Source organism: Panthera onca, chromosome X (genome assembly GCF_046562875.1).
Source record: "Panthera onca isolate mPanOnc1 chromosome X, mPanOnc1 haplotype 2, whole genome shotgun sequence".
NCBI classification, from domain to species: Eukaryota; Metazoa; Chordata; class Mammalia; order Carnivora; family Felidae; genus Panthera; species Panthera onca.
The window spans coordinates 54296672-54368760 of NC_138357.1; the positions used below are offsets into that span (position 1 = coordinate 54296672).

Here is a 72089-nt window from a genome sequence, read left to right on the forward strand (position 1 = left end):
AAAGTGAGAGAGGTTGAGAGCATTTCAGACAGGGAAAATGGACTGAGTAAGAAGGACAGAGCTGGATATTAATGGTTTGCAGAGGATTCAGGGGAAAATTAAGTTTGAAAAGGCAGTTTGATGACAGAAAGTGAATGACCATGAATGCCTGACTAAGTTGTCTAGACTTTGTCTTGTTAAAATAGCCATTTACTGAGCACCTATGTGACTGGTGGTTTACATGCATAGTGGGCATTTGTTATGTGCTGGATATCAGGCATCCATTTTTTCAGTCTCATAGTACTGATTTTCCTTTGAGAAGAGTCCAGTGGGACTATAACTAGAAGTCTTACACTCCCATAGTGAAGGGACAAACAATTAAATTGAAAATGACTGAAGCTCCAGTTTATCTCATCCTCAACATCATGGTTAGACAATACTGGTTATGAAAACCTTGTGTTTTCTGCTTCCTAGGTATCCAAAGCTATTTCAGTTCCTGTCTATTCCTGGACCTGATTCATTAGCCTTCCACAGAATTTGTAAGACCATGTTATTTTTTCCAATGAATCAAATTTTGAGTAAGACAACCAGCACTAGTTTATGTTGCTTACAACTCAAAAGCCCTAATTGATATACATTATTTTCCACATTTCACTGATAAGGAGACTGGATTAATGAGATTAAATAAAATCCCAAGGTCATATAGCTAGCAAGTAGCAAATGTAGTTATGTTTGACTCTGGAATCTAAATTCAATAAAATTACCTACTAGAGGTTACATGGTGGGACCAAGATTCAAACTCTAATCCGTCTGACTCCAAAGCTGGTGTTCTTTTCCTTACGCTATTCTGCCCTGCAATGGGGATTCAGTGCAATTTTCAATAAGGGTATGATATAAAATAGAATTTTAGAAAGGTTAGTTTCACAGCAGAATATACTTTGAAGGGAAGCAAGAGAGCTTGAGGTAGTAAAATAAATGACAAAGAAGAGGTAAATAATCCAGATGGGAAATGACAGCAGTCTGAAACAGTGAAATAACAGTTGGAATGCAAGACAGTAGAGAAGGAAATAGTAACTTGAATACTTTATCAGTTGTAATAGCTATCTCTCTGAAATGTACATCCCATTACTTGCATAACCTCAGTGGAGTAATTTCAAATTTCTGTCCCATAAGCATATGTCTTTTACTGAACTAAACAGAATCTCTTAGTATACTCATACTATAAACTTACAAGCAAATGTAAACCATTTGCACCTAAAATATATAAACATCCTTTGCAGAAAAAAAATGCAATGTGCCTAGTGATTTTATGAGCAAGCAATGTTTTATGGATTGAAGTTTCAAGTTATCACAAACCCACAGGAAAAAAAAATATCAAAAATCCAAACAGATATTTATAGGAAATAGCTTATTTTTTCCTCATAAAGATAAAAATAAAGTTGTCAAAGAATGGTTGATCTACTCATGATCTTCGTTTTCTAGGCAACATAAGTCACTAAAAGTAAGAGACATTTTCAACATTAAAAATAGCTGTACAAGTAAATAGGAAAAATGAGATGAATTTCAAAACAAGAGAAAATGATTTGAATGAAAAAAAGAAAAAAAAACTTAGAGGGGGGATCCAGCCCAAGATGGCAACGTAGGAAGACTCTGAATCCACCTCATCCATGGAACACACCACATTATATCTATTTATAGAACAATTCCTCTTGAACAACTGAGGGTCAACTGAACAGCTTCTGTACAACAAAAGATAGAATGACAAAAAAAAGAACAGCAAGAGAGACAGAGACATGGTAACAAAGGGAACCCCAACTCTCTACCTTGTGAATTTCATTGGGGTGGGATAGTACTGAGGGGTTGAGAACAGATTCCTATGTCCTTGGGCACAATAAAAAAAAGCCTTGGGTTTAAAAAACACAACTAGCATATAAAAAAGTCAACCCCAGAATTCTGCCAAACAGCAGAGGATCTGCAGGAATACACTACAGGTCAGCGGGATTGAGCAGCGACATGGGTTTATGCTCTCTCTCCACCTTAAAAATGGATACTGGAGTAGGAACTTATCACCATAGCTGGCTTGCCACCTCAGCAAACCCCAGGTCCACAAGCCGACACCAGCCCTGGTCACACTGAGGCACAGAAAAAAGCCACGGTTTAATAGAGCAAATAGCATACAATAGAGCCAGCCTTAGAACTCTCCCAGAATGGCAGGGAAAGCTGCCTACACTTCCACCCGCACCTTGAAAGCACAGATAGGTGCACAGTACAGGCACCCAAACTGGCCTGCCACCTCAGTGACCCTTGGGTCCCTAGTCCACACCAGCCACAGCCATCCCACCAAGGTGGCCACAAGGCAGTGCACACCAGGGTACCCCTGGTTAGCACTCTCTGTAGCCCCAGCTTTCATGCCAAGGTGAAACAGGTGCAAAGAACCCTGGAACATCTCCAGGCCTATACCACTTTGGCTTCAGAAGGCTTGCGAAGGCACCCCCGAAGCAGAGTGCTCTAGAGCCATCTGGCTGATGTCCCCTTGAGACCCAGCTGCCCTGCCAGGAAGACACTGTATGGAGTAACCTGGGAATCCCTGGCCCTTTTCTGCATCAGTTCCAGCCACTCTGCCAGGGCACCCCCTGCATGAAGTGCCCTAGAACACTCCTGTCCATACCAGCCTCAGTTCCAGTTGCCAGGCAAGGGCACCTCCTGCATTGAGCACCTTGGGCATCCTGGCCTGTACCTAATTTAGCTTCATCTGTCCTGTCAGGTTGCCCTCAGTTCAGAGAGCCATGGGACACCCTGGCTTGCAACCACTTCAGCCTCACTTGTCCCGCCAGGGCACATTTTTTCAGAGAGCCCAGGGGCCACAGTAGCCCATGCTCACTTTAGCTTTAGCTGTTGTTCCAGGGTTCCCCCTGCACAGAGCAGCCTAGAACCTCCTGAATGATACAGTGCCTTGGCTCTATATACCACTTCATGGAACCCTCTATGCAGAGAGTCCTGGAACATCCCAGTTTACACTCACTTCAGTTTCAGGTATCCTGCCAAACTGCCCTCTGTTCATAGAACCCTGGGTACCCCCAGCATGCACCCACTTTAGTTTTAACTATCCTGCCAGGGAATCCTCTGCACAGAGAGCACAGGGACCTCCTACTTGTATACTACCTTGCTCCAGAAATTCTGCCAGGGCACCCCTTGCACAGAATACATGGGATACCCCAGTTTGTACCCAGAGTACCCTCTGCATGGAGAGCTCCAGGTGCTCCCAGCCTGCTCACCAACTCAGCTTCAGCAGCTCCACCAGGGTACTCCTAGCATGGAGTGCCCCAGGATCCCCCAACTTTCATCTACTTCAGCTTTAGTTGTCCTGCCAGGGTGCCTGCTGCATGGAAATCCCTAGGATGTGATGGCCCACAATATGCCTCAGTATCAGCCACCTCACCAGGGCACCCTCTGGGTGGAGAGTTCCAGGATATCCCAGATAACATCACTTTAGCTTCAGCTATACTGCCAAGGTGCTCTCTGCATGTAGATCCTTGAGACGTCCCAGCTCATGTCCTCTTTAGCCTTAGCTGTCTTACCAGGGTACCTGCTGCATGGAGAGCCAAAGGAGCACACTAAACTGTACACATCAGCTTTAATTGTGCTGCCAGAATGTCCGCTGAGTGGAGTCCTATGACCCCCAGCCGATGCACACTATAGATCTAGCTAGCTAGCAAAAGTAACCAAGCATAGTCTACATAGGGGATGACCATACACTAGGCCATTCCTTCAAGTTTAGGCGAAGTAGCTGTTCCACCTAATCCATTGAAACAAACAGAGAAAGTCAAGGAAAATGAGGAGACAGAGGAATATGCTCCAAAAGAAAGAACAAGACAAAACCTCAGAAAAAGATGTAAATGAAACAGAAAGCAATATGCCTGATAAAGAATTTAAAATAATGATTGTAAAGATGTTCACGAGGCTGGAAAGAAGAGTGGAAGAACTCAGTGAGACTACCAAAAAAGAGATAAAGAATATAGAAAGGAACCAATGTTAGTCGAAGATCACCATAACTGAAATACAAAACATACTAGAGGGAATTAACTATAGATTACCAGATGCAGAAGAATGAATCAGTGATTGGAAAACAGAGTAATGGAAAGCATAAAAGTTGAACAACAAAGTGAGAACAGAGTGAAAAAAAAAGTGAGGATAGGTTGAGATCCCTTGGATAACATCAAGCAAAGAAACATTTGCATTATAGGGGTCCCAGAAGAAGAAGAAGAGAAAGAGGTAGAAATCTTATTTGAATAAATAATAAATAATAAATAAAATCAATTAATTAATTAATTAATTAAAATAAAAATAATAGTTCCCTAACCTGGTAAAGAACATAAACATCCAGGTTCAAGAAACACAGGAAGTTGCAAAAAGGCAAATCCAAAAAAGGTCCACACCATGACACATAATAATTAAAATATCAAAGGTTAAAGATAAACAGAGAATTTTTAAAGCAGCAAGAGAGAAGCATGAAGTCACCTGCAAGGAACATCCTATAAGGCTATTAGCTGATATTTCAGCAGAAATTTTGCATGTCACCAGGGAGTGGCATGATATATTCAATGTACAGAAAGGAGAAAAAAAAAAAAAAAAACTACAACCAAGAATATACTACCCACAAGGTGATCATTCAGGTTTGAAGAACAAATCAGACAAACAAATGATAAAGGGGTTTATCACCACTAAACCAGGATTACAAGAAATTTTAAAGGGATTTATTTACATTTTTAAACTTTTTTTAACATTTATCTGAGAGAGATAGCACGAGTGGGGGAGGGGCAGAGAGAGAGGGGACAGAGGATCTGAAGTGGGCTCTGAACTGACAGCAGAGTGCATGATGTGGGGCTCAAACTAATGAAATATTAGATCAAGATCTGATCCAAAGGCAGAGGCTTAACTGACTGAGCGACCCAGGTGCCCTGACCCAAGTGCCAGGACTAATTTAAATAGAAAAGAAATTGCCATAATTAATTAGATACAAGAAAATCATGAGTGAAAATATGTAAAATAAGATAGCATATACATAAAACATGGAAGGAGTAAAAAAGAACTTCTTTTGAATGTGTTTGAACTCAAAAGACCATCAAATTAATATAGAGAGTTATATACTTGGGATGTTATGTATGAACCTCATTGAAATGAAAAACCATGGAAATGACAAACCCAAAACCTATAATAGATATACAAAAAATAAAGAGAAAGAAAGCCAAACATAACACTACAGGAACTCATCAATCACAAAGAAAGAAAAGAAAATGGGTAGAGAAGAACTATAAAACAACCAGAAAACAAATAACTAATAGTTACTTTAAATGTAAATAGCCTAAATGCTCCAATAAAAAGACATAGGGTGACAAAATGAATAAAAAAGCAAGGCCCATCTATATGCTGCCTATAAGAGACTCACCTCAATGGAAGCCAAAAAAATAAATAAACAAAGCTAAAGTAGCAATAATTAGATCAGACAAATCAGACTTTAAAATAAACACTAAAAAATAAGGACAATATTTAATGATAAAGGGATCAATCCAAAAAGAGGATAGAACACTTGTAAATATCTCTGAACCCGACACTGGAGCATGTACATACACAAAGCAAATGTTAACAAACATAAAAAGAAAGACTGATGGTAATAAAATAATAGTAGGGGACTTTTATACCCCACTTACATCAATGGATACATCAACCAAGCAGAAAACCAATAAGTAAGCAGCGAGTTTTTTTTATTATGTTTATTCTGTTTTAAGAGACACAGAGAGACAGAGTGTGAGTGGGGAAGCAGCAAAGAGAGAGGGAGACATAGAACCTGAAGCAGGCTCCAGGCTCTGAGCACATAGCCTGACATGGGGCTCAAACTCACAAACTATGAGATCATGACCTGAGCTGAAGTCAGCCACCTAACCGACTGAGCCACCCAAGTGCCCCGTAAGCAGTGACTTTGAATGACACATTAGACCAGATGTACATAACAGATATTTACAGTGCATTCCATCCCAAAACAACAGAATACACATTCTTTTCCAGTGAACATGGGACATTTACCAGAATACATCACATGTAAAGCCACAAAACCAGCCTCAATAAAATTAAGAAGATTGAAATCATACGGTGCATCTTTTCTAACCACAATGCTTTGAAACTAGAAAGCAATCACAAGAAAAAAATGAAAAAATCACAAACACATGGAGGCTAAACATGATACTAAAAAATAGGTCAATAAACAATCAAAGAAGAAATTAAAAAAATACATTGAGACAAATGAAAACACAATGTTCTAAAAACTCTGGGATGCAGCAAAAGCAGTTCGAAGAGAGAATAAAAAGACACACAGCCCTAGTTAAGAAATAAGATAAAGCTCAAATAAACAATCTAAACTTACACCTAAAGGAACTAGGAAAAAAAGAACAATCAAAGCCCAAGGTATACAGAAGGAAGGAAATAACAAAGGTCAGAGCAGAAATAAATTACATAGAGACAAAAAACAAACAAACAAACCAAAAACAACGAAACAAAACAAAACAAAAAATCAATGAAACCAAGAGCTGGTTCTTTGAAAAGATAAACAAAATTGATAGACCCTTAGCCAGACTCATCAACAAAAAAAGAGAAAGGACCCAAATAAATAAAATCAGAAATGAGGAAAAGAAGTAACAACTGACACTACAAAAATACAAAGGATAATAAGAGAATACTACAAAAAATTATATGCCAGCAAACTGGACAACTTGGAAAAAATGGATTAAATTCCTAGTAACATATAAATTACCAAACCTGAAACAGGAAGAAATAGAAAACTTGAACAGACTGATAACCAGCAAAGAAATTGAATCGCCAATCAAAAATCTACCAATAAACAAAAGTCCAGGGCCAGATGGCTTCACAGGGGAATTCTGAATTTAAAGAGTTAATACCTTATTCTCCTCAAACTATTCCAAAAAACAGAAGAGGAAAGAAAGCTTCCAAGTACATTCTGTGAGGCCAGCATTACCTTTATAACAAAACCAGAAAGACACCACAAAAAAGGAAAACTACAGGCCAATATGCCTGATAAACATGCATGCAAAAATCCTCAAAATATATTGGCAAACCAAATCCAACAATACATTCAAAGGATCATTCATCATGATGAAATGAGATTTATCCTGGGATGCAAGGATGGTTCAATATTCACAAATCAATCAATGTGACATACCACATCAACAAAACAAAGGATAAAAATCATATGATCATCTATATAGGTGCAGAAAAAGCATTTGACAAAATACCACACTCATTCATGGTAAGAACTCTCATTAAAGTGGGTTTAGAGGGAATATACCTCAATCTAATAAAGGTGTATATGAAAAACTCACAGCTAATATCAATGGTTAATCTGAGAGCTTTTCCTTTAAGATCCGGAACAAGACAAGGATGTCCATTTTTGCCACTTATATTCAACCTAGTATTGGAAGTCTTCACAGCAATCATTCAAAAAAAAAAAAAAAGAGGCATTCATATGGGGAAAGAAGTTTCACCAGTTGTGGGGCACCTGGGTGGCTCAGTTGGTTAAGCGTCCGACTTCAGCTCAGGTCATGATCTCACAGTCCAGAGTTCCAGCCCCGTATCAGCCTCTGTGCTGACAGCTCTGAGCCTGGAGTCTGCTTCAGATTCTGTGTCTCCCTCTCTCTCTGCCCCTCCCCTGCTCATGCTCTATCTGTCTCTGTCTCAAAAAAAAAAAAAAAAAAGGGTCACCAGTTGTGGATAACATGATACTAATACATAGAAAATCCTACAGAATCCACAAAAAAACTACTAGAAGTAATATAAATGAATTCAGTAAAGTTGTAGGATCCAAAGTCAATACCTATAAATCATTAGGGTTTTATACACTAATAATGAAGCAGCAAAAAAGGGAAATTAAATAAATAATTCCATTTTAATTGCACCAAAACAATAAAATATCTAAGAATAAACTTAACCAAGGAGGTGAAAGAACTGTATCTGAAAAATATAAAGCACCGATGAAAGAAATTAAGTACAGCACAAATGGAAAGATACTCCATGCTCACGGTTTGAAAGCATTAATATTGTTAAAATGTCCATACTACCAAAAGAAATCTATAGTTTCAATGCATTCCCTACCAAAATATCAACAAAATCTTTCACAAAACCGAATCAAATGACACTAAAATGTGTATGGAACCACAAAAGACCCCAAATTAATAAGCAACCTTGAGAAAGAAAAACAAAACTGGAGACATCCCAATTTCAGATTTCAAGATAAACTATAAAGCTCTCATGATGAAAACAATATAGACACATAGATCACAAAAATAGACACATAGATCAATGCAACTGGATGGACAGCCCAGAAATAAACCCATACTTATACAGCCAACTAATCTACGACAAAGGAGGCAGGAATATACAATGAGGAAAAGGCAGTCAGGCAGTCTCTTCAGTCCCGTGAGACTGAAACTCACAGGAAAATTGATTGGATCATCATAACACATCTTCCTGGGTGTCAGTTTACTCAGGGACAGGAAATCTTGTTTTACATAAAAACTAATGTCAATAAATTAAAGAATATACAACAAATATTGAAAATAAATTTATAGTTAAAATGTATAGATATTAAGAGTTTCTTGCTATCAATGGGTAGCTTCAGATCATACCTTCAAGCTCCTAAAGTATAGGTTCCTCTGCAACAAGGATACTTAAGTGGAAAAATTCCTAGGGTGTTTTTCATTTAATTATGGATTGGATACACTGGCATTTATTTTAAGCTCTGCCTTCCTAGTGTTTGGTTGTTAACCAAATAAAGTCATCAGGCATGTTAGAACTAATGAAAACCATCTTTTTCATTAAATTAGCTTGTTCTAGTATACCCTCAGATCAATCCAAAACTCATGTGTGAATCAGAGGAACTTGAGGACTAGTGCCCTTAAAGGTATTCAAATAATAAAAACATAACTACTACCAGAGGAAGGGAAGAGTGGCCACGGCTGTCATTTAAATACAGTTTGAGCACCTCTGTTCAAGAGTTCATTCACTTCCGTTCTTTAAAGATGGTAGAGTAAAGGGGTTCTGGGTGGCTCAGTGGGTTAAGTGTTTCAGCTCAAGTCATTACCTCATGGTTCGTGAGTTCAAGCCCCATGTTGGGCTCCACACTGCTACTGTAGAGCCTGCTTGGAATTCTCTCCCTTACACTCTCTCTGCCCCTCTCTTTCTTTCCCTCTCTCTTAAAATAAATAAATAAAATTTTTTTACAAACTTAAAAAAAGATGGTAGAATAATAATTTAATGCAGGAGTCAAACCATCTGGTTTTATATCTGGGCTCTTCTGATTATAAACTATGTGACCTTGGGAAAGTTATTCACTTAAAGTCTTAGTGCTCTCATTGAGGACACTAAGGATGATATGAGGATAATACCATATGAGGATGATAATGAACTCTTCAGTGGGTTCATTAAAATGAAATAGTAAAAGTAAAGTGCTTGGTTCAGTGTTTGATACATTGAAAATGATAAAGTTAGTTATTATTTAGTGACAACTATGAACACTTACTACTACATAATGCTTAGTATAGTTACCCATTATTAGAGGACCTTTCTTTATTCCTTAATCTGTCCTAACCCAAAATCATTAACATATGTGGAAATGACTTTTTGAATATGTAATAATGTTTGTAAAAGTGTTGCTTGTAGTGACAAATACCTGGAAACACACAGAATGTCCATCCAAAAGGGAAGGCCTCAGTTTCCCCAATATGTATATGGTTATTGGGCTAAATGATTTCTAAAATCTCTTCCACCTCCAACAAGGATAATATTTTCACACAGTTGTGAGTTAGGCTTGAGACCATTACTCTAAACAAGATGAAAAAAATAGGAAAATCTAAGGCATTTGGTGGATATTTAAAATTGTCACAATGCATAGTACTCTAACCACATAAAAAGTTAAAAAAATGTTATTAATATCAAGAATAGAAGTCACTAAGACATTGGGAATTACTTTATTATATTTTCATATATATGTAGTTAATTGTATGCAAATATTATATTCTTAATCTTTATAATGGAATAAAAAATAAATGGCATCAAAAATAAACATGAGATATAAATTTGAGGTTTAGGTAATGAAGATTGAGTAATTTAGGGCTGTCGGGAAGTTTAAAAGCTCTCAAGAAAGAAAGGATGCTGTGTGAGGTGTAAAATATTAAAACAATATTTGGTTTGGAATTTTATTTGTGTCGTGCTGATTTTTCTTCCTTTGAAATAACAGGAGACCTTCTGTAGGCAGATAATGCCAACCACCATGAGTAGCTATTTGACCTTAGAACTATCAAGATCTAATACTATTATTAATATCAAGGAGTTGCCAATATCCATGAAATTTCTACTTTCATGCATATTATAGATGGAAAATTCATATTTGTAGATTCCTATGCTGCTTCCATAATAGAAGTCACAGCATACTGACTTCATAGAAATGCTGAGTGGCTTGAGACTATATACTAAGAAAGGTTTCTTTAAAACACTACCTTGATAAATAATAATACAAAAAGTAGTAAACAATATTGAATTGTAGTTCTATGTCCCATTCTTAGCCCCATTTTAGAGAGGGAGAACAGAAGTAATACAAGTGAGGTAGCTTGTCCAATATCTAATGCAACTAGTAAGAGAAAAAAAAAAAAAGGATTCAAGCCCAGCAATTCTGACTCCAGCACCTACACTAACAATCTGGTCATAATGTCTCAGTAAGGAAATCAAATGCTAAGGTTTGATGATTATTGGGATTCTCCTCTTTATACTCTAAAAAAGGTTTTTGTGAATTGCATGTATGTTGTTTGATACAAAAATGACCATCACCTCTGAAGAGCTGTGGAACATGTATTTGTTCCTGCCAGCAGGAATATTTGCAGTATCATAAGACTCATTTTTCCTCAGAGGATGCACTAAATCAAATTAATTAAATATATCTGGGTATTCTGGATAAAATTTGGCAGAGAATATCCATTTGGGCTTGTTCTACATTGTCCAAATATAATGAAAAATTTAAAAATAGTTATTGTGGTCATATATACATGCAAAGACATTTAAATCCTTAAAAAATTTTCCTGCTTTAAAAAAATTTAAAGTTTATTTATTTATTTTGAGAGATATAGAGAGAGTAAGTGGGTGACGGGCAGAGAGAGCAGGGGAAAGAGAGAATCCCAAGCAGGCTCTGTACTATCAGCGTGGAGCCCTATGTATGGCTCAAATCCATGAACCATGAGTTCATGACCTGAGCCAAAACCAAGAGTCGGTTGCTTAACCAACTGAGCCACCTAGGCAACCCCCTCCGTTTTTACTAGCATTAAAAAAAATGCTTCCAAACTTGCAATAAAAAAAGATTTGCTTTATTTGAGTTTTAATGTGAGAATTCTTCAAATGAGCACCATTGGAAAAAGATCCTTGAATGCCCTTGTAAAAGTGTTCCTCTGCAATGTGGATTTACGTTTTTGAACATGTATGCTATTGTTAAGTTGAAAACTAGCATTAGAACAATATCCAAATTAGTAACTGATTCACCTACTCTGCCATTACATTAATTGTAAGTGCCCTTTCAAACACCATGAAGTTAAGGCTATAATGCCAGAAATGTAATTCACAAATATTTCCTTTAAAAATCAAATTTTATAGCTATATGCCATACTCTACTCATTTGTGTGTGTCCTTATTTTAGGAATGAGTATGGAATGAGATAATTTTGCTTTGAAACTCACAGTATGAAATAATAACCAATTATTCATAACAATCCTGTCTTTAATTATAATTTATTAATAGCTTGAAAATGTTTTCTACTTACATTTAACAAAGAGATCTTTCTTATCAAAGGTTGAGAAAAGCACAGGCATTATTCATGCTCTTGAATAATGCTAGCTACCATTCCTGTGGCTGGGCTGTAGACAGCCATACACTGGCAACTCCACAAAATAGAAAAGCATTTCTGTTTCTTGTTTTGATTTGTTTTCTAGGTTAACATTGCTGTTATTTTCCTTTTCTCTCAGATATTTGGGAGCAGAAATGAAAGGCCAAGGATGAAGACCTAGCTACTGTAATTGTCTCCACTATCATGAAATTCTATTATCCCACAATTTGGTTCTCATTCCCTCCCAAATATAAATATAGCTAACAAATATTTACAAATTAGGAAGTTAAAATAAGCACACAATGGAACAGAATAGAGAGCCCAACATACACCCACACATATATTGACAATTTTTGATGAAGATACAAAGGTAATTCAGTAGAGAAAGGATAGTTTTTCAACAAATGATGGTGGGACAACCAGATGTCCATATGTAAAAAAAAAAAAAAAAAAAAAAGAATTTCAATCCATATCTTGTACCACATACAAAAATAGATCCGATCTGAACGTGAAACTAAGCATAAAAATTCTAAAAGAGCATAGAAGAATGTCTTAGTGATCTTGGGATAAGCAAAGATTTCTTAGAGATGACACCAAAAACATGGTTCATAAAAGGAAAGAAAAAAGATGATAAATTGGACTCTATCAAAATTACAAACTTCTGTTCTCTGAAAAGCTACAAAATGTACTGTTAAGAGAATAAAAATAAAATCCATGGATTGGTAAAAAATACTTGCAGAGCTTTTATCTCCTAAGGACTTGTATCCAGAGTATATAACGAATTCTCAAATCTCGATAGTAAGACCAGAACCCAATAGAAAAATGGGCAATATATGAATAGACAGTTCACCAAAGAAGTTATGTGGATGGTAAATCACTACAAAAAAGGTGTTTAACATCATCAGTCATTAGGGAAATGCAAAGTAAAACCACAATGAGATGCTACTACATACCTATTAAAATTGCTAAATTTAAAAAGACCAACGGTACCAAGTGTTGGCATTTCTGATATGAATGCAAAATTGTACAACCACTTTGGAAAACAGTTAATTCTTAAAAAGTTAAACATAAACATAGCATGTGACTCCTCAGTTCATTTATATAACATTCTAGAAAGTGCAAACTAGTCTATTATATAACATTCTAGAAAGTGCAAACTAGTCTATAGAAACAGAGAGTAGATCAGTAGTTGCCAAGGTAGAGACAAGGAGAGGCATAATGAAACTTTTGGGGTTGATAAAAATTTTCATTTTCTTGACCGTGGTGATGAATTCACAGGTGTACAGATTTATTAAAACATCATATTGTACACTGTATGTACAGTTGTATCTATTATAGTTCAATAAAATTGTTTCTAAAAAGAATTACCTTAGGGGCACCTGGGTGGCTCAGCTGGTTGAGCGTCTAACTCTTGATTTTGGCTCAGGTCAAGATCCCAGAGTCATAGGATTGAGTGCCGTGTGAGGCTCCATGCTGAGCCTGCTTAAGATTCTTTCTCCCTTTCCCTCTGCTCCTCCCCTGCTCATGCACAAGCATGGGTACACGCATGAGTGAGCACTCTCTCAGAAATAAATAAATAAATATATATATATATAGAGAGAGAGAATTAACTTATATGTTCAGATAAAATCTGTCTAGATGAACAAAAACAACAACAACAAAAAAGTCCACCAATAAATGAAATTGCAATGCTTGGCTTCTTAAATATCTACAACAAAGATAATTCTGTAACACTTATTGTGTATTACATACATGTGTTTGTGTGACAGGCATGATAGTTGGGGTTGTATATATGTTCATAACAGGGAAGATATAAACAGATGTCAAGAGCCATGTTCAGCCTGAATATACCAATAGATTCTGTGTTAAGCATCATTTCATGTAGAAGTATGAATATTTGACCCCAAAAAAGAATGTCATAAAATAATGAAATGGTGAACATATCACTATGCAACTAAAGATAGCTTTATTAAAAAAAATAAGCATATTATATACTAGAATACTTATAAAAATATTCACTATAGAAAATATATGCTATAATGCATACATTAAATTCATTATATAAATAAAATACTTATTTTCTTTTAGGAAACTGCCATAATAAAATTAACAATAGACAAAAAAGCTACAAAAATAAAAGTGTGTTATAAGATACCTAAGGTAGTGCATACACATCTAAAGTAGAGCACTGTAGTTAGAAGTCACCAATAGTCTTTGGCTTGGGAAAAAAATACTTACAAATAGAAAAATCAAAATAGTTCATTAATATATTATCTTTGTATGAGTTTTTTTACAAGTTTTTCTCTTTTTATTCTCTCTGTTTCATTTCAAACTTCTTTGATCAGTGTGATTAAGCACGAATTCTTGAAAGACATTATTTAGATGACAATTTAAAATGAAATTGAGTAATTTAAAATAAAAGCTTTAGTTAAGTCACATTTGTCCAATATTATAAGTCAGAACAGAGATATTTTCTAAGTGAGTCACAGTTGTTTTAAATCAAGACCATAATTATTTAACCTGTAGGATCTCACCACTGATTAATTTCTTTCTTAATTCAGTGGAAAAGCAAGTGAAGGATATGAGTAGGCATTTCTCAAATGGACAATAAAAATATGAAAAGACATTGAATCTTACCATTAACCTAAGAAATACAAATACATAATGATAAGAAATTAATTTGGAGGGGCACCTGAGTGGCTCAGTCGGTTAAGTGTCCAACTCTTGATTTCAGCTCAGGTTATGATCACACAATTCCATGGGATCAAGCCCTGCATCCGGCTCCTCACTGACAGCACAGAGCCTGCTTGGGATTCTCTCTCTAACCCCTTTCCCACTCACATGCTCTCTCTCTCAAAATAAATAAACATTTTTTAAAAGAAATTAATCTGGAGATTTTCATTAAAGATGTGAATAGTGATTACTCTCAGTGTGTTTTTAGTTACTTTTCTTGTTTGGATTTCAACATATTATCTAACCTTTTTTCAATGCATATCATTTTCATAAAATATAAAGTTTTCAAAAAAAAACCTGCCAGTACCTCATTAGTTGTTTGTAGAAAAATTATGGCCAACAGATCAGAGAATAGAATTCAGAAACAGAACCAAGCATTTTAGTTAATATGATAGAGTTGGTATCTCAAATAAGTATGAGTCAGAGAGATTACCAAACAAACAGCACAAAACAATTAGCTAGCTAATAAAAATATATTTAAAAATATTTGAGGGGTGCTGGGTGACTTAGTCGGTTAAGCGTCCAACTTGATTTTGGCTCAGGTCATGATCTCATGGTTAATGGGATCAAGGCCCTCATCAAATTCTTTACTGACAGTGTGGGAGCTTGCTTCAGATTCCCTCTCTCTCTGCCCCTCTGCCACTCATTCTCTCTCTCTCTCTTTCTCTCTCAAAGTAAATAAACTTAAAAAAAATTTGAATCCCTAACTCAATACTTATCCAAAATATTAATTCCTGATGATACAAAATTTAACATGTAAATGAAACCTTTAACATACTATCAAAATATAAGAGCATTCATTAAAAAAAGATATCTATCATTTTAAATGAAAATAATAAGTTTCAGGACAATATTTATGGCATAAACCCACTGACTTAAATAATTGTTTCCATAGTATATGTTGTGATTAAAATTATGAAATGAAAGAATACACACTCAGTTTAGTTTTAATATTTTTTTAATGTTTATTAAGTTTTGAGAGAGAGAGAGAAAGAGAGAGAGAGAGCAGGGGAGGGGCAGAGAGAGAGGGAGACACAGAATCCAAAGCAGGCTCCAGGCTCTGAGCTGTCAGTACAGAATCCCTTATGGGGCTTGAATTCATGAACCTGTGAGAAACCTAAGCCAAAGTCAGAAGCTTAACCAACTGAGACACCCAGGCACCCCTCACACTCAGTTAAGTTTTATTCACCATTAAACTGCCATCCTCTACCACATGTGCCTAACACACGGCAGGCACAAAAATATTAGTTGAAGGACAAAATTAACTCTTAGCATTGTTTGTAGGAGTGTAAACTGTGATAACTTTTCTGGAGAGAAAAGTTTGGCAATATGTGTCAAAGAATAAAATGAACACAATTTACTCCTGCATTCCCATAATTTTCACGAGCGCATACAGTAGGTATCCAGGGCTAATTTTTTTATAGTAGGAAAAAAATGTGTATGCTAGTAGAAAAATGATGTGGGAAGTAGCTGCCCTACAACAGGAATATGGTTAAATATTAAATAAATAAACATTTCCATGGAATATGCATCTATTTTAAAATTAGGTGTTTATCATTTACCATGAAAATATAGCCACAACTGATAAATGAGCAGATTACAAAACAAAATATGTTTTATAGATAAAACAGTATATATAAACAGGCAGGTATGTAGATGTACAGAGAAATTTCTGGGAGGAAATGCACCAAAATGTTAAAAATGGTTATCATTTGGTTGATAAGATTGTATATATATACCATCATTGGAATTTTATATACTGTTTTTTCTTTATAATGCTTATATACCTTGAAGATCAAAAATAAACAATAAAAGTAAATTTATTTACAACATAGAAAGTGTTTCCTAACTTTTTAAAAATATGTGACTAAATGACAAAGCCCAAATTCTATAATAAAAAAGTAATGTAAAGATTAATCTAACTTTAAAATGTTTCCTCATTTGAAGTGAATAATTCATCATATTTTATATTTTAATTTACTACTTGTGTTCTGTGAGCAGGTTTAGACAGTGAATTTAATTAATTAGGTTATTTTCTGCATTAGTATTATCAAATGACGTCTAGGTTTTTTGTTTGTTTTTACTTCCACAGAAAGATCAAGGTATCTTCCAATGAATTCTTTAAGAGACTATTAATATATCCTGTGAATTTTTATTCAAATATAGATAGGTAATTGTGGTCATTCATAAAAAGGGGCTAAATATGTTTCTTACCTTTTAATGAAAAGTAAACACTGGTCTTTTTTGTTGTACCAAGGGAGGTGTTCTGTAGCAGAAAACAATCCTGTAAATAAAAATAAGATACCTGTTTTTAAACCTCATTTTACAAAAGTTTATTAACATATTACTGGACTGGTAAATCATACTTTAGTGTGGCTGGAATATTACAATGTTAGAAGGAAACTGGTGGTAGACGACATTGTAAAGTATACCCTGACAGAGGATGCACTTTCATCAGCACAAATTCCCTCTCCCATGCTGTTGTTTATGGAATTGAAAACTGCTCCACAAAAGTATAGAGCAAACCGTCTGCTTTTAAATAACACTACTTAACATCTGAATGTCCTTGCACTTCATCTACAAGGTTGTTGCAAGCTTTGAGAACAGCTAGAGGCAAATCGGCAGCAAGATTGGAGTATATTATATGCCAGTTTAAAAAAAAGAAATACAGTAAAAATAGTGTAACTGACTCATAGCATCGCCACCCTTGTAGATGGATATAAATCAGGCTTGCCCAACACCACAGATAGTACTTACTAAAAACTGTAAGGTGGAACTCAATATGCCTGCTTTCTAGCCCCTCCCCCCTTTGCCAATAAACGACTCCCTTTTCTCTCCAGTTTAAAAATACACGCTAATAGCATATTTAGATATAGTTTTAAAAAAATATATTACATATTCACACTACCCAATGATGCCATTTGAAGTATTTTCATCCAATTTTTTAAAAACAAATTTTTGTCAAGAGGCTCCTGACAAACCAAACGGGAATTCAGGACGAAATGATAGGAGAAAGATACTCCTCTTCCCTTGTTAAGAACCATGGATAGTATTTTTACCTCATATCTAAGCTTTTTTTATTTTTATTTTTTGAATTATAAAACTATAAAGATATAATTTTCAGGGGAAATAAACGTCTTCCACGAATGTGTGCCTCAGCTACAAGGCAGCGTCTGGGAAGGTGGGCGGAGCCTGGAGAGCGGCGCGTGCGTTTGGTCATTCAATAGGCTTAGACATTGTCAATCAAGTTTGCCCAGCAAATGAGGTGAGAGCTAAAAGGCACACTGGGAACTAAATTGACTGCAGGTGGGTCCGCAAGGGGTGGGAGCTCGCGATCTAAACCGTGAAGAGATCTTGGGGTCTTACACTGCGCCATTAGACTGCGGCACTCCTCTGTCCGCCGCAGCTGCTTTGAGTCCTTGCCACCGCCGCTCTTGCCCAGGCCTCTACTGCGGCTTCCACCTCTGCGGGATCACAGCAACCCAGCCCAACCCCGTCCTGCGCTACTGCTGCCTTCGCCGCTGCCACCTCCTCAGCCTCGGCCTCCGCCGCCACCCAAGCATCCGTGAGTCATTTTCTGCCCATCTCTGGTCGCGCGGTCTCAGCGGTAGTCACCACATTAAGAGGTTTGCAGGGTTGCAAAATGGCAGAAGCGGATCTTAACACGGTTTTGGAACCTGCCGCCCAAAGGGTTGCTGAAGAGAAGATGGCTAGCTCCTCTAGTGATTCTGGGGAGGAATCTGACTGTAGTAGCTCTAGCAGCAGCACTAGTTGCAGCAGCAGCAGCAGCAGCAGCAGCAGCAGCAGCAGTGGCCGCAGCCGCTTATATAGAAAGAGGAGGGTATCTGGGCCTTCCAGAAGAGCACAACGGGCTCCTTTGGGTAAAAGTTTCGTGGATAGGCTGCCTCAGGCCGTTAGAAATCGTGTGCAGGCGCTCAGAAATATTCAAGATGAATGTGACAAGGTAGACATCCTGTTCTTAAAGGCAATTCACGATCTCGAAAGAAAATATGCCGAACTCAATAAGCCTCTATACGATCGGCGATTTCAAATAATCAATGCAGAATATGAACCTACAGAAGAAGAATATGAGTGGAATTCAGAGGATGAGGTGTTCAGCAGTGATGAGGAGGTGCAGGAAGACAGCCCTAGTGAAATGCCTGCTTTAGAGGGTGAGGAAGAAGATAACGGGCCTAAAGGAAAACCTGAGGTAAAGGCTGAAGAAAATGAGGTTCCAAAAGAAATTCCTGAGACAAAGGCTGAAGAAAAAGCAGAGTCTAAAGATTTTCTGGGGACAAAGCCTGAAGTGAAAGAAGACCCTAAAGTAGACCCTCAGGTAAAGGCAGAAGATAAAGAACAGACTAGAGCAACAGAAGCTAAGGCAAAGGCTGCCATAATAGAGGCTCCTAAAAGAATTCCTGAGGCCAGGCCTAAAGAAAGAGTGACTCTTAAAAGAGCTCATAAGGGAAAGCCTAAAAAGGATCCTAAAGGCATTCCTGACTATTGGCTGACTGTTTTAAAGAATGTTGACAAGCTCGGGCCCATGATTCAGAAGTATGATGCACCCATTCTGAAGTTCTTGTCAGATATTAACCTAAAGTTCTCAAAACCTGGCCAGCCTATAAGTTACACATTTGAATTTTATTTTCTACCCAATCCATACTTCAGAAATGAGGTGCTGACCAAGACATATATAATAAAGTCAAAACCAGATCACAAGGATCCCTTCTTCTCTTGGGGATGGGAAATCCAAGATTGCAAGGGCTGTAAAATAGATTGGAGAAGAGGAAAGGATGTTACTGTGACAACCACCCAGAGTCGAACAACTGCTACTGGAGAAATTGAAAGTCAGCCAAGAGTGGTTCCTAATGCATCATTCTTCAATTTCTTTAGCCCTCCTGAGATTCCTAAGATTGGAAAGCTAGAGCCACGAGAAGATGCTATCCTCAATGAGGACTTTGAAATTGGTCAAACTTTACATGATAATGTCATCCTGAAATCGATCTATTACTATACAGGAGAAGTCAAATGTACCTATGAAGATAGTAAAAATTATGGAAACAGGAAATATCGAAAATAAAAAAAAGCTGCTTGAAAGAATTTTCAAGAATCTCAAAACTTCAAGCAGAAGTGAAGCAGGTTTATATAGCCTTAGGCGAGATGGGAGGGGGGCGCTGCTCTATAACCTCAACACTAGCATTCCTTATAGTCTTGTGTTTTCATATTTTCTTGGTAGTCTGAAAATGGTCTTACAGTGTCTAAGTATCAGTTTATCTAGCCTGTTGTAGTGTAATATTCTTCAAAATATATAAATGTCAGTTATCTAAAGCATGCTCATTTTGTGCTATAAAGTTCTGATTTTTGTGAAGTCTTTTTGTCATGTTCCTATTAGAATGTAGCTGTGAAAACTGTCAGAATTGTCAATTGAGACAAATATTTGCTTGAAAAAAACAGTTCCTGAAGTACCAACGCAAGTGTTTTTTTTATTTCCAGCCTGGAAGACTAAAAGTTTAAATCTGCTTGCACTAGCTGTGCCTTCATTACTTTGCTATAGAAATATGGTACTTACAGTAATTAGAACAGCTTAACAGTGAAATTTGCTTAAAAAAGATTAGCATACATTTAAGAATGTCCATCGAGACCATATATGATATGACTGTGAGCTTATTTATGTGACATAGTGGTCTATAAATTAATAATTAAGTTGTTGTTTACCACTGAAGTGTTAGTGACATGGTATTTTTTAAAAGTTTCCTCATACTGTGTAATTGTAAACTGAGGTTACTAACCACATTTTCTTTGTAATATGTTCTACTTTATCTTTCACTAAGATGATCACTTTATATCATTTGATATTTTTTCATGTTCTATTGCATCCTAAAATAAATGTCAAATAAAGTGTATCATGCTATAAAAATCTAACATTTTTTCCTAATTATAAAAAATGTAGGTCTTCTCAAAAAAGTGGAAAATACTGAGAAAAGGAGAAATTTAAGAAATACATAACTATTATTCATATTCTGATTTGTTTCCCAGATCTTAGGTCTTCTTTGGAAGATACACATTCAAGTGATTGGAGAGAAATGGGACAGAGGAGGAAAGCTAAGGGGGAGGAGGAGAAAGAGAGGGTAGAGGGGGAGGGAAAAGGAGAAGGAAGAGGGAGAGGAGGGTGGTTGGAAGGGAAGGGAGAGTGGAGAAAGAAGGGAAAGGGCTTGAGGGGAAAGGGAAGAGGGTGAGGAATGAAAAGGATGGGAGGTAGTGGGGATAGAGCAGAAGGGGAAAAAGGGAAGGAATGCCTCACTGAGAAAATACATCTATATAAGCTGTTGCTTTCACTTCCAAAAGTAGGATGGGCAAATGACCTAGGATGAACAAGTGATCCAGGCCCACCTTCCGCCTGACTTGGGAGAAGGTCACACTCTCAGATGTGGCATTTTTTTTAAATAGGTGTCTCAGGCTTTCACCTCTTCAATACCATGCAACTGGTTATCACCTCTTCAATACCATGCAACTGGTTACAGGGTAATGAGATCCTGCGATTTTGGGGTTGAAATTAGTGTGAAGAGGAGGTCCCTTAAAACTCAGCTTATCAGAAGCTTTGCACAGGGCACAAAGGCACAGCACAACAAATGGTAAAGCAGTATCTTCTTTCACATTTGCCATTTCCCTGTCCACATATATCTTCCATCAAAACCTTAAGGAAAGAGCTAAAGCAGGAAGAAGACAGGATTTGGGGGTTTCTGGCTCTTTAGGCATAAACTTACCTAATAGTCTTTCCAAATCCCATCATACATAGTTTAATATCTTGCTTTTATCCCTGTTTAACAATAGCCCAGACCGTGTCTACAATGTAAAATATTACAATATATGACACTATATTTAACCAATCAGGGGTGTTTGGATATTTAGGTTTTTATTTCTGAGATATTTGCATCCATCAAGAAAGGGTATGGGAATAGATTTACTAATATAGCAGGGCCAAAACGAAGGCTATAATAAATATGGTGTACCTGGGTCACTGTTGGGGAGGTTCCCAAATCGGATATATACTGTGCTTGTCAGACATCACAGATATAGCAGAGCCCTTAAAACTCCTACATGGAATGCAAAATCCTTATCGCATCTTAGAACACTTACTTAAGTATTTAGCCCCTACCTGTTCTGTATTTTCCAATATTAAAGGAACGCACCTCAGAATATTTGCAACAAAGAAGCAGAAATGCAGAAAATAAAAGTCATTCAGAAGCACGCTACAGGAAGATATCGTGTTTATAGATTGGTGTATTTTTTCCCAGTCTGTCTCTTGATTAGGTTTTATCACAACTTCTTGGCTCAAATAAAAAGGTTAATTCAAGCAGGGTGGGTGTAAGAAAGCGCGGTGGAAAAACAGCTTAATGGTATATTTACCTTTACCGCTTAGGGGGCTGGTGGGAGGGTGGAGGAAAGGGAGGGGCGGGGTAGTTGCCAAAGGTTTTTACATTAGTAAAGCTAGAATCACAGAAATGCAAACTGTCTGTGCTAGGTGCTTCTACTACCGTGGCTAGTGAAGGTGGCTACAGCCAGGAAACCGCTGGGCTTGCACGTTTGTTGGGCTGCAGGTTTGTCCATCACACTTGCCCAACCAATGAATAATGCTGGAAGGAGGAGCCTACTGGGAATGAACTCCGTGAGCGGAGAGCAAAAGCTTGGGGAGAGCTTTTACTCAGTCTTCTGTGACTTCTTTCTGGCGCGCTGTTTTCCCTTTGCTGTCATTTAAGGCTGAGGCAAGCTGCCCTCTTCCTTGTTCCCAACCCGACCGAGGAGGACCCCCACCACCACCACGTCCCCCCCTTTCCCACATCCTACTTTGTGAGTTCTTTCCCGTCCTGGATTAGGCAATGAGCGTCCATGGTAGTCACTTTAAAAGTTTGCTCTTTTCCTTTAACCTTGCTGACTGATGACGAAGAATGTGACTAAGCAGCAGGGATTAATGAAGAGATCATGGAAGAAACTCTGGATCGAAGTAAACAAAGTGAAAATACAGATAGTCAAATGAAGCAAATTACCCATTATGTCGCAGTCTAGCGATACTGGTGCCCCTGCCCCCACCCCCCGCAAAAAAAACACTTAAGGGACCATATGACAAGATAGAAGCCAAATGTGAAAAGGAATTGCAGGCTTTTGAAAAAAGTATAAACTCTTACTTGATGAGGTAGGTGTTTGTGCCAACTAGTGCATGTATTAGGACAACCTACAGTATAATAACTTTAATACACGTAGGGATTACTTCAAATGTTTTGTGAGTTTTGTAGAGTATATTTTTTAAATAAAAAAATGAAATATTTAATTAAAACAGCATTTAGAAGTATACTTTTCTTCAAGATACAGAACACAACAAATTCTCTAAACCATCTTTTCTCATTGCTATGCAGTTTAGTCCTTTTTTTTTTTTTTTTTGTATTATAGATTTTAGAGAGTGGGAAAATTATTAGAATTCTTCACTGAAGCTAATATTTACCTGGGGGGGAAATATACTTGGAAAGCCAATCAATTCAAGTATGTGTTTTGCCTCCAGCTCAGAAGTAAAAGAGTTTAAGTCAACTTAGACCAGGTGTGCCTTTATTATTGTGCTATAAAAATGTGGTTTACTATGATATGGTACCTAACAAAATTTTATCACTTGAATAAAGTAGCATAGAGTTAAGAATTTTCAAAAACACATTAATATCAAGTCTCCGATATCACTTCTTAAATTTTTGTGTGACACAGGATTTATAAAGAAAAATATAATGAAGCTGTTTTTCCCTGGTAGTGCTGAGAAAAGTTAGTGTTTGCGAGCGTTTTTCTCAGCTGTACTCATGAGTTATGTAAACTAAAGTGATTAATTATATTTTGTTTGAACTGTGCTTCACTGAAAGTTGAAACTTTATTACTGTTGTATTACATCCTCTGATTATAAAGTATGTTCATTATAAAAAATTTGGAAAATATACTGAAAAGCATAAAAATTATTTTAAACAGTTCCGCCTTCAAACATAACCACAATTTGCACGAAAATGTCTATATCTTTATTAATATTGTTGCATCCACATGACTCCTGAAACAGAATGCAATCGGCACCAGTGACAGTCACAACAAAATTTATTGCAGCGAGAGGCAAGGCCAACCAATCAAGACCGACACTCTTGACCAGAGTGCAGTCAAACAGCCAGGGTACAGAGTTTTTATAGCTGACCACATTGTCTTATCATCACCTGGGGACAGAACAAAGAAATAGTTCCCAGATGGGGGTGGAAACAGTTCAGACGTGGCCTTGCCCCAATCCAATCAAACACTAAACCAGTTGAGTTCCCTTAAACTTTTGTTCCCTTGATTGATAGGACAAGGCTGTTATCTCTTAATCTACAATGTTAAAACAAAGCTGTTATTTCTTAAAGCTACAGGTTAGCCCTACACTACAATTTAACCCTTACAATATAACTACGATTTTATCACTTTCACTTTTCATTTAATATATTTTGGAGCCCTGTGCATGCAAAGTTTATTCCTTTTAACATATATTAAATGGATATGCCATAACTTATTGTATGGTTTTTTTCATGGGCATTTAGGTTAGGAGCATTTTTTTCTAATTTTTTTTTCAACGTTTTTTTATTTATTTTTGGGACAGAGAGAGACAGAGCATGAACGGGGGAGGGGCAGAGAGAGAGGGAGACACAGAATCGGAAACAGGCTCCAGGCTCCAAGCCATCAGCCCAGAGCCTGACACGGGGCTCGAACTCACGGACCGTGAGATCGTGACCTGGCTGAAGTCGGACGCTTAACCGACTGCACCACCCAGGCGCCCCAGGAGCATTTTTTTCTAATTGGTTAGTAATTACAAACACTATTTGAATTAAGGAAAAATGTTGCATATGTTGAAACATTTTTGCTTTTGATTTTGTTCATTTTTTTTTTCGTTTTCCCTGCAGAAGAGTTTTTTTTTTTTTATGATTTTATTTTTAAATAATCTCTACACCCAATCTGGGGCTTGAACCCACAACCCCAAGTTCAAGAGTCTCATGCTCCACCAACTAAGATTTCCAGGAGCCCCAAAAAGAATTTTTATTATTTTTTTTTATTTTTTTTATTTTTTTTCAATATATGAAATTTATTGTCAAATTGGTTTCCATACAACACCCAGTGCTCATCCCAAAAGGTGCCCTCCTCAATACCCATCCCCCACCCCCCATCAACCCTCAGTTTGTTCTCAGTTTTTAAGAGTCTCTTATGCTTTGGCTCTCTCCCACTCTAACCTCTTTTTTTTTTTTTTTCCTTCCCCTCCCCCATGGGTTTCTGTTAAGTTTCTCAGGATCCACATAAGAGTGAAACCATATGGTATCTGTCTTTCTCTGTATGGCTTATTTCACTTAGCATAACACTCTCCAGTTCCATCCACGTTGCTACAAAGGGCCATATTTCGTTCTTTCTCATTGCCATGTAGTACTCCATTGTGTATATAAACCACAATTTCTTTATCCATTCGTCAGTTGATGGACATTTAGGCTCTTTCCACAATTTGGCTATTGTTGAGAGTGCTGCTATAAACATTGGGGTACAAGTGCCCCTATGCATCAGCACTCCTGTATCCCTTGGGTAAATTCCTAGCAGTGCTATTGCTGGGTCATAGGGTAGATCTATTTTTAATTTTTTGAGGAACCTCCACACTGTTTTCCAGTGCGGCTGCACCAGTTTGCATTCCCACCAACAGTGCAAGAGGATTCCCGTGTCTCCACATCCTCTCCAACATCTATAGTCTCCTGATTTGTTCATTTTAGCCACTCTGACTGGCATGAGGTGATATCTGAGTGTGGTTTTGATTTGTATTTCCCTGATGAGGAGCGACATTGAGCATCTTTTCATGTGCCTGTTGGCCATCTGGATGTCTTCTTTAGAGAAGTGTCTATTCATGTTTTCTGCCCATTTCTTCACTGGATTATTTGTTTTTCAGGTGTGGCGTTTGGTGAGCTCTTTATAGATTTTGGATACTAGCCCTTTTTCTGATATGTCATTTGTAAATATCTTTTCCCATTCCGCCGGTTGCCTTTTAGTTTTGCTGATTACTTCCTTTTCAGTGCAGAAGCTTTTTATCTTCATGAGGTCCAAATAGTTCATTTTTGATTTTAATTCCCTTGCCTTTGGAGATATGTCAAGTAAGAAACTGCTGCAGCTGAGGTCAGAGAGGTTGTTGCCAGCTGTCTCCTCTAGGGTTCGGATGGGTTCCTGTCTCACATTCAGGTCCTTTATCCATTTCGAGTTTATTTTTGTGAATGGTGTAAGAAAGTGGTATAGTTTCAACCTTCTGCATGTTGCTGTCCACTTCTCCCAGCACCATTTGTTAAAGAGACTGTCTTTTTTCCATTGGATATGCTTTATTGCTTTGTCAAAGATTAGTTGGCCATACTTTTGTGGGTCTAGTTCTAGGGTATCTATTCTATTCCATTGGTCTATGTGTCTGTTTTTGTGCCAATACCATGCTGTCTTGATGATGACAGCTTTGTAGTAGAGGCTAAAGTCTGGGATTGTGATGCCTCCCCCTGCAGAAGAGTTTTAATGTTAATACAGCCACATTTATCCTTTTTCCCCCTATTATAGATTTTGGGTATTTGGCTTAGATCTTTCCACACCAAGATCATTTTTTTTTTTTACCTGATCATGTTTTCTTACAGAATTCTTTAATTTCATTTAAAGCTTTAATCCTTCTGGAATAATTTTGATGTAAAGATTGAGATACCTGTACCATTTTTTTTTTCTCAACACAACTCACTAGTTGTTTCAACACCATTTATTGAGTATTAAATATCCAATGTAAATAATTGACACCTTTATTATATAATACATTACCTCATGTGTTTGTGTCTATTCGTGGACTGTTCCGTTCAAAATGGTTATTCTTGTGCTAGTATAAATCTTTTTAAAAAATCTCTGATGTACATTTTAAGATTTTTTATTATACATTTTTAAAGATTTTTTGGGGGGAAATTTTTACCTATTTATTTTTCCAGATGAGCTGCAGTATTGCTTTTTTTCACACTTCATCCCCGAAGCCTATGGATATTTTGATTTGGGGTTTGTTTGAATTTGTAGATAGACTTAGAGAGAATCGGGAATTTCATATTATTCAGGCTTTTTATCCAAGGACAAGATGTGTCTTTCCATTTAATCAAGTCTTTCTTATATCCTTCAGTAGAATGTTAAAGTTTACCTGTTAAAATAGGCTTTTCAAAAATTTTCAGGACCTGTTCCTTAGTTTCTTCTTCCTTAGTCTGCCTTTTGCTTATGTTGTTTTGCTTCTTATTTTTAAATCATCTATGTTTAGGGGTTGTCTCATTTTTTTTTTCAGTTTTGAATGGGGGCAACTGTTTGCTGAAGTGTGATGTGTGAAGAGGTGGAAAGAAATGAACTCAAGCATCTCAGAAGTTTCAATTCAGGTTTGTATAATATCATTCTCTCTCTAAATTGCTAATATCTCTCTCCTGAGGCCATTTCTATCAATTTATGGTGTTCTCTCCATTGCCAGCTTTGGAATGAACAGCAGATCAGTATGATTCAGTGAAATGTCTTGAGTTAGAAGTGTTCTGTGGTGATCTAGTAGTTAATTTCTGCTCAACTGACTGACCAGCATCTTTAGTTACTTCTTGTTTGTCTTTCTCATATTGAAGCAATCTCCAGAAAATAAAGATGATATACTGGTATAATTTTCTTCTTTACTTCAGTTCCACTTTTGTTCTGTGTTATGGAGGTGATGAAATTTTGGGGTGATGGTGGGGTTCAGAGCTGATGGGCAAGAAAGAATTCTCGAAGATGTCTTTGGTGTAAAAAGATGATTTTATTAAAGCACAGGGACAGGACCCATGGGCAGAAAGAACTTCACTGGGGTTGTGAAGAGTGACTGATTATATACCTTCAGGTTGGGAAGAGGTTAGGGACAGCGTAAGTCTCTAAGGAATTTTGGAAGCAAGGTTTCCAGGACCTTGAGGGGCTAGCTGTTGTTAGGAAAACATCATTTATTACTACTTAGTAAAGCCTCAGTCATGAACCTTTCAGATGTGTAAACAGTAAAACTTCAGTCATGAGACCCTTCAGATGTATATCAGGGGTCATATGCTTGGAGTACAATTGCCAACATATACTTGGTGGTTAAAGATAAAGGAGGTTTGCAAAGGAATTTTTATGTGTTCGGGGAGACTCACAGGATCCTGGGGTGTTAGGATAATGTTAAGCCAAGATTCCCTTTTGTCCCTAGAAAAGTGTCATCATCTAAGCAGCTGAGCTCCTAGAGGAAGGTCACTCTACCTGTTTCACGGATTTGTTAATGGGCTGTAGTCAGTAAGGGAATTTAGTTTTTCATTTTCCTTTGTTTCCCACATCACCATGGCAAGGAATTAACCCCCCTTAACATCTTGATAAGGGTGATATTAGGGCTCTAGGGAAAGGAGTGTATAGGCTTCTGGAAATTAGCGTATAGATGACATTGCCTTTTTCTTGCAGTTTACTAAATTATACATAAACTGAAAGAGATTCCTGTCCTGCATGATTGTGGTCTGTATCAGTCAGCCATTTGTTTTCTTCACTTACCTTTGTTTATGGGCAGTCAGGAGTGTCAGAGGAATATCATACATATCCTACCTGGGGGTGGGTGCTTTTAGTATGTACTTTGCCCTCAGCTTGCCCCATGCTTCCTCATCAGAGCTGTTTCCAAAAGGGGTTATTTTTTTGCTGCTTTCACTATCTGCCACAGGCCTAAATCAAATATTTAGGGCTTGAGACCTGTGAAAGCAAGCATTGATTCATAGTCTTGCATTTTTTTTTCTTTGGTTACAATTTCATTGAAACTGAAAGATATTCTTTCCAGTGTGTGTCAGATGATTCTGATGCACATGCAGGATTGAGAACCACAAAGCAATATAGAGAAGAATCTCTGAGAGGGACGTATATAATTCTCTCTAAATGTATTGACCTCAGAAAACTTTTTCTGCAGCACAGCTATTAACAACTCTCCTAATTCAGTAGGAGTACCTGTGTGGTGAATTTGGCTTTGGCTAAATATGTAAATTAGCCCAGATTCATTTATTGGTAAAAGCCTCCCTTAACACTTAAAGAAAAAAAAAAAAAACTTTTGCTAAAAAAAACCAAAAACTTTTTTTGAGACCTTTAAAGAACCCATAGAAACTTGCAAATACAGTATAGAAAGGTCCTGTATGCCCTACATCCAGCTGTTCCAAATGGTTAACACCTTACATGACTATAGTACTATACCCAAACCAGGATGTTAAGTTGGTACAATTTACAAACCTCATTCAGATTTTGACACATTTTACACGCATTCGTGTGTGTATGTGTGTGTGTGCATGTGTATGTCCACATAGTTCTATGCAGTTTTACCACATGTACAGATTCATGGAACTACCACTGCAATTAAGACTCAGAACTGTTCCATCATCACAAATTAATACTAATATACTAATGTTCTCCCTCTTGTCCCTAATGCTTGGCAACCATTAATTTGTTTTCTGTCTTGATATGAAAAAGTTATACAGATGGTTATATAAATGGAATTATATAGTATGTAACCTTTTGAGAGTGGCCTGTTTTCACTCAGCAAAATAACCTTAACGTCCATCCAAATTGTACCTGTACTAATAGCTGTCTTTTTATTGCTGGGTAGTATTCCAGTGTGTTAGTCACTGATCTGTGACTATGCTATAGGAGAATAAAACTGGGTGAAAAGCAAACAGGACTTCCAGTGGCCAGGACCTCCCATAGGGACAGAAGAAGGAATTACAAGGTCTTTCTCTGTAAAATTTGAAAGTTTAATAGTATCAATAGAAAATGCTTATGTGATGTTTACTATGTACCAGGAATATACAAATTATTATTTATGTATGTAATCTTGCTACAATCTTTTTTTTTTTTTTTTAGAGAGAGAGAGTGCACACATTACAGCAGGGGAGGGGGCAGAGGGAGGGGGAAAGAGAGAATCTTAAGCAGGGTCCACGCCCATCACAGGTTCCATGACCCTTGAGATCATGACCTGAAAGGAAATCAAGAGGCTGATGCTTAACAGATTGAGCCACTTAGGCAGCCCTCTTGCTATAATCTTGAATTGGTACAATTATTATTTTTTTCTAACAAATGGAGAAACTGAGGTACAGAGAGGTTAAGTAACCTGTCCAAGTTCACACAAATGGTAATTGACAAAGCCAGGTTTTAAACTTGGCTGTCTGGCTTGAGTCTATGTTTTTAACTGCTCTACTGTACCACCCTCTACCATACTTTACCACCTAAAAAAGCACCTTCTTTGTCTATATTCAAGACTACACACAAAGGCTCAGGGAAGCAGCAGAGAAAAAATAAGTATAACCTGCAGACAAAGTGGTTGTTCATCTATTGAGGAAAACTAAGAATTTCATCTTATCTAGCAGCGGTGCCCCCTGAATCCACTTGTAACTCATGTCTGAGTAACTTTGTCAAGGTTTATAGCTTAATAAGACCACTGGGTGGAGCTTAGCCCCTGGGTCATATCCATCATATTCAGGGGTATGATGAGAAATGGCTTAGTAAATTTATATTTTGGTTAAGTTCAGGATGATCTATTACCATTAAAGATTTCTTTTACCTTTCCAACTTCTTATATATTTATCATTCCCTGTTTTCCTGTAGTCAGCAGCAATAAAGAGCCTTTTAAATCAGTCAACGTAAGAAGGGAAGAGAAACTGAAGAGATTTACTCCTAAGCATCCTTGAGCATAACCCAAAGGGACATTTATAGGATTTGAGCATTGTAGAGGATGAAAGCAGGGATTTGAAGTCTGTGATAGGCTTGGTTTGACTCCCACTTTTGTCACTTACTGGCTTTGTGACCTTATGCAAGTTGCTTAATACCTCTAATCCTCATTTTTCATATCTACAAAATGTGGCTGTTATCTTACTACATCATAGAATTATTGTAAGGCTTAAATGAGATATTGTTTATCAAATACTTAGCATACTTACTGGTGTGCAGTAACCATTCAAATAATAATAATTGTGATTGCTATAATTAGAATAAATTAGTTTTAGTTGGAATTCCAATGAAATATAATGATATTAAAGATTTTACAATAGGTATTCACACATCCAGTTATGTCCATCTTTGAGGAAAAAAATCTTCTTTCATGGGTTTCATGTAATCATTCCAGTTTTCTCTGGTCTTTTTCCTCCCTAAATCAGTTCCTGGTAAACACCTACCTGCCTGCATCATTACTATATCTTCAGTCTTTCAAGATCATTTTGAATTTTTATCCATTTCTTTAAAGAGCCAGTACTCTACCCAATCTGTTTTCTTACCAAAAGACTATGCAATAAAAACTTTTCTTTAGTAATATTGAATACAACTGGATCATTTCCAGAACGCAGTTGCCCATTTCTATGTAAAATAGGGATTTACAAACTATTTCCAGTGTGGAATGCTTTTTATACAACCTCTTCTAGTTTTAGCCAGAGTATTAATAGGGTTCACAGAAAACAGGTTAGTGATATTTTGACGTGGTTTCTAAAAATGTTCTTTTGGTTAGGAAGTTTATTCTTAAGAATTGCTTGTAAAAGTTTAAGAGAGCATGAGATGTGAGAAGTGAAAGGCAACGAACAGCATATCAGATGACATCTACTTAAAACATTTGCACCACATCCCATAAAAAATGAAATTTGAGGAGAGTAAAAATATTTCACGTAATATTTCCCTTCAAATATCACCACTATTTACAACTTCAGGTAAAATATCATGATGTTAGATTTGCTGAATTTGTTATTAACTCACATCAGCCGGTCTGGCTTTAAGGAAAAACATCTCTTTAAATCCAATAAAAAAGATTTCAGGAATAAGATGCATTACTTATAATTATTTAAGTATAATTCAAGTTTTAATAGAGTTCTTCACTTTTTGGATTGAAAAACAAAGAAAAGCACAAAGACAAGTAAGTCATGTAAATTTTTTGCTGTTATTTCTGTCTGGGTTCAGGCTGCAAGGAAAGCATTCCAAAAATATAATATATTTTTAAATATTGGAAGAATTGGATTTTCTTAGCCTAATTATCATGTCAGCGGGTTGCCAATTAATTGTTTGATATTCCTTTATGCTAAGTCTACAGCTGTATTTAATTAAGGTGAAGAGTTAGAGAAAGAACATAGCTATTTTTTAAAAATCTGTATAGATGATGAGGTTTAAGAAAATGAATTCAATTTTGTAACTGAATCTATACTAAGCAGCACATGGTAATTTATCAGAAAATTTCTCTAGTTTAGGGAAATCCCTGGTTGATTTTCTAGACAATGGTTTTAGAAATAAGTCTTTTGAAATATGTTTAGGTTTGTTTAGCTTGTGTTATTAAATATTCTCACAAGTCTAATAGTAAAAAAGAATAACTTGACAAGACCCAACAAAAAAAAAAATGCTATATCTTAAATTACATGTTGGAAGAAGTATTATCCCAACAATTTGATTTTCATTTCATTTTCATGAGGAAGCAAGAGATCAGAAATGATACCTCAATTACCATAATAATTTTATGTGAAAAGAGTATATTTAGTTTTTTTTATTTGATGCAGAAACACTAATTTGATATTAAATATGGCTTAAATCTCTGTATTGTTCTAATATTTTTAGTAAACAAAAAGTATTTGTGTATAGTAAAGAGCAGTTGAGTCAGAGTTTTGTTACTCAGGGTAGATTAATTTCCATCCACCAAAAATGCATCATGTGATATTTTTTAAAAATACAAGAATTTATTGATGTTTAAGATTTTTTTCTTGGCATGTCTTCTCTATCTATCAACCTGCTTTGTGGTAGTGATCTGGAGAGTACCTTGTACCTAAGGAAAGGTAGAAGAAAGAGTACTGGGTGACATTCCTTATCTAATTTTTGGATCTGTCTTGATAGTCTCAACTTAAAATCATATCATTTATAAAACAATATATAGGATGAATGACAAACTTAAGAAAACTTGTAAAAGAGTGAAAGAGGCAATTCCAAAAAATATTTTTATATGTATATTAGCCTTTTGGCTAATAAATATGAGAAATCTCACCTTCACTACGAATAAAAGAGATGAAAATTAAAATAATGATGAGATACTGATGTTTACCTGTTTTGTTGGCAAAATTAAAATTTAAAAGTTGCTATCATTCTTCCATAATGTGAAGAAAATTCCATGTCAGATACTGCAAGTGGAAAGGTTTGTACATATTTCCTGGAGTATTATTTGGCAGTAGTTAATAAAAACCTTAAAAAATGTGCATATTCCTTGCTGCAGCTGGGTGGCTCAGTTGGTTAAGCTGCCAGCTCTTGATTTTAGCTCAGGTCATGATCTCATGGCTTGGTTTGTGAGATCGAGCCCCACGTTGGGCTCTGCCCTGACAGCACTGAGCCTGCTTGGGATTCTCTCCTCATCTCTCTGTCCCTCCCCTACTCTCTCTCTCTCTCAAAAATAAATAAATGAGCAAGGAAAATATTTTCAAAATGTGCATATTTCTGGGGTGCCTGCATTGCTCAGTTGGTTGAACTTCTTTCTTTGACTCAGGTTATGATTTTGTGGTTCATGAATTCAAGCCCCTTGTCAGGCTTGGTGTGGACAACTCAGAGCCTAGAGCCTTCTTCAGATTCTGTGTCTCCCTCTCTCTCTGCCTTTCCCTGCTTCTCTCTCTCTCTCTCTCTTTCTCTCAAAAAAAAATTTAAAAAATTAATTAAAAATGTGCATATTCTTGTTGTTTAACATAGTGTTGGAGTTCTAGCATTAGCAATCAGACAACAAAAGGAAATCAAAGGCATCAAAATTGGCAAAGATGAAGTCAAGCTTTCACTTTTTGCAGATGATATGATATTATACATGGAAAACCCAATAGACTCCAACAAAAGTCTACTAGAACCACCAAATGAATTCAGCAATGTCACAGGATATAAAATCAATGTACAGAAATCAGTTGCCATTCTTATACACTAATAATGAAGCAACATAAAGACAAATAAAGAAACTAATCCCATTCATAATTGCACCAAGAATCATAAAATACCTAGGAATCAACCCAACCAAAGATGTAAAAGATCTGTATGCTGAAAACTATAGAAAGCTTATGAAGGTAATTGAAGAAGATATAAAGAAATGGAAAGACATTCCCTACTAATGGATTGGAAGAATAAATATTGTCAAAATGTCAATACTACCCAAAGCTATCTACACATTCAATGCAATCTCAATCAAAATTGAAGCAGCATTCTTCTCAAAGCTAGAACAAGCAATCCTAAAATTTGTATAGAACCACAAAAGACCCCGAATAGCCAAAGTAATATTGAAGAAGGCAAAAGTGGGAGGCATCACTTTAGCCTCTACTACATCCCAGACTTTAGCCTCTACTACAAAGCTGTCATCATCAAGACAGCATGGTATTGGCACAAAAACAGACACATAGACCAATGGAATAGAATAGATACCCTAGAACTAGACCCACAAAAGTATGGCCAACTAATCTTTGACAAAGCAATAAAGCATATCCAATGGAAAAAAGACAGTCTCTTTAACAAATGGTGCTGGGAGAAGTGGACAGCAACATGCAGAAGGTTGAAACTATACCACTTTCTTACACCATTCACAAAAATAAACTCGAAATGGATAAAGGACCTGAATGTGAGACAGGAACCCATCCGAACCCTAGAGGAGACAGCTGGCAACAACCTCTCTGACCTCAGCTGCAGCAGTTTCTTACTTGACATATCTCCAAAGGCAAGGGAATTAAAATCAAAAATGAACTATTTGGACCTCATGAAGATAAAAAGCTTCTGCACTGAAAAGGAAGTAATCAGCAAAACTAAAAGGCAACCGACGGAATGGGAAAAGATATTTACAAATGACATATCAGAAAAAGGGCTAGTATCCAAAATCTATAAAGAGCTCACCAAACGCCACACCTGAAAAACAAATAATCCAGTGAAGAAATGGGCAGAAAACATGAATAGACACTTCTCTAAAGAAGACATCCAGATGGCCAACAGGCACATGAAAAGATGCTCAATGTCGCTCCTCATCAGGGAAATACAAATCAAAACCACACTCAGATATCACCTCATGCCAGTCAGAGTGGCTAAAATGAACAAATCAGGAGACTATAGATGTTGGAGAGGATGTGGAGACACGGGAATCCTCTTGCACTGTTGGTGGGAATGCAAACTGGTGCAGCCGCACTGGAAAACAGTGTGGAGGTTCCTCAAAAAATTAAAAATAGATCTACCCTATGACCCAGCAATAGCACTGCTAGGAATTTACCCAAGGGATACAGGAGTGCTGATGCATAGGGGCACTTGTATCCCAATGTTTATAGCAGCAGTCTCAACAATAGCCAAATTATGGAAAGAGCCAAAATGTCTATCAACTGACGAATGGATAAAGAAATTGTGGTTTATATACACAATGGAACACTATGTGGCAATGAGAAAGAATGAAATCTGGCCTTTTGTAGCAACATGGATGGAACTGGAGAGTGTTATGCTAAGTGAAATAAGTCATACAGAGAAAGACAGATACCATATGTTTTCACTCTTATGTGGATCCTGGAAACTTAACAGAAGACCATGGGAGAGTGGAAGGAGAAAAAAAATGTTAGAGAGGGAGGGAGCCAAAGCATAAGAGACTCTTAAAAACTGAAAACAAACTGAGGGTTGATGGGGGGGTGGGAGGGAGGGAAGGGTGGGTGATGTGTATTGAGGAGGGCACCTGTTGGTATGAGCACTGTGTGTTGTACGGAAACCAATTTGACAATAAATTTCATATTTAAAAAAATGTGCATATTCCTTGACCTAGCAAATCTTCAAGGAATTTATCTAAGAAAATAACAGCAAAACCAATTATAAGCATATTAATTTGAGGACACCTGGGTGGCTCAATCGGTTGAGCATCCAACTTAGGCTCAGGTCATGATCTAGCAATTAATGAGTTTGAGTCCTGGGTTGGGCTCTGTGCTGACAGCTCAGATCTAGAGCCTGCTTCAAATTCTGTATCTCCCTCTCTCTCTTCCCGCCCCCCTCCCCCACTCATGCTCTGTCTCTCGCTCAAAATTAAATAAAAATATTTTTAAAAATTTAAAAAAGATGAGTACCTGGATGGCTCAGTCAGTTAAGCATCTGACTTCGGCTCAGGCCATGATCTTGTGTTTTTTGAGTTCGAGCCCCGCTTTGGGCTCTGTGCTGACAGCTCAGAACCTGGAGCCTGTTTCAGATTCTGTGTCTCCCCCTCTCTCTGCCCCTCCCATGCTCATGCTCCGTCTCTGTCTCTTGATAATAAATAAACATGAAAAATTTTTTAATTTTTTTATTTAGAAAATTTTTTAATTGGAAATTTTTTTATTAGAAAAAAATTTTTAATTAGAAAAAAGAATGTTAATTTCAGTATTGCTTATAATTCGAAAATGTCAAAAACAATTTTAATGTCCAGAAAAAGGGATTCAATTTATATGTTTACTTTATTCAGACAGTTGAATAATATGAAGGCATTTAAGATAATATTACAGTTCTGTACTGACATTGAAAGTTAACTACGATAAGTTGTTTAATGAAAACGGTGTCAAAAATATGGAAATACGTGCATATATATGTAAATTATATATAGTACACAAAAATTCTGATACTAGTTATCTATATGTAATGGGGTGTAGGTAATTTATATTCATAATTTTGGGGATTCTAAATTTTATATAATGGTCACAACTTACAGTTGTGATCAGAAGAAAATATAGTGGAAGAAAAAGAACATGTTAGAATTATAGACAATTATGTGGAGCTGTAGAGTCAGAAAACAAAGAATTATGAAGGCACATATTTGAGCTATGCAGTATTGGAGACTATTTTTAAAAATAATGTATTAAAATAATTCACATAGTTTATGACCCTTCATAGTGGTCACCTTAAGACCAAACACAAATTCCAATAATGTTGACGCTAAATGTTAGAGATGATCTACTTTCTCATTTCATAGGTAAGAAATCTTGGGCTCATTGTATCTACTTATTACCCAAGGTCATACAATATGTAAGTAGTGGGAAGTTCAGAAAACCATATGCTTTCCCTTTCATTTTTTTGTGCAATTAACAGTTACTATAAAACCAAGTTTCTCTAACACTTCTGACTTTCAATGGTTACATTTCCCTTTAATACTCAAATAACGTAACTTCAGCCTTCATTCCCTCAAGTAACTTTACTAGTCTCTGCCTAGTTTCCTTTTCCAAGTATTTCTGAGAAACCTAGAAAATACTTGGTTATATGTTCCAAAAGTGTGTCTGCTTGTCACTTTCTTAGAGCAAGTGCTTTAGACTTTTCCACTGGTCATACTGTGCTGTCTTACAACCACTTCTCCATGTTGCTACCACTTATCCCAATCCACATTACATTAAAAATTAACACATAACACCAAAAAGTAAACCCCTAAAACAGCTAATATCTGACTCTTATGCTTAACAAAATTTTAGTGATGATTTGGGAATAGAAGGAAATTATCAGACAAAAAAAGGAAATTTTAAAACTAGCTATCAGAGATTCATTGTCTATGCCTCTGCACAAAGATTCCTTAAATGGTAGTCCTTCCTTATGCCATACACGTTGCAAATGCCAACTTATTTCCCTTTGGGAGAGTCCCCTTGACCCCCTCCTTTAAAGATGACGCTAGAGTTCCCATTTTTCTTGGGGATTAGAGAAAAAATGAATATCTTTCTCTCTTCCTGTCAAAGGCCTATTGTTTTCCCAGTGAGAAAGTTGAAAAACTCAATTCCTCCAAGATATAGTCCATCATTGCCACAACTGGTCTAGTCACCATGTTCCAGATAAAACCATTATAATAGCGTATTTCTCAGTTTGGATTATTCATTTATATGTGAAGTATGTGAATTTCCCTCTGCAAATGGACAAAAAAGTTTTTTTAAGTTTATTTATTTTGAGAGAGAGCAAGTGTGAGCAGGGGAGGGGCAGAGAGAGAGAATCAGAGACAGGCTTCTTGCACTGTCAGCAAAAAGCCCAATGTGGGGCTCAATTTCACGAACTCTGACATCATGACCTGATCATAACCAACTGAGCCACTCAGGTGCCCCCAAATAATTTTTGATTGCAGGACCTAAACCATCCTTTCAACTGCCTTTCTCTCTCTTTGCTTCAGCTTGTCTTTCACTGTTTTCTAGTGTTCTACTTTATCTCTAGTTTTGTCTGGCTTCACTCCCCCTTCTCTTTTCACATGTTCTCTTACTTTTAATTCCCTGGACATATGATTAAGTCAGTTAGACTTACCTACTCCTTTTCTATATCTTTTTTTTTTTTTTGCAAAGTTAAGTCTACTGCAATCTGTAAAGATGAATTGGAAGTCTCAGGAGGATTGTTTTTAATTTTAATTTGGGTAAGATAAATTTACCAATTAATCTAGTTATAAAAATCCTAGCTGAGAAAATGACTATCCAGCATAGATTACTGTTTTCATAAAGATACAAAATACATTAACAGCATCACCCTCAGTGGCAGACAATGCCTGAAAACTTCAAACATCCCCAGTATACACATCAGAATAAATTTTGATGTTGAACATAGTTTATACCTTTTTTACATTCTTCACTTTAAGATTTCAAGTTATCTTGTTAGTAATTGACAAGATGTTTTCTGTAGTTGCTGAACCCTTGAGACAAGTCTATAACTTTCTATTTTAAACAATACTGAAGTGAAAGGAACCCAGCATTTCTCCTGTCTACTCTCTCTCCCATTTTATATTCCCACCAGCACTATATGAGTGATCCATTTCTCTATATATTTTCCAATACTTATTATCTCTCTTCATGACTCTAGACATTCTAGAGGGTGTGAAATGATATCTCAAAATGGTTTTGATTTGAATTTCCTTGATTTTTATTTGATTTGAATTTCAATGGTACTGAACCAGATCTAAAAGAAGATATAGAATTATTGATTATTGATTGACTTTTCAAGGTGAAGAAGAAAGATTAGAAAATATGCTCCCTTTTAATAATAATAAACATCAATTACAAAGCCAAAAATGGTTTGAATACCCCCCCTTTTAAAAAATACTGTGTCAGTACTGTTTACATGGCTAATTAAAAGTTGGGAATAACTGAAAGTCTGCACTCAGGACAAATCTTTATTTTCTTTTCCTCCATACCATTTTCATTTTTTCCTTAAGTTGAAGGATCTATTGCTTGGAAATCTCCTTAGACAGAAGACAGCTGAGTAACATACCCCTCTTCTTTCTCCCTCTACTTTCTGTGCACCACTGGTGTACATTAGTTTTTTCTTGCTGCTGTAACAAATTACTACACGTTTAGCAGCTTAAAATAACACAAATTTATTATCTTACATTTCTGTAGGTCAAAAGTACAGTATGGGTCTCCTTAAGCTAAAATCAAGGTGTCAGCAAAGCTGGGTTCCCTTCTGGAGGCTCCAGGAGAACACTGTTTCTTTGCCCATTTAGGTTGTTGACAGAATGCAGTTACTCATGGTCATAGGATGATATCTCCATTTCCTTGGCTGGCTGTCAGCTCAGGGCTGTTCCCAGCTTCTAGAAGCCACTCATGTGTCTTGGTTCACAAACCCTTTCCTTCTTATTCAGAGCCGACAACTCCTCTGCCTTCCTTTTCCACTTTTATTTTTTAGTTTTTTAGCTTTATTGAAGTATAATTGACAAAAAATTGTACAATTTTTAAAGTTTACCTCATGGTGATTTGATATATGTATATATTGTGAAAGGATTCCCATTTTCTAGATAATTAATATATCCATTACCTCATGTAGTTATTTATTTACTTATTGTTTGCTAAAAACATTTAGGTTATACCCTCTTAGCAAACTTCAATTCTACAATACAGTGTTATCAACACTTTTTTTTTCATGAAATTGTTTTTTTCTCTTTTTGTATAGGTCCCCTATTTTAACCTATCTTTTGTTTCTCTACCTACGTTATAGTATTCTGTAGGCTTTGTTTGTTTTATGTCTTGTGTAAGGATCTGTATTTCTCCCTTAAAAAGTTATTAATTGCATGCTTACTTTATCCTGGAGAATGGTAGAGAGGAGAGAGGTTTGCACTGTGGTTGGTGATAATTCTTTCAATGAGAGTTCCCATTTCAATATAGGTTGTTTATTTGGGTCCATCACAGCAATTTCTGACTTCTCTGGTATTTTAGGTGATTTCCCACCCCCACCATACTCCCATTAGTTGCTTAAGTAGCTCTGGGCTAAAGGAGAGGGAGGTCAGAGATTTACCATTTTGTTGGTTAGTATCTTTCCAATATACCGTGTCAGTGAAAAACTCATTCTGAGAAGCAATATTTAAGGAGTAATTACCCACACAACTCTACTGGGTCTACTGCTCAGCTGGTTATTATAAGGAAATCTGCTTCAGCAATTCTTTGCTGGGGGAATATTTAATGTCAGAGCTTTAATGGCCTTGTAGTCATGAGTCCATTATGTTACTGTTCTGTCAGTTAGCTTTTGCAATTTTTCCACACAACCTTTTCCTGCCTGCCCTAGTAGTGTTGTGTTAGGAGGACTAGTTGTAGCATCTAGCACTTTGATGACATAACCAGTGTGATGGTTAATTTTATGTGTCAACTTTACTGGGTCATGAGGTGCCCTGATATTTGATCCAACATTATTCTTGGTGTGCCAGTGAGAGCATTTTGGGATGAGATTCACATTTGAATTGGTAGACTGAGCAAAGCAGATTTCTCTCTCTAATGTGATTGGGCCTTACCCAATCAGTTAAAGGATGAGATTAGAACAAAAAGACTGACTGTCCCAGAAGTAAGAGGGAGTTCCTTCTGCCTCACTGCCTTGGAGCTAGAACATCATTTTTCTCCTGCCTTTGGATTGAAACTGGAATATCAACTCTTATCTGGATCTCAAGCCTGCTGGCCTTTGGACTGGAATTGCACCATCATCTCTCCTAGTTCTCAAGCCTTTGCACTTGGACTGACACTATGCCAATGGCTCTTCTTGGTCTCCAGCTTGCTGACTGAAGGCCTTGGGAGTTGTCAGCCTCTAAATTTTTAAGACAATTCCTTATAATAAATCTCTTTGTGTGTGTAATATACATATATATTTTTATTTTTATTTATTTGTATATACATATATACATATATTACATACACGTACATACATACACAAATATAAAATCTCCTATTGGTTCTATTTCTCTGCAGAACCCTGACTACTATAGCCAGTATACTCATTTCTCTTTATGGTAACTCCTCTCCCCACCCCACCTTGGGAAAACTTTTTTTTTTTCCTCTCATAACTCTTATGCAACCTATAACCACCCTTCTGATAGACGCTAATTTCAGTGAGTCTTGGAGGTACACTATCCCCCACCCTTCTAAGGAATGTTTTACTTTGTATATATGTTAAGGCTCTAGTCTCTCTACCACTACACAAGGAGTAGCCCTCCACTCACTATTTATTTTGCATTTTCTAGGCAATTCCAGTTGTGAAAGCAATATTTGGTCCTCCCTTATGTCTTCTGGCATCATAATTGGAAGCCAACTCTGATTTAGCTGGCATGTTTTCTCACTGAAAAAGAATAAATGTTTATTTTTCACATTTTTTTATTTTCACATGTTTTTATTTTCACATGTTTCATCATTGCCTTGCTTTCTTCTCTGGCAGTGCCTCTGCTACACATACAAGTGATAAAACTGGTTTTGGAGTTCAACAGAACTAAATTCAAGGCCAAGATATGTGAGGTACCTTATTTTCTTTCAAAGTCAGTGGTTCATTAATAAATGGGGATAATAATAGCACCTGGCTCATAAATTTGTACTGAATAAACAAGACAATATATATAATGCTTAGCACAAAGTCTTTGCCACATAGTAAATAATCAATAAATTTTAACTATAATTGGTACTAATAGTATTATTATTCAGTAGACTAAGGCTATCAATGAAATTCTGTCCCTTTTACTAGATTGTTTCTTTATCTCTAAGATATATTTATTAGTCCTATATATGAAATGATTCTCTGGGAAATCTAGCTCATTTTTTACATCTATCTACAGAGAATACATATATTTATTGACACGATTTGGAATAGGTTTTTAGTAAACAAAGCTAATCTTTTAGAACCTCTGATGAATCGCATTAAAAAACAGCAAGAGTTATTTATGGTGCTAGGAGAAGTAATATTTCTTTTAAAGTACATGCCTAAGATTTTCTACATGAAAATTCTGATAAAATATGAGGAAATTGCAAATTTAATTTTCCAAAATTGACAACTGTATTGTTAAGTATCATAAAACAACCCCTGTCCTTGAGTTTCTAAGCAAAGAAAGAGTTATTAATGATGTTATATTCTAGTTGTTCAAGTAGATCTTTGCTTGCATTTTGACAAAAGTCAACACTTATGCATGGATAAGCTTTAAAAGTTTTTTTTTCTTTTTTTTAATGTTTATTTTTGACAGAGAGAGAGAGAGAGAGAGAGAGAGCATGAGTGGGGGAGGGGCAGAGAGAGAAGGAGACACAGAATCCGAAGCAGGCTCCAGGCTCTGAGCTGTCAGCACAGAGCCCGACGCGGGGCTCCAACTCACAGACCGTAAGATCATGACCTGCGCCAAAGTTGGACGCTCAACCAACTGAGCCAACCAGGGGCCCCAAAAGTTTTTTCTATATACACACACATGTGTCCACAGTATTGAATACAAATCAAAATGGAACAAATTTTGATGCTGATCATCATTCATACTTTTTTTTTTTTTTTTTTTTACTTTCTTCACTCTAAAATGACCCAGACCTGGGATTCAAATACTGTGTCTCTAGTTATCAGTTACATCATCTTAGGCAAGGGAATCACTTTTAAAACAAGGGTATAGTTATGGATCATGTCTGCATGTCCATATTCTTTATACTATTTATTTACTTTTGCAGTTAAATTGTGCACATATACATATAGTAAAAGAAGTCATATTTTTAAACTGAGTATATTGTGGGACACTTGTTAGAGGGCAGGTCTTTAGCAAAAAGACAAGACAATTAGAAATTAGTAGCTCACATATTTCTAGACTTCTGGGTTCAAATATGTTTCCAATTGTTATTAAAAAAAATCAGTTTGACTGTAACAGCCCCAAACCATTATTTTGTCTGCTTACATGAAAATACAGAAATGTTGTGATAGATCATCCTCAGGCAAGTAACATACCTGTTGAACAAAACATTTTCATGAATATTTCACAAGAGATACGTTGTCTCTCAAAATATATTTTCTACTATCAATTATCAATTCTGACTAAAGAATGTAACTAGTAGGTCTTATTAACTGTGACCCACTAAGATGACTGGGTAGGGTAAGTGGCATTGTGGTTTTTATCTGTGGATTCTTGCCATTCTCAGGGTTGTGCTGGACCATGGCAAATCACGACAGCTGAATACATTATTCCTATTCTAATATCCAGTGTGTGTCACTGTGCAGATATAGCTTAATAATAGTAACAGCAATATATTTTCTCTATATCCTCTAATACTTACATGATGAGTATATTCTATTTCACAGAAGTATTCTATTTTATTGAATATACTGGGAGGAAATGAATCTTTTCCTAGAAGCTGGGACTTAGGATATTTTCCAAAGTTTCTAGAATATAAATCTATGTAGACATTTGCGTGCAAATTGAAGATTTCCAGATTAGAAGTATGTCAGAGAAGAAAGTCCCATCAAATATCACTTTGGCCTTTTCCCCCTTTAACCAGCTCTCTGCAAGTGATAAGCTTTCAGTAAAGGGAAATTTTGACATTTAGAGAGAAACATTCATGGTGATGCCTAGTGTGGAGAGGAAGAGTGTTTCAGGCAGTAATTATTATCTAATTTAGTGAGATAGTTCTGGCTTATTTTATATGACTGCATTTATGAGAATGTACACAGGCATTCTGACATGCTGTTTCATATTTGTCAGTCTCTCTAGAAGTCACAATATTCTTGTAATTTCTCTGTAGTAACATTTCTTTCAACCTTGTTGGCCCTCGGATCTGCATATGCAATTTTTGTTAGAACTACTGCATAAGCTTTAATAAAAAGTCATAAGGCTTCCTCAATATCATGAGGAAATAGCATCATTTTGAATCTAGAAAATATATTGGTACAAGAAAATCCTCCATACTCCTGCTGTAGTTTTTACCTACTCCAGCAGTTAACATAAACTTGCATGCCTGGAATCTGTAGAAAAGAATCGTTGTTTGGCAGACACTTGATCCTGCTCTGATTGTGTGAACTTGGCAAGTTTTAACCTCTGAGTGCCAGGAATAGCTTATTAATCTGCTTGGTGTGAGTCTGTTAAGAAGATGAACTTTAGCCAAAAACATCTTACATCTATTATTATTGATATAACAAAATCCCAGTATTATTTGTATGAGTAGTAGAATCATACAGGGAGAATAAAGTAATATTATTTAGTGAGTGATTATGTTTTGTAACTTAAAATTTAAGTCTTCACTAATAACACTTGTTTTCATATTTGCATGGGGAGAACATACTATATATATTTTATTATTTTAGCCTTGCCATCCCAGGTACAGCAGACAAGTTAACTTGTGGACACCCCCAGGTGTCATTACTTCTTCAGGTACAGGGCCACAAGGGGTCTCACTCAAACTTCCTGTCCTTCTTGGCATCATATGTGCATGCCAGTAACTCCAAACTACAGAAAGAGGGATGGATGGGCTGGGGAAGTCTGTATTCACACAAACATAGAGGTGTCAGAATCCCGTGGGCAGGAAGTTGGTGAGAAGCAATGAGTGAATTAATTGGTCTTTCTGAACTGGCAGGCAGATTCCCTTGAAATGGTCCCAGGATTTGACTTCTTAGCACAACTTGGGGCACAGAGAGGGACGTGTGAGGGAAACAAGGAGTAGCTGGTGTCTATCCATCTCTAAAACAGAGTACCTAACTCCCCTGAGATCAGATCTCACAGGAACTCAAAGTGTCATAGAGACTCCAAAATTGCAGGGACTCCTTAGCCATGTCATTCAGGGCAGGGAATGAGGACATACAATATTGATGTGTGTTTTGAACATAGATCTGGAAATTGTGTCAAATTATTTCCTGACAAATCTAGGCTTGAAACCTCACAATAATTTTGCCTACTTCACTTTCACACACACCCCAACTGAATCAATTGCTAAACCTCTTCTTATATTTTCTTTATATTCTCAAGCCCATTTCTTTCCTTTGAGGGATCCTAGACTTTGTCTCATTTTAAATTCCAATTTGGCCATCTACTAATTGAATAACCTTGGGAAAATACTTAATCTTTCTAAATCTCAATTTCTTTGTAAAATGTAGATAATAAGATGGTTGTGCTTCTGTATATCCCACAAAATGTAGCCAGGCTTTTATTCTGCGCAAATTTGTTAAATTAATGAGTGTCTTTCTACCCAAATTAAAAAAAAAAATGACTCATCTTAATTTGGTACTGTGGCCCTAGGATTATTAACCAATGTCATTATAGACTTTTACTACTTGGCCTTAAATGTTGCCCTGCTTGCTATAACATTTTGCATGGCTTTCAGTTTATCCTTTCTTTTTTTTTTTAAAGAGTCAACAACCATCACAGCTGCAATTATTTTTATTGCATACTTACTAGGTATCCAGCAGAGTTAGAAGTTTTGTAGAATATGGAAGTGTATGCTGCTTTTCCTGTATTTAATGAACTCAGAATCTACTTATGGAGGTAGGAAACAAATAATTTATGCATGAAAATTTTAATAGCAATGCAAAATTGTAGGAAGGATACACAAGAAACTGTTAACAGTAATTACTTGAATGAGGAAGGGGGATATACTGTTTGTGTATACACTAAGTCATACATTGTTATTGTTCATGTTTCTGTACTGTTATTACATAATTTTTACATGATGTTTTTACATCGAATTCATTAAAATGTGATATATAAATATAGTTTATAGCTAAACTCAATTTTTTTAGCACAGAATATAAATGCATTTCCAAGGAGGAAGTGAACACCTTCCCTCATTATTTATATGGAAAAATTTGGGGGTGCCTGGGTGGCTCAGTCAGTTAAGCGTCTGACTTCAGTCATGATCTCACAGTGAGTTTGAGCCCTGTATCGGGCTCTGTACTGACAGCTCAAAGCCTGAAGCCTACTTTTGAGTCTCTTCCTCTCTCTCTCTCTCTCTCTCTCTGCCACTCCCCCACCTGTGCACTTGCTCTCTTTCTCAAAAATAAATATAAATAAAAAAATATTAAAAAAAATTTGTGGAGCATTTCACCAATACCATTAATGGGGCTAGACTGTGGGGATGAAAAGGTGAAAAATGTCCTGCGTATTCTGTAAGAAAGCCCTGTACTGGGGCAGGAAGATAGCCAACAAATACAGTAAAATTGAATAGGGACTATAATTAGGGTATGCACATGTGGGTTCAGCTTTCCACTTTGTCCTGCAAAGTCAATGGCAGCAGAAAGAATTACTCAGGACCCTACACAAGTCAAAAGAGATGAGAGGAAGACTAAGGGAAGTCTCCCCAAGCTGCTCTCAAGCTCCCATATTTATTAAGCATACATTTTGGGAGACAATATATAATACATCAGTGGGCTACGTGCCAGTAAGAACATATTGAAAATATGCACAAAACCAAGTTAAGGCGTTCCCAAGACTTCAAAAGAGCAGATGTAGAAAACAGGGTAGGAAACAAGATAAAATATTCCATGTGATAACATGATCTAAGGAATTTATGAGCACAGACAGGACCTAACCCCTAGAAATACATTAACTAGATAAGATACTTTCTCTAGATATACATGAACTAGATAGGCAAAGTGCAGCCTGCTGTTTTCAGCAAGACCAGAAAGCAGTGTTCCGCTTTGCAATGGGTTCCCTATAATCTCCTAAGGGAGAATACGGCTGATTGATTTTCCACATGCACATGGAATACATGGGAACACATCTGAGAGTCTTATTCATTAAATCACTTAAAATTTTGTGCTGGGATCTATACTGAATAGAGAGACTCTCCTCTAGAAGTACATTATAAAGGAGCAGTGCAAAATCTTTGATGTAGCTTGGAAAGCCAGCATAAACAAACAAGACATATTTCACCCTGCCTTACCTAGCCCATATCATTATTCGTCTTAAAAAAAAATAATACCCCAGTTCTAGTATGCCAAGAATATTTTGACCAGGTCACCTGATAACCACAGCAGTTTCATCTAAATCCCACAGCTTACTCTTCTGAAAGTCCCTGCTATTGGCTGATTAGCCTCTGAGGAAGATGAAATACATAGATATTACAAATTCCAGGGAGAGAAATTGGGTTTATCTCATGTACTGGATAATTACATTGACAGCTGTTGCAACATAAATGTTGGTATAATAAAAAAATTAAGTCCTAGCTAAGAACTTATTTATTTTAGTCAATATCCAGTCCGAAAATGTCTGTTCCAGTGTGCCACAAAGATTTAAGCTAGATGAATTGCAATAATTTCTAATGTGTTTTCTCTGAAAATCTAGATACATATATTTTTAAAAGTTTGTTTTATGTTAGTCTTTATACAACTAATTTGGTTTGACCTATATATGCTGAAAATAAAGAACAATTATGAATTTTTTCCTGTGAGGAAATGATTTCTGAGATTTTCATAGCCTAATCACAGTTCCCCACTGAAAGTATACATTGCACATACTTGCCAGAATATTTTTAGAGGCAGAAGAAGATATACAAGGTACTTCAATTGTATAGTGGTTCAATGTTGAAAATGAAGGTTCTAGTCATTATTCAGTGAGAAACTGTCACAGAGGATGAAAGTTAAAACTTGAAATCAGTTAACTCAGTTCAATACTCAGCTATAGTAAGTTTGTTGTTATTGTTGGTAGTAATCTTCTGCACTCTTTTCTCCTAGAATAAAACCAGCATGCAAAGCTTTAGTTTCATGAATAAAATAGATGAGAATTTATCCAAACCAGTTTTAGTAAGTACACAATGAATTGCAGATAGACAAAAGTCTGGCAATATACTCTGTTTACATAAATTACAGGAACAAGATTTGTGATTCTGTATATTTCATACATGGTATTCAAAGTTTATTAAACCTTCATCAGTGCTGTTACCTACAAAATAGGTAAACAAGAAGTTCTAGAGATAAATCCCAACCTTGAAAACAGAAACTTTATTATAATTGATCCATGGTGCCCGCTCTTAGAGATGGAAAATGTCACAAGTCTTGGCAAGGATGTGGAGAATTTGGAACCCTTGTGCACTGTTGGTGGGAATGCAAAATTGCGCAGTTGCTATAGAAAACGGTATGAAGGATCCTCAAAAAATTAAAAATAGAACTACCATAAGATCTACCAACCCCACATCTCTTTCACTTTCAAAAAATTGAAATCAGGATCTGAAAGATATCTTTGTACTTCCAGGTTTATTGCAACATTATTCACAGCAGCTAAGATGTAGAAACAACCTAAATGTACATCAACAAATGAATGGGTAAAGAAGATGTGGTATATACATACAATGGAATATTATTCAGCCTTAAAAAGGAAGGAAGCTCTGCTTAATGCAACAACATGGATAAAGCTTGAAATAAAATGTTAAGTAAAATAAGTTAGTCATAGAGGACAAATACTGCATGATTACACTTACGTGAAGTATCTAAAATAGTCAAACTTCTAGAAGCTAGAGGATAGAATGCTGGTTGCCAGGGGCAGGGAAATGTAGAAAATGGGGAGTTGCTTATCAACAGGTGTAAAGTTTAAGTTATGCAAAATGAATAGTTTCTAGAGATCTGCTGTACAACACTGTGCATATATTTAACAATACTGTATTATACACTTAAAGGTCTGTTAAGAAGGTAGATCTCATTTTAAGTGTTTTTACCATAATATAAAACATTTTAAAAGAGTAGAGAAAAGCAAGTTTTACTCCAAGTCCATTATAGTACCTTTTCATTAATCAGGTTAATGCTATCAGTATTTTTAATCTTAAAAATATATGTGTTCTCTTGTAGGTATCATAACATATCAGGCATTTTTCCTGTTGTTTCATATGTTAATCTTAATTGTTTTAGAACTCAAGCTTCTTTTTTTTCCTACTTTGTTGAAATATAATTGACATTAATTTTAGGTGTACAACATAATGATTTGATACACATATGTATTGTGGAATGATTACTACAGTAAATTTAATGGGCATCCATCACCTCACATAGTTACATTTTCTTCTTGTGGTGAAAACTCTTAAGATCTGCTTTCTTAGCAACTTTCAAATTTATAATACAGTATTGTTAACTGTAGTCACTATGCAGTACATTACATACATACATACATACATACATACATACCTAGCACTTAGTTATAACTGGAAGTTTTTACCTTTTGACCACCTTCAACCAGGCCTCTTTCTGACTTAAAATGGATCTTATAATAATGGACCAGAATGTTTAGGAATCTCTGTGGCAAGAAATACAAAATTCAGTAATCCAACTGTTTAATTTTACTGAAATACAGATATCTAAACAAGAAGAATATGAACACAGTAGCATCCATCATTTTGGTTTTTAAGAGCTGAATACCTCTATATTCCATACCACAGTATCTGAAATAATTTGGTCTCAGCCTAAAAGCACACACATAAATTGTTGTCCATAATTTTTATATTGCTAGACCACATGTCTGCTGAATACTGTATGACATTGAACTGTTATATTTCTTTATATTTTCCTGAGGCATATGTGCATTTAGGTTGCCTAAGTAGAAGATAGCATGTTTAAATTATTTACATATATAAATATACATATATTCCATTGCTAAAAGTGTAAGGTATTAAAAAAATCTTTATAATAGGAAGTTATATATTCAGACTAGGTGTGACATCAAACTTGTGAATTAGGAAAGTAAAACCTATTTTGAAACCAGATTTAAATGTTTGTTGCTTTAAAGTTTTGTCTTAAAAATGTATGTAAGATTTTTAATATTATACTGAAATAACCTAACAAGCTGAATTATATGACAGATATATAACAGCTGGTAGGAAGTGTTTAATTCTACGCAAAAGTAGAATTTATTATTATCTAATATGTGTTTATCTAAAATTTATTAAGATGTGCCAAAAGCTCTGTGCTAAGTTCCTAAGACTTTAGCACTTAGCACTTTGCATGCTGTGTTAGTTAAATGGAATATATTGTGATTCTATAGGTAGAAAGAAGTATAGGAGGCATGGATGAAATCAATGTGCCAGAAGTATTGCTTCACTTTCTATAATAACATAATCTCTGCCTCTTAGCCTCCCATTCCACAAGTTAGTGGAAATTTAAATTTTCATGTTTAGGGTTCCCTACCGTATGGAGATTATGTCATACATTTAGAGTCTTATGCCATAACAATATTTTAGGTAAGAGTCTGTTTTTCAGATATCTGACTATTCCGATACCACAGAGATGCCCATTATCCCAGCCTAAGTGACTGTCAAGTATTGGGAAAAACACCTGATTTTGTGCCAAATCTGGACACAAACTTTGCAGAGGCTTGAACTCCCATGTCAGGGGTCACATGCATGCATGCACATACACACATACACACACCAGCAATTCCTCTTCAGGAATTTTTACCTCTTGTACAGTGCTGATAAGAAATAGAACTCAGGGAACCTCAAGAATCTTTCTCTCTCCTCCTCCAGACATTAGAAGTTTTTTTTTCCTACTTTCTCTGGTTTGTATATATATGGCCATACTTCAGAAGAACCCAGGAATCTCATTTGTTCAGTGCAATGTAGCAGTCAGGTGTTTAGGCCCTTGAATCAGGTAAGATCTAAGTTCAAATCCTCACTTCAACCAATTGCTGACTGTATGACTCTAGGCAAGTAATCCTACCTGTCTGGATCCTCATCTTGTAGAGTAAAAAAAAAAAAAATGCCTACTTCATAGGGATGTTGTAAGGATGAGATAATTCAATGTATGACCAACTTCCTTTTTCACACATTTTCTCACAAAGATCATTCTTCCTTTATAACTATAGTGATGTGTGTGTGTGTGTGTGTGTGTGTGTGTGTGTGCATCTTTTCTAGGCATAGGAACCTTTTCTTTCTTTGATCCTGATATCTGAATCTGGTTCACACAACCAGGCTGGTCTGTTCAAGCTGTGCTTTCCTCATGTGTATGGACATGGGGATAAAATTTCAAAAAAATGTAGTTTTTGCAGGATCCTTATCATTGTCTACCTATAAATTTCCTTCAGGGTATAACCACCCCAAATTGAGCCAAATCAAGTTAAGGATGGTGACCTGAAGTGACAACGTGAGGAGTAAACAAAGAAGTTTCAGAGCCATATGTCAGATCCACCTGGATAAAAGACCTACTGCCCTGCAAAGTGCAGCTGTAGGTCACAGCTGTAATAGATAAGAGCCTCTTCCACCCTTGCACTGCAACCGCACGTTACAGCTACCCAGATGAGAGCTCTACACACCCCTGTGCCATAGCCCCACCACAGCAAGAATACACAAGCAGTTCACATAGGGGATGTCCCTTAAATGCTTGGTGGCTAGTGGGGAAACATGATTCCTAGGCCCATGAGCCTTCTCATATACAAGGCAAATCCTTTAAGACACAAAGAGATAGCTGATTTGCCTAATACATAGGAACAAACACAAAGAAAAAAGCAAAATAAGGAGGCAGAATAATATGCTTCAAATGAATAGATAAGACAAAACCTATGAAAAAGATCTTTATGAAATAGAGATAAGCAATCTACATGAAAAAGAATTTAAAGTGATGGTCATGAAGATTTTCAGTGTACTTGGAAGCATAATGAGTGACCACACTGAGAACTTTGACAAAGAGATAGAAATACAGTTCACCCTTCAATGACTCAGAGGTCAGGGTGCTGACACAGAATTGACAATCTATGTATATCTTTTGACTCTCCAAAAATGTAACTAGTGATAGCACTACTGACCATAAGACTTACCAGTAACAGGAACAATTGATTAACACATATTTTGTATGTTATATGCATTATATACTATATTAGTACAATAAAGCTGGAAAAAATAAAATTTTATTAAGAAAATGATAAAAAAGAAGAAAATACATTTATAATATCATATAGTTCCTTCACAGTTCAAATCCATATTGTTCAAAAATCAGATATAATAAGAAAGTACCAGACAAGTTACAGAGCTGAAGAATACAATAACTGAACCGAGAACCAGTACACTGGATGAAGATGAAGAAGAGATCTGCAAGTTGGAAGACAAAACAATGGAACTCATTTAGACAAAACAGCATAAAATGAAGAGGAATTCTAAAAGTGAAGATACTTAAGGGATTTTCAGGACAACATCAAGCAGAATAACATTCACATTATAGGGGTGCTGGAAGGAGAAGAGAGGGAGAGCCAAAAAAATTTATTTGAAGAAATGATGCCTGAAAACTTCCCTAATCTGGGAAAGAAAACAGATGTCTAAGTCCAGGAAGCCCAGAGAGTTCCAAATAAGATAAATCCAAAGAGATCCACATCAAGACACATCATGCTTAAAATGGTAAAAGTTAAAGACAGAATTTTAAAAGCATCAAGAGGAAAACAACTTGTTATGCATAAGGGATACCCTATAAGATTATCAGCAGATTTTTCAGTAGAAACTTTGCAGGTCATAAAGAAGTGGTGTGACATATTCAAAGGGCTGGAAACAAAAACAAAACAAAATTCTTCTAGCCAAGAATTTTCTACTTGGCAAGGCTATCATTTAGAATTGAAGGGGAGATTAAAGTTTTAAAGACAAACAAAAACAAAAGGAACTCATCTCCAGGGCAACTGTGTGGCTCAGTCAGTTAATCATCTTATTCTTGATTTTGGCTCTGGTTGTAATCTAACAATTAGTGAGAGCAAGCCCTGCATTGGGCTCCCTGCTGAGAACAGAGAGCCTGCTTGGGATTCTCTCTCCCTCTGCTCATCCCCTGCTCATACTCTCTCTCTCTTTCTCTCTCTCAAAATATATAAATAAACTTTAAAAAAAGGAAGTCATCACCACTAAACCAGTCTTACAAGAAATGTTAAAGGGATATCTTTAAGCTGAAAAGAAATAGCACTAATTAATAACAAGAAAACATATGAAAGTAAAAATATCACTGGAAATGATACATACATAGTAAATATAGTTTATCAATCACTTATATAGCAAGTATGAAATTTAAAGGACAAAAGTAGTAAAATTAACTAAAACTATAATAATTATATAAGGGATCCATTAAAAAAATATTTGGAAATGTGATTAAAAATACAAAATGTAGCAATGGGAGTAAAAATGTAAAGTTTTGGAATGTGTTCATATTTAACTTCCTTTCAACTTAAAATATACTGTTAGGGGTTGCCTGGGTGGTTCAGTTAGTTAAGCACCTGACTCTTGATTTCTGCTCAGGTCATGATCTCATGGTCATGAGATTGAGCCCCACATTAGGATCTGTGCTGGATGTGGAACCTGTTCAGGATTCACTCTCTCCGTCTCCTTTTCTGCCCCTCCCCTGCTCTCTCTAAAATGTGTTCTCTCTTTCAAGAAAGAAAAAAAGATCAGTCAAATACAACTGACGTATGTATGGGATGCTACATGGGAACCTCAGAGTAACCACCAAGCAAAACTTTACAATAATGAGAAAGCCATCAAACCACAACGGAGGAGAGAAGGAGAAGAAGAAAGGAACAGAAGGAAAGTACAAAAACATTCATAAAGGGATGGCGGCATAGGAGGACACTGGGCTCACTGCGCGTCCTGCTGATCACTTAGATTCCACCTACACCTGCCTAAATAACCCAGAAAACCACCAGAAGACTAGCAGAATGGAGACTCCAGAGCCAAGCACAGACAAGAGGCCCACGGAAGAGGGTAAGAAGGGCAGAGAGGTGGTGCGCGCTGCACGGACTGGTGGGAGGGAGCCGGGGCAGAAGGGTGGCCCGCCAGCCAAGCAGAGCCCTCGAGTCTGGCTTGCAAAAGCGGAGGGGCCGGACAGAGTGTGTTCCGACAGCAAGCGCGACTTAGCATCTGAGAGGTCATAAGTTAACAGCTCTGCTCGGAAAGCGGGAAGGCTGGAGGACAAAGGGAGGGAGAGTTGCTGAGCCCCGGGACGACAGACCTCAGTTTGGCAGGGAACAAAGGCCCTCGCCAGCACCATCTCCCTCGCCCATCCCCCAGCCAAAATCCCAAAGGGAACCAGTTCCTGCCAGGGAACTTGCTTGCTCCGCGAAAACACCCAACGCTGTGCTTCTGCAGAGCCACCCCTCCGGCAGGAGGTCTGACTCCCTCCCGCTGCCACAGGGCCCCTCCTGAAGTGGATCACCTAAGGAGAAGTGAGCTAAGCCTGCCCTTCCTGCCCCTGTGCAACTTGCCTACCCACCCCAGCTAATACACCAGATCCCCAGCACCACAAGCCTGGCAGTGTGCAAGTAGCCTAGACGGGCCACGCCACCCCACAGTGAATCCCGCCCCTAGGAGAGGGGAAGAGAAGGCACACATCAGTCTGACTGTGGCTCCAGCAGTGGGCTGGGGGCAGACATCAGGTCGGACTGCGGCCTCTCCCACCAACTCCAGTTATACACCACAGCACAGGGGAAGCGCCCTGCAGGTCCCCACCACTCCAAGGACTATCCAAAATGACCAAACGGAAGAATTCCCCTCAAAAGAATCTCCAGGAAATAACAACAGCTAATGAACTGATCAAAAAGGATTTAAATAATATAACAAAAAGTGAATTTAGAATAATAGTCATAAAATTAATCGCTGGGCTTGAAAACAGTATAGAGGACAGCAGAGATCAAGGGACTAAGGAATAGTCAGGAGGAGCTGAAAAACGCTTTAAACGAGATGCAAAATAAAAAGGAAACGACCACAGCTCAGACTGAAGAAGCAGAGGACAGAATAGGTGAACTAGAAGATAAAATTATGGAAAAAGAGGGAGCTGAGAAAAAGAGAGATAAAAAAATCCAGGAGTATGAGGGGAAAATTAGAGAACTAAGTGATACACTAAAAAGAAATAATATATGCATAATTGGTATCCCAGAGGAGGAAGAGAGAGAGAAAGGTGCTGAAGGTGTACTTGAAGAAATAATAGCTGAGAACTTCCCTGAACTGGGGAAGGAAAAAGGCATTGAAATCCAAGAGGCACAGAGAACTCCCTTCAGACGTAACTTGAATCGATCTTCTGCACGACATATCATAGTGAAACTGGCAAAATACAAGAATAAAGAGAAAATTCTGAAAGCGGCAAGGGATAAACGTGCCCTAACTTATAAAGGGAGATCTATAAGACTCGTGACTGATCTCTCTTTGAAACTCGGCAGGCCAGAAAGGATTGGCACAAGATCTTCAATGTGTTGAACAGAAAAAAAAATATGCAGCCGAGAATCCTTTATCCAGCAAGTCTGTCATTTAGAACAGAAGGAGAGATAAAGATCTTCCCAAACAAACAAAAACTGAAGGAATTTGTCACCACTAAACCAGCCCTACAAGAGATCCTAAGGGGGATCCTGTGAGACAAAGTACCAGAGTCAATGCTACAAGTATAAAACATTGAGACATCACAATGACACTAAACCCGTATCTTTCTATAATAACACTGAATGTAAACGGATTAAATGCGCCAACCAAAAGACATAGGGTATCAGAATGGGTAAAAAAACCAAGACCCATCTATTTGCTGTCTACAAGAGACTCATTTTAGACCTGAGGACACCTTCAGATTGAGAGTGAGGGGATGGAGAACTATTTATCATGCTCCTGGAAGCCAAAAGAAAGCTGGAGTAGCCATACTTATATCAGACAAACTAGATGTTAAATTAAAGGCTGTAACAAGAGATGAAGAAGGGCATTATATAATAACTACAGGGTCTATCCATCAGGAAGAGCTAACTATTATAAATGTCTATGCGCCAAATACAGGAGCCCCCAAATATATAAAACAATTACTCATAAACATAAGCAACCTTATTGATAAGAATGTGGTCATTGCAGGGGACTTTAACACTCCACTTACAGAAATGGATAGATCATCTAGACACACGGTCAATAAAGAAACAAGGGCCCTGAATGATACATTGGATCAGATGGACTTGACAGATATATTTAGAACTCTGCATCCCAAAGCAACAGAATATACTTTCTTCTCGAGTGTACATGGTACATTCTCCAAGATAAATCATATACTTGGTCACAAAACAGCCCTTCATAAGTATACAAGAATTGAAATTATACCATGCATACTTTCAGACCACAATGCTATGAAGCTTGAAATCAACCACAGGAAAAAGTCTGGAAAACATCCAAAAGCTTGGAGGTTAAAGAACACCCTACTAAAGAGTGCGTGGGTCAACCAGGCAATTAGAGAAGAAATTAAAAAATACAAGGAAACAAACTAAAATGAAAATACAACAATCCAAACGCTTTGGGATGCAGTGAAAACAGTCCTGAGAGGAAAATGCATTGCAATCCAGGCCTATCTCAAGAAACAAGAAAAATCCCAAATACAAAATCTAACAACACACCTAAAGGAAAGAGAAGCAGAACAGCAAAGACAGCCTAAACCCAGCAGAAGAAGAGAAATAATAAAGATCAGAGCAGAAATAAACAATATAGAATCTAAAAAATCTGTAGAGCTGATCAACGAAACCAAGAGTTGGTTTTTTGAAAAAATAAACAAAATTGACAAACCTCTAGCCAGGCTTCTCAAAAAGAAAAGGGAGATGACCCAAATAGATAAAATCATGAATGAAAATGGAATGATTACAACCAATCCCTCAGAGATACAAACAATTATCAGGGAATACTATGAAAAATTATATGCCAGCAAATTGGACAACCTGGAAGAAATGGACAAATTTCTAAACACCCACACTCTTCCAAAACTCAATCAGGAGGAAATAGAAAGCTTGAACAGACCCATAACCAGCGAAGAAATTGAATCGGTTATCAAAAATCTCCCAACAAATAAGAGTCCAGGACCAGATGGCTTCCCAGGGGAGTTCTACCAGACGTTTAAAGCAGAGATAATACCTATCCTTCTCAAGCTATTCCAAGAAATAGAAAGGGAAGGAAAACTTCCAGACTCATTCTAGGAAGCCAGTATTACTTTGATTCCTAAACCAGACAGAGACCCAGTAAAAAAAGAGAACTACAGGCCAATATCCCTGATGAATATGGATGCAAAAATTCTTAATAAGATACTAGCTAATCGAATTCAACAGCATATAAAAAGAATTATTCACCATGATCAAGTGGGATTCATTCCTGGGATGCAGGGCTGGTTCAACATTCGCAAATCGATCAACGTGATACATCACATTAATAAAAAAATTTTTTCAATGACTTAAAAATGTAAAAAAAAAATGCCAAAGGTTCTTAGGTCAAGGGCTATATACAAACAGGTGGAGGCAAGATTTAGTTTATAAGCTATAGATTTTTACCCCTTTTTAGGGTAACTTTCACTACCCCTTGCAGAAGAACCTCTGTTTTGGAATATCAATTGATAGGGATTAATATAAGATTATAAAATTAACTATAAATGATTATTAATAAGTATGCCAGCATCTCTTTCAATTATAATCAGAAATAAATTGAAAATATAACTAGTGTCCCAGGGCTAGCAACATGTCCTTCATCAGGACACAAAAGCCTAAATTTCAACTTCAGTTTTTCTATGGACTGGCATGGGTAATGGAAATTTCTAGAATTTTTATTATTTTTTTAATTTAAATTCAGGTTAGCTAACATGCAGTGGTGTGATATTGGTTTCAGGAATAGAATTCAGTGATTCATCACTTATATACAACACCCAGGGCTCATCAACAAGTGCCCTCATTAATACCCATCACCTATCTAGACCATCTCCGATCGACATCCCTCCATCAGCTCTCAGTTTGCTATCATTAGAGTCTCTTGTGATTTGTTTCCCTCTCTTCTCTTTCCTGCTTCCCATGGGTTCATCTGTTTTGTTTCTTAAATTCCACACATGAGTGAAATAACATATTTGCCTTTCTCAGACTGATTTATTTCACTTAGCATAATATATTCTAGCTTCATCCATGTAATTGCAAATGAGAAGATTTCATTTTTTGATGGCTGAGTAATATTCTATCGTATATTTGTATCACTTCTTTATTCATCAGTTGATAGACATTTGGGCTTTCCATAATTTTGCTATTGTTAGTAATGCCACGATAAACATTGGGTTACATGTACCCCTTCAAATCTTTGTGTTTTTTTTATCTTTGGGTAAATAGCTAATAATGCAAGTGCTGGATCATACAGTAGTTCTAATTTTCGTTTTTTTGAAGAACCTCCATATGTTTTCCAGAGTGACTACACCAGTTTGCATTCCCAACCACAGTGCAAGAGGGTCCCCCTTTCTCTGTATCCTTGCCAACACATGTAGTTTCATGTGTTGTTAATTTTGGACGTTCTGACAGGTGTGAGGTGGTATCTCATTCTGATTTTGATTTGTATTTCCCTGGTGATGAGTGATGTTGAGCATCTTTACATGTGTCTGTTAGCCACCTGGATGTCTTCTTGGGAAAACTGTCTATTCATGTCTTCTGCCAATTTATTAACTGGGTTGTCTGATTTTTGGGTGTTGAGTTTGATAAGTTCTTTATAGATTTTGGATATTAACCCTTTATGGGATATGTCATTTGCAATTATCTTCTCCCATCCCATCAGTTGCCGTTTAGATTTGTTGATTGTTTCCTTTGCTGTGCAAAAGCTTTTTTATCTTGAAGTCCCAATAGTTCATGTTTGTTTTTGTTCCCTTGCCTCAGGAGACATTACTATACTATATGCCCTTACTATATAGTAAGAAGCTATAACAGCCAATGTCAAAGAGGTTACTTCCTGTGCTCTCCTCTTGGATTTTAATGGTTTCCTGTCTCACATTTAGGTCTTCCATCTATTTTGAATTTATTTTTGTGGATGGTGTAAGAAAGTGTAGAGTTTCATTCTTCTGTATGTCGCCATTCAGTTTCCCAACACCATTTGTTGAAGAGACTGCTTTTTCCCCCCTTTGGATATTTTTTCCTGCTTTGTAAAAGATTAGTTGGTCTTACAGTTTTGCATGCATTTCTGGGTTTTCTATTCTATTCCATTGATCTATGCACCTGTTTTTGTGCCTATACCATACTGTTTTAATGACTACAACTTTGTAATACAGTTTGAGGTCTGGAATTGTGATGACTCCAGCTTTGATTTTCTTTTTGAGAAATGCTTTGGTTATTCGGGGATTTTTGTGATTCCATACAAATGTTATATTATCTTTTCTAGTCTGTGAAGAATGCTATTGGTACCTTGATAAGATTGCATTAAATATGTAGATTGCTTTGGGTAGTCTAACAATGCTTGTTCTTCCAATCCATGAGTATGGAATGCTTTTCCATTTCTTTATGTCCTCTTTAATATCTTTCATAAGTCTTCTATAGTTTTCAGAGTGTAGAACTTTGAACTCTTTAGTTAGGCCTATTCTTTAGTTTCTTATGGTTTTTGGTGCAACTGTCAATGAGATCAATTCCTTGATTTCTTTTTCTACTGCTTTGTTATTGGTGTATAGAAGTGCAACAGGTTTCTGCATGTTGATTTTATATCCTGTGACTTTACTGAATTCATGCATTACTTCTATCAATTTTTGGGTGGAGTCTTCTGGGTTTTCTACATAGAGAATCATGTCATCTGCAAATAATGAAAGTTTCACTTCATCCTTGATGATTTGCATGTCCTTTATTTCTTTTTGTTGTCTGATTACTGAGGCTAATGCTTCTAGTACTATGTTAAATACTAATGATGAGAGTGGGTACCCTTGTCTTGTTTTGACCCTAGGGGAAAGTCTCTCAATTTTCCCCATTGATGATGATTTTAGCGTGTGTCTTCCATATATGGCCTTTATCATGTTGAGGTATTTTCCATCTATCCCTACTTTGTTGAGGGTTTTTATCAAGAATTTTGTCAAATACTTTTTCTGCATCTATTGAAAGGATCATGTGGTTCTTAACCTTTCTTTTATTAATGGGCTATATCACAAAGAGTGCTTTGCAAATACTGAACCAGCCCTGCAGCCCAGGAATAAATCCCACTTGATCATGGAGAATAATTCTTTTAACATACTATTGAATTTGATTTCCTCATATCTTGTTGAGAATTTTTGCATCCAGATTCATCAGTGATATTGGCTTATAATTTTCCTTTTTAGTGGGATCCTTGTTTAGTTTGGGAAGCAATATAATATGGGCTTCATAGAATGACTTTGGAAATATTTCTCCCATTTCCGGTTTTTGGAACAGTTTGAGAATAGTTATTAATTCTTCTTTAAATGTCTGATACAATTTCCTTGGGAAGCCTTTGGTCAAAGACTCTTGTTTATTGGGAGGTTTTTGATTCCTGATTCAATTTCTTTGCTAGTTACGGGTCTATTCAAATTTTCTTATTTTTTCTGTTTCAGTTTTGGTAGTTTGTGAGTTTCTAGGAATTTTTCCATTTCTTCCAGACTGCCAAGTTTGCTGGCATATAAATTTTTATAGTATTATAATTGATGGTATTTCTCTGGTGTTGATTGTGATCTCTCCTCTTTCATTCTTGATTTTATATACTGGAATCCTTTCTCTTTTCTTTTTGATAAATATGGATAGTGTTTTATCAATTTTGTTAATTCTTTCAAAGAATCAGTTCTTAGTTTCATTGTATGTTCTACTATGGGTTATTTTGGTTTGTTTATTTCTATATTATTTATTTCTGCTCCAATCTTTATTATTTCCCCTTTTCTCCTGGCTTTAAGCTTTATTTGCTGTTACTTTTCTAGCTCCTTTAGGAATAACATAGGTTTTGTATTGGGGATTTTTATTGCTTCTTGAGATAGGCCTGAACTGCAATATAATTTCCCCTTAGGAGTGCATTTGCTTCATCCCAAAGAATTCTCATGTTTTCATTTTCATTGACTTCCATGTATTTTTAAATTTCTTATTTATTTTCCTGGTTAACCCATTCATTCTTTAGTAGGATGCTCTTTTTTTTTTTTTTTTTTTTTTTTTAACGTTTTTTATTTATTTTTGAGACAGAGAGAGACAGAGCATGAATGGGGGAGGGGCAGAGAGAGAGGGAGACACAGAATCGGAAGCAGGCTCCAGGCTCTGAGCCATCAGCCCAGAGCCCGATGCGGGGCTCGAACTCACGGACCGCGAGATCGTGACCTGGCTGAAGTCGGATGCTTAACCGACTGCGCCACCCAGGCGCCCCAGTAGGATGCTCTTTAACCTCTATGTATTTAAGGCTTTTCCAATTTTTTTGTTGTGATTGACTTCAAGTTTCATATCGTTGTGACCTAAAAATGTGCATGGTATGATCTCAATTTTTTTGTACTTTTTGAAGCTTGATTTGTGACCCAGTTATGTGATGTATTCTGGACAATGTTCCATTTGTACTCAAGAAGAATGTGTATTGTGCTGTTTTAGGAAGAAATGTTCTAAATATATCTGTTAAGTCCATCTGGTCTAGTCCATCTATTGTTGTATGTGGAGTAGTCAAGTCCCCTACTATTATTGTATTATCAATGATTTTGTTTGTTCAACATCAATTTATATACTTGGGTTTTCCAAGTTGGGGCCATAAATATTTACAATTGTTAGATCTTCTTGATGCATAGACCCCTTAGTTATGGTGTAATGTTCTTCTTCATCTCGTTACAGTCTTTATTTTAAAGTCTTGTTTGTGTGATATAAGTATGGCTGCTCCAGCTTTCTTTTGATGTCCATTAGCATGATAGATTGTTCTCCATCCTCTCACTTTCAATCTGCAGGTGTCTTTAGATCTAAAATGAGTCTCTTATGGGCAGTGTATTGATGAATCTTGTTTTTCTTTTTTTATCCATTCTGATAACCTATGTATTTTTATTGGAGAATTTAGTCCATTTACATTCAGAGTAATTATTTAAAGATATGAATTCTGTGCCATCGTGTTACTTGTTAGAGTTGATGTTCCTGGTATTGTTCTATGTTTTTTTTTTTCCTTGTCTTTGTTGCTCTTGGTGTTTTGTTTTATTTTGTTTTGTCTCTACTCAGAGAGTCTCCCTTAACATTTCTTGCAGGGCTGGTTTAGTGGTCACAAACTCCTTTAATTTTTGTCTGGGAAACGTCTTACCTCTCCTATTTTGAATGACAGTCTTGCTGTATAAGGAATTCTTGGCTGCATATTTTCCCATTCAGCACATTGAAAATATCCTGCCACTCTTTTCTGGCCTGCCAAGTTTTCTGGAGAGATCTTCTGAAAACCTGATCTGTCTTTTCTTGTATGTTATGGACTTTTTTCCCTTGTTTATTTTATAATTCTTTCCTTGTCTGTGTATTTTGTAGATTTGACTATGATATGTCTTGGTGATGGTCAGCTTTTGTTGAATTTAATGGGAGGTCTCTGTTTTTCTTGGATTTTTATATCTGTGTCTTTCCCCAGATTTGGGAAATTTTTAGCTATAATTGTTGACATAAGCCTTCTGCCCTTTTTTTGTCTCTCTTCATCTTCTGGTCTCCTATGACACAAATGTAATTACTTTTTAATAAGTTAGTTTTAATAACTCCTTTTAATAAGTCACTGAGTTCTCTAAGTCTTGTATCATGATCTTTGGCATTTGTATCTTTCTTCTATTCAGCTTATTTTCCATAATTATCTTTTATATCAGTGATGTACTATTCTACTTTGTCCATCCTCACCACCATGCCATACAGTTGAGACTGCATCTCAGTTATAGCATTTTTAATTTTGCCTGATTAGATTTTAGTTATTTTATTTCAGCAGAAAAGGATTCTCTGGTGTCTACAGTACTTTTTTAATCCCAACTGGGATTCTTATAATCATGGTCTTAAATTCTAGTTAGACATCTTAGTTATGCCTGTGTTGAATAAATCTCTAGTCCTGAGCTCTATTGTCTTTTCCGTCTTTTCAGGTTAGTTTCTCTGTCTCATCATTTTGTTCAGAAAAGAGCAAAGAAAGAAAACACACAAGTAAGAAACAAACAAAAAAACAAAGTAACAAAACAAAACAAAAAACTAGATCCTGGGTGTGTTTTGGTGTGCTTGTTTGGTGTGCTTGTTAAAAGAATCTAGATCCAAGGTCACCTGGGGGGCTCAGTCGGTTAAGTATTTGACCTTGGCTTGGGTCATGATCTCACAGCTCATGAGTTTGAACCCCACATTGGGTTCTGTGCTGACAACTCAGAGTCTGGAGCCTGCTTTGGATTCTGTGACAAAGGGATTCTCCCTTTCTGTCTATTCCACCCCCACTGATTCTCTGTCTGTCTCTCTCAAAAATAAATAAACATTTTAAAAAAATTAAACAAAAGAATCTGGATCCAAAAATAAAATAAAAAAAAATAAAGGAATATGTGTATGTAAAATATGTCTATATAAAAATAATAATAGTAAAGAGTAAAAAAAGGAATTAAAAATTTAAAAAAATAATAGTAAAAAGTAAAAAAAAAAAATTAAAAACTAAGAAAATAAGTGAAAAAATAATATTTAAAAAAATAAAAAAAAATTAAATGGAAGTTAGATCCTATTTGCCTAGAGCTGAAGGTTTGCAGCGCTATGATCATAAACTCAGTGCAAAGGGGTTGTTTGTGCTGGTGTCCTGTAAGGAGGGGCTGCTGCACTGACTCTCAGGCTGACTTATTTTAGTGAAAATGCACCTCTGGTGTGCAGGTGGGTGGGGCTTGATGTAACTGGCTCAGGCCTCTAGTTGGTGGCGCTGTTTTGCTCCCTGATGGCTTTAGCTCTGCAGGATGGAATAAATATGGCTGGGCCCCATGCTATAGTCCCTGAGCTGAATGTTCACACACCCCACTCTTCAGAGAAACTTCACAGAAAAACTGTTAATCACCCCTCTTCTGTCCCCAGTTTCTGTCAGAATCCCGTGTTCACCCAGCCTCTGTCCAGGCTTTTTTATTTTAGGCACATGACTGTTTCAAAACTCCAAATTTTAGGAATCCCTGTGGCTTGGACCTGAGCTGCTCCTCTGGGGTAGGGTCTCGCCATGCTTTTGCCAGCTGATGCAAAAAAAGCAGTGGCTGACTGTACTTCTGTTCAGAATTTATGTCAAAACAGAGCAGAAAGCAGGCACCTCTTGTTGCAGCCTTCAGCCCGAGCTAGTCCCCTCTCTTATGCTTGGAAACAGCACAGTGTGTTGGGGTAACCCCTCTTTCTTATGACCTAATGGATCCTCAGACCACATCTGGGATTCTACCCTGCTTTACCACTTGAGTACCTCTAGGCCAGATACTCCCCCCATAGTAGTGGACTGCTAAACTTCAGATTTTGTGCTTAGCTGCTTTTACTACTTTGCAGTAGCCTCCTTAAGTTGATCCCTTCTTGGGGCCTGACAGAGCAATATCTCTCCCAGTAAACTCTCTGCACCTCCTGCCTTCCAAATGCTTGTCCCTTTTCTACATGTAGTCTTGGAATTTTTGTTCATTCAGACCTGTTGTTAATTTCTTTGATGTTCAGAATGATTTGATAACTATCTATCTGTGTTCAAGGGAGGAAAAAACCTTATGGTTTCCCTACTCCTCCACCATCTTAACACTCCCCCACTAGACCTTTTATATTTTTATTACAGCCAAGTATTCAAATAGTTTTCTCAAAACATTATAGAGAAACTGCCAACATATAGGAAATTAACTGATTCAAATACTTTTTTTTGTTCCAATTTTAAAGAGAATGCTATTAAATAATGTAGACGATAAACAGTATAGCAGAAAATAAAAGTGTAGAAATATCTACCAGTAGGTCACTTACTTGAAAAAACTGTGAACTATGTAAGAACATATCTCCAGTAAAACATTTTTTTAAAAAAGGAGCCATTATGCAACAGTTAGAAGGGTCTCTTATGTTATGTAGTGATGAAATACTAGCTTGTGTTGTATCAAAGCAATCCCCTAATCCCACTGACTTAAAGCAATGAAGTTTCTTCTTGCTTATGTTACAGGCCTATAATAAGTGAGCTGCTCCCTAGGCTCACACCTGCCACCACCAACCATGTTGATTGAGTTCCCTAGATATACTCTAAGATGGGAGTTAGCATGTACAAAATTTATTTAAAAATACCTTACCTGTAGTGAAGTAAGAAATCAGAATTTGGTAGAGGGAGAAATCAAGCACAATGCCCTTATAACTGATTCTTCAACTGTTACTATAGTAGCTCTGGGGCTGGGATGGCCCTTCAGGGTTGCTCCAACTGAATCAAGGGTCTGGTCTTTTGTATCCCTGCATTAACCAGTCATTGGCTGCAGGCTTCTTCCTTTTTGGGAGCACAATCTAAGCTAGGACAATTCCCTACAGACAATTTTAATTGCCCATGAAGAAGAATATAGCTGTGACCTGTCAGTAGCTAATTCCTAGCCAGAATCTGGAGAATGGATGCAACAGCTCTGGAAAGGGGATCTGGGCACAACACCATAGTATTCACTGCAATGCTCTACTATAACTACTAGGCTTTAATTAATTTAACTATCTCCCCAACTACAGAGTATCTTATTCTGCTGGTGCAGAACTTAAGGTGACCTACAGAATTTAATATATAAACATATGCTTTTTAAACATATAAAATTATGATAAAAATTCTCTCATAATAAGAGAAATGAGAAATAATTTACAATGAGATGTTTTCAGAACTTTTAATAACCCACTCTGGGTAGTGTTAACTTTAAAAATAAAACTGCCATTTATTTTACCAGCATAAAAAGAGTTCATTTGCCAATGACAGAGAATTGTAATCTGGGACAAGCAAACTGTGGAAAAACCACAAGCAAGACCACAGAACAAAGGAGAGGAATGTTCTTTTATAGAGTAAGAGCAAAAGGTGGGAAGACTACTATAACCAAAAAAAGTCTATTGTAATAAATTGGGAATTTGAAATATAGTGGCTTTTCATTGGTTGAGTTGTAACAGTCTTTCATTGGCTAAGAGGAAAGCTTTTCTTCCACTTGCTTGGATAGTAAAGTAGTATCCATGTGTAAGGTCCATCTCTTCCTGTCTGTGATTGACAATGAGTCATAAGGCATGGGATCTCCCCCTCTCAGCCTCCCAATTCAATTCTAAATAAAATTTCCCTTTATTGATTTTCACAGTAGTATAAATAAATAATTGGACTGTAATAGTCTTTGGTGGAAGTGTAAGTTTTTACAATTCCTAAGCAAAATATCTACATTTTTGGACTCAGTAATTCTTCTAATAATTTATTCTATAAATATACCCCGACATATATGCAAAGAAAAACATAAAAATAATGCAGTGACAGAACCAAAATATCATAGTATTAGAAAAGTTACACTAACAGAGTTTTGTTTAAATGAATTATGATATATCTTGTCAGTGGAAAGATATTCACTTCTGACAGCAATAGCAAAAAATTAAAAAATAAATAAAGAATGAGAAAGTTATTTATTGAGACAGAAAAACAGCCAAGGTAAATTACTAAGTAGAAAAGTAAGGTATTGAAAATCTTGTATGAGATCATTTATGGAAGAAAATATATGCTTAAAATTAATCAGCCTATCTCTGGAAGGATATGTAAGAAGTGATAACATTTGTTGAAGTAGGATAACTATTGGGGAGTGATGATTAAATTTAACACCATATTAGTAAAAGGATCAGAATATTCTACACCAAGATATGTCACAATGGTATAAAAATTATTTTGAGCTGAAGACATCTGAGAAAAACAAGATATGAGAAAAGCTTTCTACACTCCCCCTATCTGCCTAAAAGCAGAGCATAAGTTTTCCTTGTGAAGACATCTCCACCTCTCTCACCAGGAGGGAAAGAATAGCTTTTATCATCAGAGATGGAGATGGTGCTGAGATGCCACTGAATTAATGAAACCTTATTCATGACCTATATGACCCTTATCTTCTATTAGTTTCCCCCATATATTTACCTTCCCACACATTACTGCTCCTAGAAACCCAACTCCTTTTTATTTTGTGATGTCACTTCTCCAAAATTTTATTGTCCTTTTTAAAGATAGTATATGTTCCCCAAATTTAACCACTTCTTTGGGGCGTCTGGGTGGCTTAGTCAGTAGAGCGTCCAACTTTGGCTCAGGTCATGATCTCACAGTTTGTGAGTTCGAGCCCCGCGTCGGGCTCTGTGCTGACAGAGCCTGGAGCCTGCTTCAGATTCTGTGTCTCCCTCTCTCTCTGCTCCTCCCCTGCTCATGCTCTGTCTCTCTCACTCTCTCTCAAAAATAAATTAACATTAAAAAAAATTAACCACTTCTTTGAGTCTTTATTTCTTTCTATGAAGGCCCTTTATAAAATAAATTAAAATATTAACATCAAATAAAATTTGTATGCCTTTTCTTCTCTTGATATGTTTTTTTTTGTCAGTCTATTTCACAGGTTCAGTCACAGTACAAAAAAGATAGAGGAAAGATTTTTTTTTTCTCCTCTACAGTTCTAGAGACCACGAAGGGACAGCATTAGCTGGGACACCCTGCTCACTCTGAAGAGTGCATCTAAGTTCTCAGAATGCCTGATAAAGATGGAAAAAAGTTAAAATCAATGAGTCAGCTTACTGGATTTCTGTCTGTAGGGTACAGTTGAGAGAGGGCAATAACAATTGTCTTTTTCTTTTCAAATTAGATTAGCAAGAGAAAACATCGGGTGAACTAATTCATTGCGTATTGTAACTTTTGTTTTGGCCTTTGCTGTTGATCTATTCCCTCTCAAGAGTAGCCATAATTTTGCTTTATCATTGTCTTTTGTGTCATTTCTCATAGGAGAATAATCATAGGGCAGAACATAGGCATAGGTCCTATAAGCTTATTGTTTGAGCCAGCCTCACAGACTAGTTAGTTTGTGGTTCTTAGTTAGACTAGTGTCCATTTGGGCAAACTTTGCTATGGGACAACAGTAAAACTTTATCGAGATTCTCCTTCCACCTCCTTTTATATTCTGAGACCTTGGCTTGGATCTAGTGAAAATGTTCTGTTTTTTTTCTGCCTACTGGGAGGTGCAGATTATCAGATCTGCATTTGGTAGCTAATTGTAAGGCTAGAAACCTGAGACATGAGGTTCATAAGCAGCATTGTAAGTCCAACTGTGCCAGCTCTCAGGGAAATCTGTCTAAATAAATTATCTCTGTCCATAAGGTGTCCTTGTGATCTCTCTCCATGGACTTATGAGTACTGAGAAAATTCCCAGTCAAGTATTGCCTGCCCAGCATCACAGATGGTGAGTCTGTGATTAGAGGCATCTCACTTTTGTAGGAGACTGATGACAGGAGTTTTCATAAACACCATTCTTACCACCTGGCAACAAGAGTCTTTTCCATAGGGGCTGTGTCTTCTGCATTGGTTCCCGGGATGTCTCTTGTGTCCATCATAAGAACTTACTCTAAGACTGAAAAATTTCCCCTGGATCTTTCCATAGAAAGACTTCCTGTTTTCAAGGTGCATTTGTGATGGGTACACCTCTGGAGATACTACTTGTCAATAGCTAGATAATGGATCTTTTGTTTGGAAAACCTTTAATATTGAAAAGGATTTTTAGAGAGCTTTCATCCTAAATAAATTCCTTATTGGTACCTATGGAAAGATCAGATTGAAAGAAGGACACAAAAATATTACAACTGGCCTGAGGGACTCCCATAACAAAATTAAAAAAAAAAAACAAAAATCAGACTTAAAAGTTAAAATCCATACCCCCATAAATTTTCCTCCTTTCCTTCCTTCTTATACTCTCCTTTAACCTCAACTCCCTATCCCTGACTATCCAGATCTCTGGGATCAATGGATCCCTGCTACAAATCTCTTCCCCAAAATCTGGCCCTATCTCCTCAATAAATTCCTTTAATCCTCAAAATTCCCGCAACTTCTCCCCAAAATCTCTTAAACATTCAGCTACCATTTTAACTTTATTTACAAGGATTGCAAAACATATTCTGGCCTGACCTCCAGGCATAGACATAAAGTTATTTATGTAAGTGCTGATAGCCAGGCAATAACTGGCAGAGGCTCCAGGAACCTACAGCAAAGCTTATTTTGCTGTCTTTTATTGTTCCACCTACTTTCCACAGCCCTGTTATCAATCCCATATACTCCATGCCTTTTCAAGCAACACCGTTTGTGAATGTATCCTTAATCCCCACCTCAAAGAATTAATGTTCCCTGGACAGAAACAGATCTTTTACATTACAAAGCCCCTTTACAAACACTTTTAAAAGTTCCTACTAACTGAGAACTAACTGAGGGTTGATGGGGGGTGGGAGGGAGGGGAGGATGGGTGATGGGTATTGAGGAGGGCACCTTTTGGGATGAGCACTGGGTGTTGTATGGAAACCAATTTGACAATAAATTTCATAAATAAATAAATAAATAAATAAATAAGTTCCTACTAAATTTACACATAAACTAACAAGATTAGTGTTCATTCAAAATCTTATTAATCTTATTAATAAGCACCTCAACTGGCTACTAAGAGATGTCATTCACCCTCATGATTATACTGCAGTTATATAGCAAGCCAGATATCCCCCTAAGGAATCCCCCCACCACTACCATCACCATAGGGGAAAACAGTGGCCCCAGATCTTCTCCCAGGTTCTCCTATAAATGACTAGGGATAGCTCAGCTAGAAGTAAGTATATAAGGCCTGATAAGAATAATCACAGAGGCCTTTTCCCCTGAGATAAGTTGATTTAAGTTTAAATTGTACTCTCAGAAAGGAAGTGAAAGAACCAGGACATTTGTGGAATACATCATACAGATTTTCCCAAAGCACACTACATTAAATCTAGAGGCCCAAAAGCATAGAAATATTTTAACTTCTGCTTTAGTCAGAAATTGCCTTCCAGATAAAAAAAAAATCTGAAATAGTTTTGCTGGGTTGATTGGACATCCTCTCAGCATTAGTATTGAGGCTACTACCTAATGATTTGAAAATAGCTTGCAGGAAAGCAAGAAAAGAAATAATTAAAACAGTCTGCCTTGGAAACTTGATTCTACAAAAACAAAGAGGCACTCTGAGAATAACTCAAAGCCCAACCAACCACAGAGCTCCCCCTATTCATCTCAAGATACTTGCAGATTCTATAAAAAGCCAGGACATTGAAAGTGGAAATATTCTGCACTTAAAAGAAAGGAAAGCCCAAATAGCAAATTCCTTAGACCCTAGCATGTTTATAATACCCATTTTTCCCATTCTGTAAAACAACTCCTCATAAACTAAACTGATTGATGGAGTCAGCTGATCTGCAGTTACATAACAAAACCCATAATTAAAATTAAAATAGAAGGTCAGGAAATGGATTTCTTAACTGATAATGGTGCAAATTTATCTACTATCTGCATAGATTTATCTCTACTTATCATTCCTAGTTCCATTGGAGTCTCTGGGTAACATATTTTCCTGCCCTCATTTCAGGCCATCTTAATATGCTTAAGTTCCCTTAACAGCCACCATGACCTTCTAGTTTCTGACACATCACTCTAATCATTTTGGTAGAGATAAGTTATATACATTTTTGTCATTATACACTTTAAGGAGGAAATTTTTATTTCCTTTTCCTCAGACTAAACCTCAAACTTCCTACTTCCCCTAATGTAGACACATCTCAATTCAAAATCTTCTGAAAAGGAACCAACCTTAACAGATGTCCCAATTAGTCTTTGGATCTCACATACACTACTACTACTAAGGGCAAAACCTGTGCACATTGTCTACAAAATATATATCTTTCCCATTAGTGGCCCAATACTCTCTCTCCTAAGATGCAGAACAAAGAATTAAACGGTAAGTTTTAGACTCCCTTTTACATGAGAGTGTTCTCATCTTTACTCCCTCACGTTGCAATACCCAAATCTTGCCAGTAAAATATAAAAAGAAAATTTCATTTAGGAGAGAATTAAATTCATCAATTTGTACAAGATGCAGGGGTCATAATCTATTTTGTAATTCCTCTGCATTTCATAGTCCCTAACCTGGCTATAATTCTTACCTCAATTTCTGCAAATGCAGCTTGATTTACAATAAATGGCCATTGTTTAGCTTTCTTAAAGATTCCATTGCACCCTGACTCTGATTTTTCTTTGAATTTAATTTTAGAGTAAAACAGCATTGACTTGCATACCTATGGGTTATTGTCAATCTTCCTCAATATTTTCCCCAAATCTTTAAAGTTAATGTAGGTTCAATGGCCTTTATCCAAGTATCCTCAATAGGTTCAATATGTTGATGACCTCTTCCTTTTGAGAGGGAAAAATCTTATAAGATGGCCAAAAGGACTGATAGGGGAATTTCAGTCCCTGCCTGAAGACCCTCCTTCCTGGCTCTTCTTCCCACCCTGCTTGCCTCTGGCACCAAATTACTATTAATGAGGAATGCGGAAGTAACAGACTATAAATTGCTCCCTCTGCTTATGCAGACCTCTGGAGAATGATATCCTCTGAGCCCACTGGTGTAAAATAAACCTCATGCCTTCCAAGATCTCTGAGTGATGTTGGTTCTTCTGCCGGGTGATCCAGACCAGTTTCTGTAACATTTGGTTCCCTGACTGGGAAACCCAACCACGCTGGCCCATTGCTGCCACCAGTTTCGGAGGATGGCGAGGCAGTGATGGAATGATGAATCACAATGAAGAAGGTGCTCCCTGCCTGAATTTCAATGGTCTCCAGCTTGGTTGCCTCAGGCTGGCCGTGCTCTGCTGTTCCTGTCAAATTTGAGGAGTCTTGACAGGTGAAGACCTGGACCCAACATTGGATACCGGTAAGGCCTAGGACCCACTTCTATCCTGTCCGGCTGACCCATAGTGGTGGAAGGGGAACCTGATCACTCCCCGGAGACCTCAATGGTCTCACCTGTAGAAATTCTGTGGGAGGTAATGTAATAACTTCTGGTGTGTATGTGAGTGTGAATGTGCGACTCGGTCTGGCTTGCCTGCTGAGTTCAATACTGTGGCTCCACGGGCAGGTACCCTTAAGGTCCCCAAAAGCCCATGGAGTCTGAGTGGGCCCATCTGCAATTCCGTGTTGAATGGCATACAGTCTATGGCAGCATCAGAATAGTTTCTGATCGTAAGTCACAAAGCTGAGACCGCTATGGCTAAGCATCACCTAAGTTCCTTTGGGACATGGCCAGACGGGCATCTGACTGGTCTCCTAATTACAGGGGGCACCCCTACCCCTCTGTCTTTGCAACTCCTTCTCATGGGAACATTATGGGGTCGGGACAGAGCAAAGAAGGGGTTTTCAGGAGACTATGGAATTAAGATAACCCCTGGCAAGTTAATGAATGGCCCACTTTTCGTGTAAGATGGCCCTCAGAGGGAACTTTAGATGTCCCAATGGTCCACCACATCTGGCATGTTGTTGCCAGCGACCCAGGTTACCCTGATCAGTTCCTGTATAAGTCTTGACCTTCACAA

At 36.8% G+C, this 72089-nt stretch overlaps 1 protein-coding gene and 1 long non-coding RNA gene across 2 annotated transcripts; both read left to right on the forward strand.

The window, feature by feature from the left end:
• The first annotated feature begins 17917 nt into the window (after positions 1 to 17917).
• On the forward strand, positions 17918 to 41233 carry LOC145713557 (uncharacterized). Its single transcript, XR_014136633.1, has 3 exons — positions 17918 to 18209; positions 27006 to 27093; positions 41142 to 41233. It is a non-coding gene; the product is annotated as an uncharacterized LOC145713557 (long non-coding RNA).
• On the forward strand, positions 18205 to 20504 carry NAP1L3 (nucleosome assembly protein 1 like 3). The gene has a single exon (XM_081792419.1). It carries the CDS (start codon positions 18288 to 18290, stop codon positions 19722 to 19724), a length of 1437 nt encoding a protein of 478 aa, XP_081648545.1. The 5' UTR covers positions 18205 to 18287; the 3' UTR covers positions 19725 to 20504.
• Positions 41234 to 72089: the final 30856 nt, after the last annotated feature.

Bases quoted from the DNA above. Each gene is read 5' to 3' on its own strand.
- NAP1L3 (XM_081792419.1), top strand. From the start codon at position 18,288: ATGGCAGAAGCGGATCTTAACACGGTTTTGGAACCTGCCGCCCAAAGG.